Below are 72,089 nucleotides of genomic sequence, written 5' to 3' on the forward strand. Positions count from 1 at the left end.
AGCAATCCTCCTTCCTCATCCTTCTGAGTAGGTGGGACTACAGGCAAGTGCCACCAGGTCTAGCTAGGTGTTTTGGTTTTTTTAAATGATCTTTTGTAGAGATAGGGTCTTCCTGTGTTGCTCAGGCTGATCTCCAATTCCTAGGCTCAAGTGATCCTCTTACCTCAGCCTCCCAAAGGGCTGGAATTATCCGCCTCAGCCTCCCAAAGTGCTAGAATTACAGGCATGAGCCACCGCGCGCGGCCAAGTTCAACTTTGTAAGAAAACCGTGTTCAAGTTCCTCAGAACTGGTTTCTTAGACTTCGGTTTCTTTAAGGATGCCTTTTTCACCCTTGGCCTAGGTACTTGATCTTGAAGTTCTAAAATTGGATTTTTCTCTTGGCTTGTATCCCAGCTTCCTACTTTTTTTGAGGGAGAATTGGAAGATGATTATAGGAATTCATTTTTTTCCTCTTTGCATTTTGAAGATGAAGAAAACATTATCTGTGTGTAAACTCCTAGATGATTACTTAGAGTAATAATAATAGTATATGGTATTTACCTGAAAAGATGCTATGAGTTAAGAAAATTTTAATTCTCATTTTTTAAAATGGTATTAGATTTAGGTACAGTTAAAAATATCACTGTAATCCCAGCACTTTGGGAGGCCAAGGTGGGTGGATCATGAGGTCAAGAGTTCAAGACCAGCCTGGCCAAGATGGTGAAACCCTGTCTCTACTAAAAATACAAAAATTAGCCAGGCGTGGTGGTGGGCGCTTGTAATTCCAGCTACTCCAGAGGCTGTGGCAGAGAATTGCTTGAATCCGTGAGGTGGAGGTTGCAGTGAGCCGAGATCTCCCCACTGCACTCTAGCCTGGAAGACAGAGCGAGATTCCGTCTCAAAAAAAAAAGAAAAAAAAAAAATCACTGAGGTAGCTAATGGATGATGGTTGCCAACTGATTTCTGGTGTTGACAACTAGATTTCCTTTTTGTTCTCCCTTCAACTTCAGTCATCCTGTAGTTACCACTTACTGTCCCTCCCTGACATGAGCACTTGTTTTTTTGTTTGTTTGTTTGTTTGCTTGTTTGAGACGGAGTTTTACTCTTGTTGCCCAGGCTGGAGTACAATGGCGCGATCTCAGCTCACTGCAACCTCTGACTCCTGGCTTCAAGCAATTCTCCTGCCTCAGCCTTGCCAGTAGCTGGGATTACAGGCATGTGTAATGCCTGGCTAATTTTGGTATTTTTAGTAGAGATGGGGTTTCACAATGTTGGTCAGGCTGGTCTTGAACTCTTGACCTCAGGTAATCTGCCTGCCTCAGCCTCCCAAAGTGCTGGGATTACAGGCCTGAGCACCGCCCCCCCCCCCCCGCCCACCCTGAGCACTTGTTAGTTCACAGTAAGTAATGAATACTACAGTTTGTTATTAAGTTCAATGCCTAACTAAATATGACCAATTAATGCCTACTATCCACCTGAAAGTTAAAAACTGGTTATGAAGCACCACCTGCCATCCCAGGGGTTACAACTTGAAATCAACATTTGCATATACCTTTATAAAAATTAGTATGAAAACTTCTGGAATGTTGCCATACTCCCTATTTGAATTCAAATGATAATATAGTCAATTCAGGAAAGAAAATCATCCTAAAATTTCGTATTATGATTAGAAGTGTAATTTTGCTGAAATAGAAAATTTCTAATTATTAAATTTGACAAATCACCACTCTCTAAGTGAAGATTCTGGGCACTGAGTCTTTGGAGACAATGACTACATTCGGCACGGTGCTTGCCACATTGTAAGCACTCTATAAATATTTGCCGCATTAAAATTTAAAAGGTCACCCACTCTTAAAGTCATGGAAAACTTTGCTAATTTTTCTTGTGTTGTTTTAAAACAGCATGCTGATTAATTTCCACTATGAAAATAAAAAGTTTTCTGTCTAAATCTGGCTACAAATTTAATAATAATGGGGGAGAAAGAGGATAGACTGAGAAAGAAAGAGAAAAGAAAAAAGGAAGAGAGCCAGAGGAAGAAAAGAGAAGGGAGGAAGGAAGGAAATGAAGACAGTCTGCACCCACATTTGGTTGCTGTCCTGAGATTAAGCCCGACCACATGAAAACCCAAAGGAAGCAAGCATCATTTAACATTCAACTTGCAATTCATTTTGTGACTCTATCATTATGCCAGCTCATTTGTCTGCAGTTTAAAATGTGTTATAAAGTCAAAACTTAGAAGTAAAATTCTTTCACTTCCTGATACTAGAGTGAGCGTAGTACATCTGCCTGTTTTGGATCATTTCTAAGCATTTCTCAAAGGTTAGTTCCACTTTGCCTGAAAGATCGTGTTTTGAACCATTAAAAACTGTTGCCTCAAAACTTCATCAGATCATAATTTCTTTTTTAAAATTCTCTCTTGGCAGATATTATCATTTGAAATGTTTAACTTTAGTTACCTTGCTCTATTAATTTTATTTCTAAAATGTCTCTTGAATATATCTGCTTTTATCCATCCCTCTAGGCACTTTCTTTATGCCCTTAACACCTCTCACCAAGGTCCTAGGTTGCCTTCCGTTCCAATCTTTACTAATTTAATTATTTCTTTAGGCTGTTAGCAGGATTATTTTCCCAGGAAATACGACACATCCTGAATTTTTTTTTCTTCCAAAGCCTTCAATGGTTTGCATTTGCTTATATAATAAGAGTTTGGACTACCTGGCAAATATTCAAGATCTTTTATCATTGACTTCTCAAATACCTTCTCATTCTCAACTTCTCCTCCATTCCTTGTTATATTTCTGTACCACTGAGTTACGCAAATGAACTGGATACTTTCATATTTCTTTGTTTCTGTTCATGTTAATTCCTCATCCCAAAAGTCCTTACTCTGCTTTTACAGTTTTGGAAATCCTAGCTCAACTCAAATATCACTTCTTCCATGAAGCCCTGAGTGTATTACTCAACTGAAGGTAATTGTTCTTTCCTCTATCCCCCATGTGAAGTAAATTAATATGATGTTAGAGATGGAAAAAGTTTTACACTTCAATCCATCTCCATTCAGGGATCATCTTGGTATTGGAGAGGCAATTTAGTTTTCAATGAAAGATACAAACAAGGGTAAATAAAATAAGTATTTATTGGCTCGTGTAACTGAAAATCCAGTAGTTGAGCTGGCTGAATTCAGTACCTGGCTAATGTTCTCAGAGATCTGTCCCTTATATTTCCTGGCTCTGGTTTTCTCCATGTTGGGTTCAGTCTTAAGCAGACCCTACACTCATACATGATGGGAAAGCGGTTCTCAGAAGCTCCAGATTTACATAGTATTTTTAGCTCTCAATCTCCGAAGGAGAGAAATCCTCTTTCACAGCATTTACATCAACTTGTCATATGACTTGGATTGTTTGGAGGTGGGGCATGTGTCTATCTTGGGGCTATCATTGTTTCTGGGAAGTCTGGGTTCTCTGATTGGCCAGTCCAGGTCATAAGCTTGTTTCTATGATGAAGGAGGTAGGGTCATGTGATGAACACGTAGAATCATGTAGAGTGAGAAACGGTTTCCAAAAAAAGTAGTTTTTATTGATTACATTCTCTTTTGGGTACTTTCATTTGCCCTCTGTTACAGCCAACTGTTTATTTGTATCTCATCTTTGTATTTTAAGATTATTCAGAGCAAGAATCAAAACATATTCAGTAAGTGTTCGTCTCTTAGCTGAACGAAGGACCCAACAGGCAGACAATAAATGAAATAATATCCAAAGTCACCGTTTTATTTGACTTATGTTCTCTTAGACTTTTTAAAAGTCTCATTGACGAGACTTGATACTTTCCAGTAATTAAAGAAAATTGGCATTCACATAAAATGGTGGACAGGATTAATTTTGAGATACAATCAATTTACTTAAAATATCAGACCCCAAATACTTCTAGCCATGATTTGACTAGTGAAAGTCTTTATAAATTAAAGTTTTCCCCTTTAGAAAAATTATTGCTTTTACTAGAAAAAATGTTGATATAGTTTATTACCATTACTAAAACAACACTTGAAGCTTGCTTTTAAAAATTTCTCATAATTTGACAGTTTTGTTTTGTAGTTTTAGAAAATATAGGGTCTCTCCAGGTAGTGTATTAAAATCTCCAAAATGGGCCAGGCGCAGTGGCTCATGCCTATAATCCCAGCACTTTGAGAGGCCAAGGCAGGTGGATCATGAGGTCAGGAGTTCGAGACCAGCCTGGCCAACATGGTGAAACCTGTCTTTACTAAAAATACAAAAAATTAGCCAGGTGTGGTTGTGCATGCCTGTAATCCCAGATACTTGGGAGGCTGAGGCAGGAGAATCACTTGAACCCAGGAGGCAGAGGTTACAGTGAGCCTAGGTCGTGCCATTGCACTCCAGCCTGGGCGACAGAGCAAGATGCCATCTCAAGGAAAAAAAAATCTTCAAAATGGAAAATTAAATAGTAGTTCCTTTTTTCTATTCTTAGTAACTTTAGCTAATCTAAGGAAACAAAAGGAAATAACTTTTTTATTGCTTTGCATTATTTGTTCAAAATAATCTACCTGCTTTATTTAAACTAGTTATTTCATTGGCATGATGTTCCACAAGACCATTGATCACCATGGCCACGACATGAACAGTACCATATTGTGAACACCTAATTTGTATTGTTTTCTTCAATGAGTTGTTGTTGTTGTTGTTTTTGAATTGAGTTTCGCTCCTGTTGCCCAGGCTGGAGTGCAATGGCACAATCTCGGCTCACTGCAACCTCTGCCTCCCGGGTTCAAGCAATTATCCTGCCTCAGCCTCCCAAGTAGCTAGGATTACAGGTATGCACCACCACTCCCAGCTAATTTTGTATTTTTAGTAGAGATGGGGTTTATCCATGTTGGTCAGGCTGGTCTTGCACTCCTGACCTCAGGTGATCACCCGTCTTGGCTTCCCAAAGTGCTGGGATTACAGATATAAGCCACCACACCCGAACCAATGAGCTTTTAATAAAGTAATTTGTGAGCTTGTTTTTATCAAGTCTGTATTCTAGAGGTTGTGTAGTGTAAATGCAAGCATTCTGGATTTGGAACCAGACTTCACCTAATATGAAATCTAACTCTGCCACTCCTTAGCTCTTGGTATCACAATCACTTAGCCTCCTTGTCCCTCAGTTTACTGCTTTATGAAATGGGGCTAATAATATCTGGTTCAGAAAACTGTGAAGAATAAAGGGGTAATGTGATGTTGTTGACGGAGTATATGGCACATTGTAAGGGCTCAATCTAATATAAAGGCTATTTTCATTATGGCTCCTATTATACTGCTACCAGTACTAATTGCTTTCTAGAAAAAGCAAAGCTGGAAATCACTGGGGAAGGAATATTTGATCGGTCTTACCAAAGCACTCCTGCTTAAAGTGAAAGATGTTTGTGGTGTAAATGTTGGCATTTGTAAGACAGAACAATGTTCTTATTTCACCACTGAAGAAATGCCCTGCTTTCAACCTTTTGATGGACAGATGTCTTTGCTGCTTTAACATCCCACCCCACCATGCTCTTCCTCCCTAACTGCAACTACCAGTATTTTGTGACAAAAGACTCTTCCTCTGTAGATAGACTGTGGGGATCACTAGGCCAGTCCCAGTGTGACTTCTTACTTTGCATAAGATAGAAATGTCCTACTCCATTTGAGATTAAATTTGATCTTTCTGGGAAATGTAAAGCTACTCTACTCCAGTTTCTTAAATATAAAGGTTGTGAGGTGAAGCAAGGCATAGCATACACGGAGATCTAAATAGCCATCCCAGGGTTCTAATGAGGCCACAAATCACAGAACTCCATTATGATCAGAGTCGTGGTAGTATTAGACTGACCATAGCTTGCTTAACCTTACTGGTGCCACAGTTTTGGAGTAAGCACATTATCTGCCTGTAAAGCACATTTCTATTTAATACATGCACATGCAGCAGGTATTTATTCTTACACCAGTTCCCCACCCATAGTTATTTTCTGTTTATAGTAATTTTGGAAAATATTTATTTTGCAATGATTTCAGACTTATGAAAGTGTCACAAGACTGGTTTAGAGAATTAAGGACTTTATTGGGATTAACCAATTTTATTTTGAAGGAACACATGCTAGAGGTTTTAGCTCATCGTTAGTGAGGGAAACAGGCGAATATTACAGCTAGTTCAAAGGTTCATTTATAGATCAGGAATATCGAAATACATTTGCATATGGATGCAAACTAGCTTCTTCTGCAGAAGTGGAGGGAAGACAATTGAACCTCTACTTGACAGAATTTATTTACTCCTCCTCGACAAGAATTATTTTGCATTGCTCTGCTGATTCGGTAATGTTTAACATTTTGCCACATATCCTTTATCATTCCCTCTTTCTCTAATTAAATTTTTCTGAACCCTTTGAGAGTAATTTGTATGCACCATGCCCCATACTCTTTAGTAGCTTTAATTCACTGTGAATTGTCTAAGAAAACACATTTTCTTACATAATCACAACAAGTAATTAAATTCAGGAAACTTATCATTTGATACAATACTTTTCTCTAATCTACGGTTCATGTTTTGTCAGTTGTCCTAATAACGTCCTTGATAGCATTTTTTTCCTTTCTGTGGCACTGAATTCAGCCCAGGGTCACACATTTCATCTAGTTATCTTTAATCTCCTTTATATTTTTTTTCAAATTTGAAGTTTGTCTACATTGGAAATTTAGAGTCAAAGATTGTGGCATTTCTATGTTTGTGTGTGCATGTGTGTGTGTGTTGCTTCATTTATGATAATATCCTTAGCTATTATGTCAAAAGCTGCCTTTTTTTTTTTTAAGTGCATTTCAACTCCAAAGTAACACTGAGGGGAAAATAGCAAGCATAAATCAGAACATCAAAGTAAGTCCCATCATGCCTACAGTGTACAAATAGCTGTTGATGAGTTTGCCATGCTTACTGAACTGAATAAGTATAAAAGCTTTTCATGTGCATTCCTGTTTTCAGGCCCAATACAGTACGTTAACCTCAGAATATCAAATTGAATCAGAGGTTCTGAGAAGAGCAGCCTGCAAAGCCGTTAGAATGACACTCTTCATTACACTATCTAGATTCAGGTTTCAGACAACCATAACCGGGGCTTTCCCAACCTCTCACCCAAAGTCAAATGTGCACAGCCACCCAAATCACTGCCTGCCTTCCCGCAAGGGCTCCCAGACCTCTTAAAGTGGGAAGTCCACCCAGTCCCGGAAAGCTGAGCCCGGAATTATAAAGAACATTTTTGTGATGACATTTTTCCTGGCGAGGCTCAAATAAACAGCCCCTGCAAGGCAGTTTGCCACACAGTGTGTCAGCACATATTATGCAGTCTGGTGCTGAGTGGATGTGTCAGCTGCCCATTAGACCACACTAAAATAGAATTGCTGGGAGCCTGAAGCATGAAGCATGATATTAGATAAAGTGATGAAATTTCACTCGATTAAAGAGCCGGGTCAAGGACAGTTACCTCGGGAAATTCCTTTTTTCCTCGAATATTCTCACAACTTTGATGAATTTATCATTTCCCTGCTTATTTTTCATTATCGTCTGGGGCTTTATGAACAATAAAACGTGCCCTCAGCAGGCACTGACATATTGGAGTGATCAGAATCATAGGTTATGTTGATTCAAAGAAAGAAAGGGAAAAAAAGACGAGATTGACATTGCTGCAGGTCAAAAGCCCTTGGAAATGTTGGATTGATTTGTTTAGACAGTTGTTTGATTTCTCTCTCTCTTTTTCTTTCTCTAGCTCTTTTTTCCCCCTCAAGTAGAAGGATAGGAAAAAGAACAGAGAGGGGTAATCTTTTTTATTTTAGGCGAGTTGAAGGAGAGAAGCAGAAGCATATGGCTTGGCAGAAATTTTTATTTTTATTTATTTGATTTATAAGGACAGGAGAGAAATGCTTCTTGCAAAGGGCTTCTTTTATCAAAGGACTTGCAGGCTGAAAGTAAATGACTACATACCTGCAATGCTTTTTAAACCAGGATTGGAAAACCACATCTAGCTAGTGTAAAGCTGACCAGTTGCTCTCCATAGTAGGAAAACAAAAACCCACTTTGGTTTATGAGTATTTTACTCTGACATAATTTCATTTACAATAACATTTGAGAGACAAAAGAAAGGAAATGTGAATATTCAGAGCAGTTTTTGTTCTACCCTTAGAGCTTAATTCTACAGTCCTTCCATCCCCCATTTTGCCAGTAAGGGTAGAGCTCTTGCCAGCCAGACATCCTGGGAAGAACAAGCAGCACCAAGCCCAGCTAATTGGACCATGTTGAATTCTAATTCAGTTAGTTCAGTTGGTCCTTCTTTGGGTCAAAAATTTGCTTTAGACAAATGTGCTGGTCTGGAGGACTGGGAATACTTTGGAGGTTTAAGTTTTTAGCACCATGTGGGGGTCATTACAAACTCTGAACTCAATGAATTACTGAGTAGCCTTATGTCTATGAATTTCCCATGCAATATTTTAACTCTGGTGCTCAAATTCCATTCTAGTATGTAAGATGCTTGAGTTTTTAGGACTCCTCTTTCTTTCTTATAATATACGGATATTAGCATAGAATACCTCTTCTAACATACAAGACTGTAATGAATATGAAATAAGGCCATCTATTTCCAGATATGTTTTTCCTAAGAGGAGAGGTGTTATCTAAATTCTAAATAGTGCCATGATTATATTTTTGTAATAATCTTATATTTTAATATTGAGGGACAAAAAATTTACATGACCCAGTGAGCTGTACTTACTTGGACTATAAACCAGAGATGAACTTAAAATTCATATCTTGGCCAGGCACGGTGGCTCACACCTGTAATCCCAGTACTTTAGGGGGCCAAGGGAGGCAGATCACCTGAGGTCAGGAGTTCAAGACCACCCTGGCTAACATGGTGGAACCCCAACTCTACTGAAAATACAAAAATTAGCCAGACTTGGTGGCGGGCTCCTGTAGTCCCAGTTACTTGGGAGACTGAGGCAGGAGAATTGCTTGAACCTGGGAGGTGGAGGTTGAAATAAGCTGAGATTGTGCCATTGCACGCCAGCCTGGGCAACACAGTGAGACTCCATCTCAAACAAAACAAAACAAAACAAAACAAAAAACATTATTTTTCAGCAAGTTCCTTGGATATTACATTAATGTTTATATAAATTAAATTTCTTTTTCATAACAGCACCCATTCATTAGGTGAGAGTGGATGTCTAAGGAAGAAATAAATAACAGCCTGGTGGGACAGGCAGGAAATGCAGGATGAGGAGTGTAATGTGGGTGCTTCAGTTTTCTCATAATTGATAGGACAAAAGTGAGACATCAAAAAATTTTTTCTTTTAATTACAGGAAAAAAAGCCTGCACAGAGACGTTAGACAACTGCTTTCAGATCTGATCAACTGTAATCTAATTTTTCTTTTCTTTCTTCCTCTTGAGCCAAGGGGGTTTTGTTTTTTGTTTTTAAAATATTGAAGTGGTTTGAAAGATGGGAAGGCAGTTGTGCTAAATTTTCTATTATTAGCATCGAAGTGATAACAGCTTTCTTACCCCTTGGGAGAAGAGGTGGCAGTTGGAAGCCGAGGAACGCTCAGTGCTGTGTCGGCACACTTTTCACCAAAACAAAAAATACAGAATAAGAATATCTGCCTGTAATAAAATAATGAATCTGTTACTTTTTCTCAGTATGAAGTGAGGGTGAAATATACACATATTGTTAGGCAAAAGAGAGCACCACAAAATCGGTGGAGTTTTAAACCCTCCCTCTCCTGTCCGGTGGACACCAGGACTGCTTGGCTGCAACCCTCTGTCTTCTCAAGGTTCCAAGGGCAAGCAGCACTGTCTCCCCAGTGTGTTTTTCACCAGTCGCTTGCTTTGGGATCTTGATTTCTTGCGTTTTATTTTGGCCTGACAAAATCCTTCACTAAGCTACAGAATGCAGAGAGTGCATACCAGGGGTGAGTTGCCAACATAAGGCTTAGTCAGTAAGGTGCAGGAGGAGGCATTTGATATACATTTCCCTCCTCTTCACCAAACACTTGGGCAGCACTCAAGCAAGAATTGTATTCTATTTACGGTCATCTTGCTTATGATGAAAATTATATGTTTCATCCCAAGCAACAATAAAAAAAATTACTTTGAAACCTCTCACTGGCACTTCTAATGAATACAATAAATAGAAGAATATGCTCATCAAAAACTGTTCTCCTTTTCTCCATGATGAACCCAATAAATATTTCATTAGAAGAAGGGTTTAGCTTCTCATGTGAATTGTGAAATCTCTTGGGTTATATTAAGGCTGTAAATGTAGTTCAAAGCAGCTCAGAGTCTCGCTTTAGGGGATGGGTGCTTTTTATTTTTTATCCTTTCCCTAGAGGGTCTGATTAGCCCAGAGCTCATTTGGTGCAATAATGGAACAGGAAATTTTCTACGAGCAACTGCAACAGAATTCCAGTTGAGAGTTTGCTACCTTGGGAGAATCAGGCCATTCTCATATCTGCTGGGGAAATGCATGCTCCCCAAGAGAAAGGAATTGGAAAAATAAATTCTTCTGACAAGTGGAGAACTTCTGCTGCAGAATGTTCCTGAACCTTGCCAGAGGGGGAGATTTTATCTTCCTGATCAGATTGCCCTAGCATTTTCCCTTCTTCCTTTAAAATTTTGTGTTTTTATTTTATTTATTTTGTTTTAACATAAGAGAACTGAAAGGTCTATGCTCTAATGTGCATTCTTCTAAACTGAAGGGTTTGTCATTTCAGTTCTGAACACCGATTTCTGTCACTTTGGCCAACACGAAGGAAGAGATACATTTCTTTTCCTCCCTGACACCTTCGATGACATGATACACAAATGGCGGACTATGTAATAGTTTAACCAAGCCTGATCTTTCTGCCTGGGGTACTTACAGCACTTAAAGCCTCAGTGAGTCTTTACTTATTTATTTATTTTTTAGATCACTCAAGTAGAGAAACCATGGTATGTAAAATTCACCTAACTTTTAAGTCTTTTACATGGAGATTTCATTTTTTTCCTTATTGCTGACCAACTATCCCCACAAGCTAAAGTGGTAGAGTTCTTGTTAGAAGGAGAGTCTGCAAATGTTTTAATTATCATTTTTTCCTTCATTAATGTCTGGGGTTTTTGTATGACCTCTCCTTTATCAGGGCACTGTGCGGAGGAGAAATTGCATGCCCTTCAGTCTTCAGGGTGATCTATTGGTTTTGTCACTTTGATTATTTTCTTTCCCGAGTACTACACAGCATACCTTTTCTGCTGGATTCAGCTAAATTCATTCCCCTCTGGTTCACTGTGTTGAAGGTGATGTGATGTACCAGGGATCTTGCTCGAAGCCAATGCTAGACTTCTTAAGAGTACTTGAGCACCTCTTGAATGACATAGGAATTCCTCTGACACCACTGCCATGGTGATTCTTTTAGGACAAGGACATGCCATTTTTTTTTCTTCTTTTTCTTTCCTAGTATATCCAGGCAGGATTTAATATGGAGATGGATGAGTAGACAGAAAGGAAGATGAGGTAGGTCTTACAGATCTGTCTTTTAAATTAACAAAAGCTACAAAAACATTAAGAATTAAGCTACATTTGAAGAGGCCTCAGGAGAAATCTGTTAGTCTCCCAGACCCAATGGCATTTAAATGTCACAAAGACAAAGCCATGAAGTGTCCAATTGGTCATGAACTTCATCACAAAGTGTGGAAACAAAGAGGATGAAACAATAGGAAGGCCTTAACCAATTTAGATGTTGTCAAAGAGCATTCTTAGAAGCCCTGTCTGAAAGATACTAGTTTTGCCTAATGCCAATTATTACCTAATTCCAACTGAGATTGAATTTCAGACTGTGAGTAGTAAAGGTGAGAGGAGGAGTGGAGACTGGTGGTCGGTGGGGTTGAGAGGTGGAAGCTGCTGGCCATTGGGAAACAGATGTTGCAATTTTTAATGGGTTGGTCAATGTCATTGACAAGATGGCATTTGATTAAGGCCTTGAAGGAGAGTTTCAAGTCAGCCTTATAGAATCTTCGGAATGGAGACAAATCTGGTCAAAGACCATGAGGTAAGGGTGTGCCTGGTTGAGTTTGAAGAAAACTGAGGAAGTCAAATTTCATGGAATGTTGCTATAAAGGGGAACTAGAGGATAATATAGGGGTAAGGAAGGGGTTCTTTATAAGACACTTGACACTGATGGGCATGACCCAATAGAGAGGAAGAAATTCTTGATGTAGGGAGAGCAATGGGAGAGGAGAAGTTTCAGGAGTCAGGTTTATGTGAGAGAGAGGAGATGGAATCTAGGAAGCATGTGAAGCATTGGCTTTAGGGAGAAGCTTTGACAGTTCAGCTGCAGCGGCAGGAGGGAAGGACAAACATATGGACACTGTTCCCAGTAAGGAAGGAGATTCAGGGTCAGGAGCTTGGGAAGCTCTTTTCTGATGTGTGTATGTGTGAGTGTGCGTGAGTGCAAGTTAAGTCATCAGTGGAGAGTAAGGATGGAAAATATGTGTTGGAAGTTTGAGAAGAAAGAAAACGTCATGAAATAATCATCTAGGGCAGTGGTTATCAATGCGTGGTCCAGATTAGCAGGGTCAGCATCATCTGGGAACTTGTTCAAAATGCAGTTTCTTAAGTCCACCTTAGATTGATTCAGACACTTCAGGGGTCAGGACCCAGCAATCTGAGTTTCCACACATCCTCCAGATGATTCTGTGGCAGTCTCAAGTTTGAAAATCACCAGTTTAGGGTAACAGGAGAATGAATGGATTATGGAAATATTGAATGATTGATGGGCAGAGCTCGAGACATTTTTGAAGGTAGGGATTATCAACTTAAAATGAGATCAGTCAGCAAGCTGTGTGGCTTTCTCCAGCTCTGGCCATCTGTGCTGGTGTGCAGAGTAAACCAAGTTGATCTAACCTGGCCTGGGGTCTTGTTAATCTTCTTAACAAGATTGTTAAGAATGTATGCAAGAGTGTGAGATGATGGACCATCAGATCTAATCTAGGCCGGGGAGAAAATTGAGGGACCAAGAAAAGCTTAAGTAGTCAATGGCTAATAGCTCCTAGTGGGGTCAGGGTTTCTTGGAGTTGGGACATTGGTGAGAGTGAGCTGGAAAGACAGAATGGTTGAAATTGTAATTATGGATGGCTTTGCTGGTAATGATAAGGCCAGAGTATAGCCTTTGGAGAGAGTGGTTGAGGCAGGGTGGAAAATGTGAGAGTTGGAAAAGAGGGCCTCGAAAAACCAAGAGTCTAGGACATTGGAAAGATCATATATATATGGATATTGAAATTACCAAATATTTTGGAGAAGTGGTGGTGAGTTGGGTGCTAAAATCTTCAAGGAATTAGGGGAGTGACCTGTGGGTCTGTAGATAACAATAGTAAACTAAAATGGTGATTGATAAGGACTAATCACATAGTATTAAAAGTTGAAAACTTTGTGTTGTTATTTGTTCTTGTGGTAGGAAAAAAGGATGTTCAAGTGGCAGTATGAAAGCAGAACACCTGCCCCTACCTCCAGATCTGGCATTACGAGAACCTTGCAAGATACCACAGCTACCATTTTCAGACGGCAGGGTAAAAGCAAGTGGTTTCCTGAGAGTCTGTCCATTTACAGCAAGAAGTGAAAAAAAGTTCTGAGAAGAAGTACGGAGAAGCTAACAATTGAGCATGACTTCCAGAAGACAGTGTGGACTGGTTTCAGGTATTTGGGATGAGTGGCAGAGTGGATGAGAAAAGGGAGACTATAGAGATGATTGATAAAAGAGAGACTATAGATATAAGAGGCCGGGAAGATCAGAGTTGATTGGGAGCTGCAGGCTCCTTGTGAAGTTTGATGTACATGAGAGAATGGCAAAACGAGATTTGCCTTGATGTTCGCAATGTAAGCACTGAGGAGAAGGCTGGGAGTGTTGCAGGGCAGTGAGTGATGGGGTCCTGCTGGGAGTGCTCTGAGGCTTTCTCTTTATTCCTGACAGTGGTGATGTGGGGCCATGGATGGCAGTCTTATCCTGCTTGGAAATCTCGGAGAGGTGTGGAGACCAGGGAAGGTTAATCTTTTTCAGTTGGATGTGTGGATGGCTCTTCAATCGAGTAGATTTTGAAAGTGTGCAATGGAAAATGGTGTTAGAAATGAGTTGAGGAGTAGATGAGTCAAGGCTACTCTAATTTCAATGTCCCAAACCATGCCCAGCTCAAAAGTCACAGGGTGGTAATAATAGTTCCACTTTTCTATTCTTGTTATCGTTAAGCCTCAGAAATAAATCAAAGTGGGGGCCTGTCTTCAACATATCAAAAGCAGCTGAATTTGTGTCCATTTATCCTTTCATTGTTGTGAGATCAAGCAGTTGCACCTCAAGTGCATTCACTGGTATAATTTCTAGGAGGAAAGACAGCTTCATTCCACGTTGGTGCCCCACTCATCCTCCCAGCATGTTTCATACAAAGAGACATCTGGTTTGCAGAGATGCTCTTAGGAACCAGCATGGTTTGGTGGCTTGAGCACAGGTCCTGGGTGTGAGGAGTGTGCCAAGGATGCAATCGTGCATAGTTTTCTGGGGATGCACACCTGTACTGCAGAGAGGGGGCTACCAAAAAGCAATTGGCTGGGATGCCAAATACTTTCAGAACAGCTAGCTCCAGTGGAAACCTCTTCAACCCTGGCAAGAATTCCAAGTTTTGAGAGCTGTGCACACTCAATTTTCACACTGTATGTGAGCCACTGCTTTGTGTGGAAATGCTTGAATGCAAGTAGGATTCTTGTAATGTGTCCTTAGTGGCATAATATTGCATGCAGAGCTACAGGCTTTAATGCACTTCTCCCTCACAGCTAGGCTTAATAAGTGGCAGGAGAATGGCCTGATGCAAAAATTAATACTTTTTAATGAGTCAAGATTGATTCTAGAATTTAAAGAAGTATTCTATGTTTTCAAAGAAATAGGTAATGGAGAACAGTCTATCGGCAATTTTGAATATCTGCAGAGCTAGAGGGATGATGGAAAGAGATTTGCTTCTTTAAGGGCTGTATTAAAAATGAAACGATACTGTATAATTCCAATTTTATGACTTTCTGGAAAAGACAAAACCATGAAGACAGTAGAAGGGTCCGTGGTTGCCAGGGGGTTTGGGGTTGGGGGTTAGGGTTGCATAGGTGAGGCACAGATAACTTTTAAAGTAGTGAAAATACTCTGCAGGATACTGTAATTACACAAATGTATAATGAATATGTGTCATTATGCATTTGCCCAAGCCCATGAAATGTACAACAGCAAGAGCGAACCCTGTTGTATACTTATGAACTTTGGGTGATGTGATGTGTCAGTGTAGGTTCGTCAGTTACAACAAATGTACTGCTCTGGTGGAGGATGATGATAATGGGGGAGGTTGTATTCACATTATGGGGGCAAGGGATATATTGGATACTTCTGTATCTTCCTTTCAATTTTGCTATGAACCTAGAATTCGTCTAAAAAAAGTCATAAAAAACATAAAACCCTTTGAATCTTTAAGATCTCTTTCTCACCTGCTTCCTCTTCTATTACTGTAACTATTAACCACTGTGAACAGTTTCATTAATAGGAACAGCTTTTGGCAACCTGTCCCTGGTGATGAACATTTAGGTGGATTTTATTTTGTGGTTACTACAGCAAAACTGCAGTGGACTTTGTGCAGATGTATTTTTGTGTGCTAAGGCAAATCTATCTCCGGGTTAACCGCCTAAAAGTGTAATTTCTGGTTTAAAGAATGTACGTGTATATTTTTGGTTAGATAAATAAGACATTTTATTTTAGGTTCACAGTGTTGCAGCAAACCAATAAGTAAACGATGCATTAAAAAATGTAAAACTAGGTAAAGGAAAAGATAAGCGGCAGGGAAAAAATATAATGGGTTAATAAACAGGTGAAAAGATACACAATCTTACTCATCACTGAAGAAATGAAAATTAAAACAGGATATCATTTTACTCGTAAAATTGATAAATATTTATGAGTTTGATCCCACATGGCATTGGTGAGAGGGTGGGAACCCAGCATACGCGTGCCTTCCTGATGGTGGTGTGAACCATCTCGCTTGTTTTGGAAGGCACTTCAGCAAGAATTTTGCCAGTGTTTTAACTTTCTAATGCCCTGCAACTTGGCCTGGAGCTACACTCTGCTCGCTAGATCAGAGGAAGATCTTCTTTGGGCACCAATGATAGTTTATTTTTCAGTTTGGAAAGCTGTCTGACTTACCTCATTATGAATCAATGTATCTGTTTAACTCTGAAGGCAAAGGCAATTTTGTTTCATTCATTTAATAGATATTTGTTGGGCATCTGCTTTGTGCCTGTGGGAACACAGTAGCGACCAGTGGGCATGGCAGGCAAGGCCTTTGCTCTCAAAGAATTTTTGTTTTGATGGAGGAAGGCAGGCAACAAGCAAACATACAGATATATGATCAATAGCAGGAGAGAGCAAGTACTGTGGTGGAATCAAAACAGGCGAAGTGATGGCAAGTGGCTGTGGGATATTGGGATCAGTGACCAGAGGGTCACTCCAGAGTTACGACATTCAAGCTAAATGGTAAATGGCAAGAGAGAGCTGGCCATGCCAAGACCTGGAGAGGTCCTACAAGCAGAGGGTACAGCATGGCCAAAGGTCCTGGGGGGCAGGAAGCCAGTGTTAGGGACTGAATTGTGTTCTCCCAAAATTCATATGTTCAAGCCCTGATCTTCAATGTGACTGTATTTGGAGACAGGGCCTTTAAAGTGGTAAAGTGTTCTGAGGTCATAAAGGTGGGGCCCTAATCCAGTAGAACAGGTGTCCCTATAGGAAGACACCCAGGGATGTATGTGCACAGAGGAAAGACCCTGTGAGGAGACTAAACTTGCAGCCACCTTGACATGGATGTCCGGGCTCCAGAACTGTGAGAAAATAAGCACCTATTGTTTGAACCACACAGTCTGTGGCATTTAATAAGCACCTATTGTTTGAATCACATGTTCCGTGGTATTTAATAAGCACCTATTGTTTGAACCACACAGTCTGTGGTATTTAATAAGCATCTATTGTTTGAACCACACGGTCCGTGGTATTTAATAACCACCTATTGTGTGAACCACACAGTCCGTGGTATTTAATAAGCATCTATTGTTTGAACCACACAGTCTGTGGTATTTAATAAGCACCTATTGTTTGAACCACACAGTCTGTGGTATTTAATAAGCACCTATTGTTTGAACCACACAGTCTGTGGTATTTAATAAGCACCTATTGTTTGAACCACACAGTCCGTGGTATTTAATAAGCACCTATTGTTTGAACCACACAGTCTGTGGTATTTAATAAGCACTTATTGTTTGAACCACACAGTCCATGGTATTTAATAAGCACCTGTTGTTTGAACCACACAGTCCGTGGTATTTAATAAGCGCCTATTGTGTGAACCACACGGTCTGTGGTATTTAATAAGCACCTATTGTTTGAACCACACGGTCCGTGGTATTTAATAAGCGCCTATTGTGTGAACCACACAGTCCGTGGTATTTAATAAGCATCTGTTGTTTGAACCACACAGTCTGTGGTATTTAGTAAGCGCCTATTGTGTGAACCACACAGTCCATGGTATTTAATAAGCACCTATTGTGTGAACCACACAGTCCATGGTATTTTGTTAATCAGCCTGAACTGATTAAGGCAACCAGTGTGGCTGAAGCCACGTGACCACGAGGTACCAGAAGGCTGGAATGAGCAGGACTTTGAGGGTTGTCGGAAAGATACTGGATGTGGTTTTCAGTGTGATGGGACACTACGGGGGCAGAGGTTAAGTTTAGAATTCTCACTCTACTTGCTGTGAGGAGAATGGAATGAAATGGGCAAATAGGAAGAAGGAAGGATAATGAGGAGGCCTTATCTTATAGAAGTCCAAAAGAGGTTGGGCATGGTGGCTCATGCCTGTAATCGCAGCACTTTGGGAGGCCGAGGTGGGCAGATCACCTGAGGTCAGGAGTTCGAGACCAGCCTGGACAACATGGTGAAATCCCGTCTCTACTAAAAATACAAAAAAATCACCCAGGCCTGGTGGCACATACCTGTGATCCCAGCTACTCGGGAGGCTGAGGTAGGAGAATTGCTTGAACCCAGGAGGCAGAGGTTGCAGTGAGCCAAGAAGGTGCCATTGCACTCCAGACTGGGAGACAGAGTGAGACTCCATCTCAAAAAAAAAAAAGTCCAAAAGAGAAAACAGATGATGGTGGTAGCTAGGGTGGCAAGAAAGAGACAGAGAGGGCTGGGTGAATCTGGAATATAATGTGGTGGATGAGAGGGAAGCCTTGGGGACCTCTACCCAGTGGTGCACTCAGGAAGGGCGGTGGGCGTGGTCTGTCCTGGTGCCTGCAATAGGGGGTGCATTGTCTGGAGAGAATTTAAAGGCAATGGTAGTACTGACTCAGAGTCCTCTGCTTCATATTATCATCATGCTCTGACACTTCTAGACAATGTTTGGGATAGAACATTCCTCAACATGAACATGGACATCTCCTATCATCTCCCAGTACCCACCATCTCACTCCCTTGGCCCAGACGCTGGGGTGGGAGTGTGAGTCCAGTAACTGCACCCACTAGTGCTGGGAGGCAAACTGAGGTTCTCAAATTCTCACCTATTAGGCTACCGACTTCCTCTCCATCCCTGAAGGGTGAGTGGAGGAAAAACAAAGTCTCTTCTGCCAACGCCTCCCCTCATGGTGAGACAGCATGAGCACAAACAGGTCAAGAGGCGGCCAGGTGTTCCCAAATTCTCCTCAGCTTTCTGTTCTCTCTCAAACCTTTGGACTGATGGTCAAACGTATGATCAGCCAAGGACACAGCTGTCCCCAGAGAGAAGGGGTCAGCAGCGCCAGGGCCACTCTGCTCCTTCTCCTGGGCCACTGCCCAATACCTGACAAGACTCTGAGGACTGTCTCCTGGCCCTAGAGTGCCATGCAGTTCAGTTCAGTTTTTACTCCAGCAGAATAGAGAAGAGTAACAAAAGGATGTTAACTTATTTCAAAGGCCAAGCTGAATTTTAGGCTGAGTTCATTCCTCAGCCAATACTCAGACGCACTAACCAAAATAGCTTATCCAAGATTAGGGACTGGATCAAAATAATGCAATATTGATTCCCCAATATCAAGAATAGATAACTTGCTTCCCTACTAAAGTCCTAGAAGAAATTAGAACTCAAAAGTGAAATAAAAATGGAACTCCCCTTTCACTTGTCAACCAAAGATGTATAATTCTAAAATACCTTCCTCCTCCATCTCCCATTCTGCTCAGAGTCAGTCTTGCCTGGCTGTTGCAGGCTGCTCTGATTTCTAGGGAAGTGCTGCAGCTGCTGTATCCTCCTAAGAGTAGATTCAGCCAACCCCAGAGCTCCAGTGTGTCCCAGGTTCCCAAAGGGTCAAAAAGTCACCCTGACTCATAAGATGATTGATCAGAGCATCAGACCTGTACAAACACCATTTATACATAATCCCCACAGCAAAAGCATTTCACAAATAGGAGCGATGTTCCCCTCTTACTTTAGCCAGCAATGGATCAAAGCAGAGAGTTGGTGTTGTTATGTGGAGGAAGTAGCACAGAGGAAAAAAAAAAAAAAGTATGAAAGGAAAAATCATCTTGTCTTTGGATTTGCCTGTGTGCCAGTTACTCTATGCCAGCTGTCTGGAGTGTACAACATGTTCACTTAAACTCAATTGGAAAAATTTTCCATCATGAGGTTCAACATACTGCCATATGCTCCTACCAGAGCCTTCCATAAGGCCAAAGCTTCCTCGCCTGAGCCGCTGCTGAGAACTTTCTCTTTCCGAATCCTGAGAAGTGAAGACCTCTGCCTGCCATGTGCTTCTTTTCTCAAACTTGCAGTAACTGTGGATTTCTTTAGCTTATTCTGGCTGACATAACCCCCCCAACATGTGATTCAGTGGTCCCTGAGAAATGAGAACCCCAAAAGCTTTTCCTTTTTCCAATTTTTTTTCTTAGTTCCCCCAGGCTTAGAATAAATTTAGCTGCCCAAGAGGCAGCGCAAAATCCCTTGTCAACCACCCATGTCCTGATACATTAAATCCACAGCAATGAACGAAGGGGAACAACTAAGCAAGTAACTTTGCCTCTCACTTGCTCAACTCTCCAAACATCTCATCCATGTCAATTCTCCAACATTTGAATGTTTCTAGGCCCTTTGAGATGAGTCTTCTTTAACTCTATTAAAGGCCTTTTTGTTTCCCCTTCCTTCCTTCCTTCCTTCCTTCCTTCCTTCCTTCCTTCCTTCCTTCCTTCCTTCCTTCCTTCCTTCCTTCCTTCCTTCCTTCCTTCCTCTTCTTTCTTTTTCTTCAGAGTTTCGCTCTTGTTCCCCAGGCTGGAGTGCAATGGCGTGATCTCAGCTCACCGCAACCTCCTCCTCCTGGGATTGTTGGTCAGGCTGATCTCAAACTCCTGACCTCAGGTGATCCACCTGCCTCAGCCTCCCAAAGTGCTGGGATTATAGACTTAAGCCACTGCGCCTGACCTAAGGCCTTATTCTTTCTAGGGCTGTAGTCTGTGAAAGACCTTGTGAGATCCTGAATTCCTGGAGAAATTAGACGGTCCAAGAAAACTTCACTGATGCCAGATGAGAAGTCTGTATCTCTGCTCCAGACCAAATCCCTGCTTTTTCATTTTGATATTCCAAATAAACAGTGAGTTCCTTTTAGTTATAATTCCACCCGTGGCCAACTGCATTAGGATCCCTGGCACGGATGCAGGTGATTCTCAGTTGCTGGGGCCTGTGATTGCTAGGTCCAGATTCTTGGCCTTGTCATTTCTAGAGCTGCCATAATGATCTACAGAGTAAGCAGCAGAAGGATTGGAACAGAGAGAGGAGTGTGGCCTGCATCTCACTCACCATAACCAATGGAACTAGAAAAACGCTCATGCTTCTGTTGAGCATGTGAGAGTGAAAAAGGAAGCTGATCATTTAGTTTCTGCTTTGGAAGCATGGAGAACCTGCCTTCTACTAAAAGTGGTCAAAGGAATCTCTGGTCCTTTGTCTCAAATAGCTCCATAAACAAGGACGAAACGCTTGCCTGTAAAAGACAGTTGTGGGTCCTATGCAGATATGTGTCAGTATTAGCCAGTTTGTATTGCTATGATGGAATACCTGAGGCTGAGTAATTTGTAAAGAAAAGAGGTTTATTTGGCTCTTCATTCTGCCGATTGCACAGAAAGCATGGGACGAACATCTGTCCCTGGTGAGGGCTTCAGGAAGCTTTTACTCATGGTGGAAGGCAAAGGGGAGCTGGTGTGTGCAGAGATTATACGGCAAGAGAGGAAACAAGAGAGGGGAGAGAGGTGCCAGGCTCTTTTTAACAACCAGCTCTCACAAGTACTAATAGAGCAACAATTCACTCATTACCTGAGAACTGCACCGAGCCATTCATGAGGGATCTGCACCCACAAAACAAACACCTCCTATCAGGCCCCGCCTCCAATATTGGAGATCAAATTTCAACATGAGACTTGGTGGGGCCAAACAAATCATACCCAAACCACAGGATTTTGCCCCGGTCCTCCAAATCTCATGTTTTTCTCACGTGCAAAATACAATCATCCATCCTAATAGTCCTTAAAAGTCTTAACTTGTTCTAGCATCAACTCAAAAGTCCAAAATGTAAAGTTGCATCTGAAACTCAAGGCAAGTTTCTTAAACTGTGAGCCTGTAAAATAAAAAGTAATTTACTTCCAAGATATAATGATGATACAGACATTGGGTAAACATTTCCATTTCTTTTTTTTTTTTTAAGTTTGGAGGTATGTTTAAGGGCTAATTTTTTTTATTATTATTATACTTTAAGTTCTAGGGTACATGTGCATAATGTGCAGGTTTGTTACATATGTATACTTGTGCCATGTTGGTGTGCTGCACCCATCAACTCGTCAGCACCCATCAACTCGTTATTTACATCAGGTATAACTCCCAATGCAATCCCGCCCCCCTCCCCCCTCCCCGTGATAGGCTCCTGTGTGTGATGTTCCCCTTCCCGAGTCCAAGTGATCTCATTGTTCAGTTCTCACCTATGAGTGAGAACATGTGGTGTTTGGTTTTCTGTTCTTGTGATAGTTTGCTGAGAATGATGGTTTCCAGCTGCATCCATGTCCCTACAAAGGACACAAACTCATCCTTTTTTATGGCTGCATAGTATTCCATGGTGTATATGTGCCACATTTTCTTTCTTTTTTTTTTATTTAATTTTATTTTTTTTTAATTTTTATTTTTTTTAATATTTTTTTTATTATACTTTAAGTTCTAGGGTACATGTGCATAACATGTAGGTTTGTTACATATGTATACTTGTGCCATGTTGGTGTGCTGCACCCATCAACTCGTCAGCACCCATCAATTCATCATTTATATCAGGTATAACTCCCAATGCAATCCCTCCCCCCTCCCCATGATAGGCCCTGGTGTGTGATGTTCCCCTTCCCGAGTCCAAGTGATCTCATTGTTCAGTTCCCACCTATGAGTGAGAACATGTGGTGTTTGGTTTTCTGTTCTTGTGATAGTTTGCTAAGAATGATGGTTTCCAGCTGCATCCATGTCCCTACAAAGGACACAAACTCATCCTTTTTTATGACTGCATAGTATTCCCTGGTGTATATGTGCCACATTTTCTTAATCCAGTCTGTCACAGATGGACATTTGGGTTGATTCCAAGTCTTTGCTATTGTGAATAGTGCCGCAATAAACATACGTGTGCATGTGTCTTTATAGCAGCATGATTTATAATCCTTTGGGTATATACCCAGTAGTGGGATGGCTGGGTCATATGGTACATCTAGTTCTAGATCCTTGAGGAATTGCCATACTGTTTTCCATAATGGTTGAACTAGTTTACAATCCCACCAACAGTGTAAAAGTGTTCCTATTTCTCCATATCCTCTCCAACACCTGTTGTTTCCTGACTTTTTAATGATTGCCATTCTAACTGGTATGAGATGGTATCTCATTGTGGTTTTGATTTGCATTTCTCTGATGGCGAGTGATGATGAGCATTTTTTCATGTGTCTGTTGGCTGTATGAATGTATTCTTTTGAGAAATGTCTGTTCATATCCTTTCCCCACTTTTTGATGGGGTTGTTTGTTTTTTTCTTGTATATTTGTTTGAGTTCTTTGTAGATTCTGGATATTAGCCCTTTGTCAGGCAAGAGAAAGAAATCAAGGGTATTCACTTAGGAAAAGAAGAAGTCAGATTGTCCCTGTTTGCAGATGACATGATAGTATATTTAGAAAACCCCATTGTCTCAGCCCAAAATCTCCTTAAGCTGATAAGCAACTTCAGCAAAGTCTCAGGATACAAAATTAATGTGCAAAAATCACAAGCATTCTTATACACCAGTAACAGACAAAGAGAGAGCCAAATCAGGAATGAACTTCCATTCACAATTGCTTCAAAGACAATAAAATACCTAGGAATCCAACTTACAAGGGATGTAAAGGATCTCTTCAAGGAGAACTACAAACCACTGCTCAGTGAAATAAAAGAGGACACAAACAAATGGAAGAACATACCATGCTCATGGATAGGAAGAATCAATATTGTGAAAATGGCCATACTGCCCAAGGTTATTTATAGATTCAATGCCATCCCCATCAAACTACCAATCAGTTTCTTCACAGAATTGGAAAAAACTACTTTAAAGTTCATATGGAACCAAAAAAGAGCCCGCATTGCCAAGACAATCCTAAGTCAAAAGGACAAAGCTGGAGGCATCATGCTACCTGACTTCAAACTATACTACAAGGCTACAGTAACCAAAACAGTATGGTACTGGTACCAAAACAGAGCTATAGACCAATGGAACAGAACAGAGTCCTCAGAAATAATACCACACATCTACAGCCATCTGATCTTTGACAAACCTGAGAGAAACAAGAAATGGGGAAAGGATTCCCTATTTAATAAATGGTGCTGGGAAAACTGGCTAGCCATAAGTAGAAAGCTGAAACTGGATCCTTTCCTTACTCCTTATACGAAGATTAATTCAAGATGGATTAGAGACTTAAATGTTAGACCTAATACCATAAAAACCCTAGAAGAAAACCTAGGTAGTACCATTCAGGACATAGGCATGGGCAAGAACTTCATGTCTAAAACACCAAAAGCAATGGCAGCAAAAGCCAAAATTGACAAATGGGATCTAATTAAACTAAAGAGCTTCTGCACAGCAAAAGAAACTACCATCAGAGTGAACAGGCAACCTACAGAATGGGAGAAAATTTATGTGCCACATTTTCTTAATCCAGTCTGTCACAGATGGACATTTGGGTTGATTCCAAGTCTTTGCTATTGTGAATAGTGCCACAATAAACATACATGTGCATGTGTCTTTATAGCAGCATGATTTATAATCCTTTGGGTATATACCCAGTAATGGGATGGCTGGGTCATATGGTACTTGTAGTTCTAGATCCTTGAGGAATTGCCATACTGTTTTCCATAATGGTTGAACTAGTTTACAATCCCAACAACAGGGTAAAAGTGTTCCTATTTCTCCACATCCTCTCCAGCACCTGTTGTTTCCTGACTTTTTAATGATTGCCATTCTAACTGGTATGAGATGGTATCTCATTGTGGTTTTGATTTGCATTTCTCTGATGGCGAGTGATGATGAGCTTTTTTTCATGTGTCTGTTGGCTGTATGAATGTCTTCTTTAATCCAGCTTACAAGGGATGTAAAGGACATCTTCAAGGAGAACTACAAACCACTGCTCAGTGAAATAAAAGAGGACACAAACAAATGGAAAAACATACCATGCTCATGGATAGGAAGAATCAATATCGTGAAAAAGGCCATACTGCCCAAGGTAATTTATAGATTCAATGCCATCCCCATCAAGCTACCAATGAATTTCTTCACAGAATTGGAAAAAACTACTTTAAAGTTCATATGGAACCAAAAAAGAGCCAGCATTGCCAAGACAATCCTTAAGTCAAAAGAACAAAGCTGGAGGCATCATGCTACCTGACTTTAAACTATACTACAAGGCTACAGTAACCAAAACAGCATGGTACTGGTACCAAAACAGAGATATAGACCAATGGAACAGAACAGAGCCCTCAGAAATAATACCACACATCTACAGCCATCCGATCTTTGACAAACCTGAGAAAAACAAGAAATGGGGAAAGGATTCCCTATTTAATAAATGGTGCTGGAAAAATTGGCTAGCCATAAGTAGAAAGCTGAAACTGGATCCTTTCCTTACTCCTTATACAAAAATTAATTCAAGATGGATTAGAGACTTAAATGTTAGACCTAATACCATAAAAGCCCTAGAAGAAAACCTAGGTAATACCATTCAGGACATAGGCATGGGCAAGGACTTCATGTCTAAAACACCAAAAGCAACGGCAACAAAAGCAAAAATTGACAAATGGGATCTAATTAAACTAAAGAGCTTCTGCACAGCAAAAGAAACTACCATCAGAGTGAACAGGCAACCCACAGAATGGGAGAAAATTTTTGCACTCTACTCATCAGACAAAGGGCTAATATCCAGAACCTACAAAGAACTCAAACAAATTTACAAGAAAAAAACAAACAACCCCATCAAAAAGTGGGCAAAGGATATGAACATTTCCATTTCAAGAGGGAGAAATCAGTCCAAAGAAAAGGGCAATAGGCCCTACACAAGTCTGAAACTCAGCAGGGCAGACATTAAATGTTTTTCTTTGTTTTTTATTTTTCTTTTTTTCTGAGTCAGGGTCTTGCTCTGTTATCAAGGCTAGAGTGTAGTGGTATGATCATGGCTCACTGCAGTCTCAATCTCCAAGCTCGAGCAACCCTCCCACCTCAGCCTCCCGAGTATCTGGGACACAGGCGTGCATCATCGCACCTGGCAAATTAAGCAACAACAACAACAAAAAGCCATTTGTACAAATGGGGTCTCACTATGTTGCCCAGGCTGGTTTTGAACTCCTGGCCTCAAGCAGTTTTCTGATCACAGTTTTCCAAAGTGTTGGGATTACAAGCATGAGCCATTGTGCCTAGCCAAGAAATTAATTCTTGAAGTTCCAAAATAATCTCCCTTGACTCCATGTCCTGGCACATTGGTGTGAGCGGTGGGCTCCCAAGGTGTTGGGTGTCCACACCCCCCATGGCTTTGCTGTGTGCAGTCCATGTGGCTGCTCTCATGGGTTGGAGTCTGGAGCCTGAGGCTTCCAGGGTGAGGGTGCATGCTGCTGCCAGTGGTTCTATCATTCCGGGATCTGGAGCATGGCAGCCCTCTCCACAGTTCCACTAGGCAGGGCTCTGGAGGGCATTCTCTGTGGGAGCCCCAACTCTGTATTTCTGCTTGGCATTGCCTTAGTAGAGGTTCTCTGCATGGGCTCCTGTGTCAGGCTTCTACCTGGGCACCCAGGCTTTTCTATATATCCTCTGAAATCTAGGTAGAAGCTGCTAAGCCTCCATCACTCTTGAATTCTGGGAGTCGCAGATTTAACACCATATGGAAGCTGCCAAGGCTTATGACTTGTGCCTTCTGGAGCAGCAGCTTCTATAATACCTGGGGTCCTTTTGAGCTGTGGCCGGAGCTGGAGTGGCATGGAGATAGGGAGCAGCATCCTGAAGTGGCACAGGGCAGTGACACCCTGGACCAGTTTCCCAAAACTGTTCTGTCCTCCTAGGCCTCTGGGATTATAATGGAAAGGGTAGCCTCAAAGATTTCTGAAGTGCCTTCAGAGCCTTTTCCTTATTGTCTTGACTATTAGCACCTGGCTCCATTTTATTCTTGCTAATCTCTCTAGCAAGTTGTTCCAAATTTTTACACACTGTTTACTTTTTAATAATAAATTCCAATTTTAGGTCATTTCTTTGCTCCCATATCTGATCATAAGCTGCTAAAAGCAGCTATGACATTTCTTGAATGCTTTGTTGCTTAGACATTTCTTGTTCCAGAAAATTGAGAAAAGGAAAAGCTTTTAGGTTCATTATTTCTCAGGGATCACTGAGCCACAGGTTTGGGGAGGTTGTGTCGGCCAGATGGAGCTAAAGAAATCCACAGTCACTGCAAGTTTGGGAAGAGAATCACATGGCAGGCAGAGGTCTTCACTTGCAAGGATTCAAAACAAGAAAGTTCTCAGCAGTGGCTCAGGCGAGGAAGCTTTGGCCTTGTGGAAGGCTCAGGTAGGAGCATATGGCAGTATGTTGAACCTCATGGTGGAAAATTTTTCCAATTGAGTTTAGGTGAACATGTTGTACACTCCAGGCTTTGTGGAAGGCTGATACTAAGATTGATAAACTTGCCTTCCACAAAGCTCTAGGGCATTAACACAGTGTGGCCAAGTTCTTTGCTACAGTGTAACAGGATGGCTTTGACTCCAGTTCCCAGTAAGTTCCTCATTTCCATCTGAGACCGTGTCAGCCTGGGCTTCACTGTCCATATTTCTATCAACATTTTAGTTATAACCACTTAACCGATTTCTAAGAAATTTCACTTTCCCTTGTCTTTCTTTTTCTAAGCCCTCCAAACTCTTCCAACCTCTCCCCGTTATCCAGCTGTGAAACTGCTCCACATTTTCAGGTATCTTTACAGCAACATCCCACTCCTTGGTACCAATCTTCTGTTTTAGCCCATTTTTGTTGCCACAAAGGAATACATGAGGCTGGGAAACTTATAAAGAAAAGAGGTTTATTTAACTCACAGTTCTGCAGACTGTAAAAGAAATATAGTGCCAGCATCTGCTTCTGATGAGAGCTTTAGGCTGCTTCCATTCATGGTGGAAGGTGAAGGATATCTGGCATGTGCAGGATCACATGGTGAAAAAGGAAGTGAGAGAGGGGAGGCAGGGAGGTACCAGCGCTTTTTAACCATCAGTTCTCATAAGAACGAATCAAGCAAGAACTCAGTCATTTCCATGAGAATGGCACCAAGCTATTCATGAGGGATTCTACTCCCAAGACCCAAACACCTCCCATCAACCCCCATCTCCAACACTGAGGATCAAATTTCAATATGAGACGTGGCAGGGATCACACGAATCATATCTAAACCACAGAAGCATCCCGCCCAGGTGTACATGCTTGAGCAGGATGCTAGTCTTCCTTCAGATTACAAGACAGAGTAACTCCACTCATTGGTTAAAACAGCATGAGCCTTTGAATACCAGCCCTGGCTATTTAAATTGGTTACCATAGTCACTACCTCTTTCCTTGGAAAAGAGTGAGCTTGGGGGACAGTTGGGAGAAAGAGAGAGAGAGGGAGAGAGAGAGAGAGACAGCAAGAGAGAGAGTGAGAGAGCAAGACAGAGAACAAGCCTAAGTGTTTATTATAATGCCTCCTCCTGTGTGCAGAATGTCAGATTGAGAGGCATGAGCAGTATATCAGCCAGGGTTTCAACAAAGAAACAGAACCAGTAGAATGTACGTTTTGTGTGTGTGTGTGTGTGTGTGTGTGTGTGTGTGTGTGTGTAAAATGAGATTTATGTGATTGTGGAGACTGACTAGGCTAATCAAGAATCTGTAGGGTGGATCATCAGGAAGGGCAAACTGAAAATCTCAACCAGCGGCTGATGCAGTTCACAGGGGGAGTTTTTGCTTCCTCAGGGAAACTTCAGTTTTGCTCTTAAGGCCTTCAACTACTTGGATGAAGCCCACCCAGATTATCTAGGATAATTTCCCTCCTGTAAAGCCAACTAATTATAGACATTAATCAAATCTACAAAATACTTCACAGCAACACCTAGATTAGTGTTTGAATAACTAGATTCTATAGTCTAGCCAAGTTGATACAGGAAATGGACCATCACAAATAGTGAGGAAAACATCCAGCTTTCTCCACTAACTAGGTGACTGTGAGGGGGAGGGTGTTTCATACACTGGGAACAGCATGTGCATAGAAGCACTGAAAGAAAGTCAGAGTGTTGCAGGTGGGATGGAAGGTGGCAAAAATAGGAAGGAAGGAAGGAAGGAAGGAAGGAAGGAAGGAAAGGAAGGGGGGAGGGAGGGAGGGAGGAAGGAAGGGCGGAAGGGCTCAGAATGAAGGAAAAGATTTCTAAAGGTGAGCTGAAAAAATAAGTTTTCTCGCATTTTAGAGCTAGGAAGTTTAGATTTTATCCATATACTTAAATCTTAGAATTTTAAGACAGAGAGGGATATAAGAAGATATATATTTATAGAAAGATCAAGGAGGTGACTTGAAGAAGGGACTGCAAGAGGAAAAATGGAAATATGAAGGTAGGCTAAGAGACAGTGGACAGGATCCAGGTAAGAAATGTGTTTCTAGGGGTCAAGCTGAAGAGAAGGTATAAATTCACCATCAATTTAGTCTGTTTAAGAAGTAGAATTTACAGCACATGGTAAGGATTGAAAATGGGGTTGAGAGATCAGAGAAGAGTGTAGGTGTTGGGCAACAAACAGGGTTTTTGGTCATTCATCTGCAGAAACAGGGAATTTGGAGGGAGATCTGATTTATATGCCTTGTACTCATCATAAGTGGTGTGTACAGGGATTCTGTACGAAAGGAGACTGTGAGCATTCACATGTGAGTAGGCAATACTAGAGCCCCAGAGGATGTCTGAGCTGAAAATAGAACTTTGTGGTCTTTTAATATATATTTCATAGTGAGTTATACAATTGGAAGAGATTATTTAGGAAGTCTATAAGCATGAGACTCCAAAAAGAATAGGAAAAGAGGAAATAAGAGAATACAATAAAAGAAAAGGACCAATGAGAAAATTCTCAGGGTCCTTACCATTTAAAGGATTGCAATGGAAAGAGCATGTTGTGAATGACATAAAAATCAGATGACCTGAAAGTGCATGCTCTTTTCAGTAACTCCCTAAATGATGAGTTTCTATGGAGTACTTACTGCCTTTGGTCCTCTTAAATGATTTATCTAATTCCTTCTATTGCCAGACACCATTCTGGAGATACAATGATGAGCGAGTCATGATTTAGCTCTTTAAGTATCCTAGAGCAGGGTTTCTTAATTTCAGCACTACTTTTTGTTTTATAATTTCAACTTTTATTTTAGATTAAGGGGTATATATGCAGGTTTGTTACATGGCTATACTGCATGATGCTGAGGTTTGGGGTATAAATTACCCTGTCACCCAGGTGGCGAGCATAGTACCCAATAGGTAATTTTTTAGCACTTTTTCCCCTCCCTCACTTACCTCTCTAGCAGTCCTCAATGTCTATTTTTTTTTTATAGCATTCATTTTTTCCAACATTTATTTTAGACTCAAGAAGTACATGTGCAGGTTTCTTACACGGGTAAATTACATGTTGCAGGCATTTAGTGTACAGATTATTTTGTCAGCTAGGTCATAAGCATAGTATCTGATAGGTAGTTTTTTGATCCTCACCCTCCTCCTACTCTCCACCCTCTGATAGGCCCCAGTGCCTATTGTTCCCTTCTTTGTGTCCATGTGTGATCAATGTTTAGCTCTCACTTATAAGTGAGAACATGCGGTATTTGGTTTTCTGTTCCCGCATTAATTTGTTAGGATGATGGCCTCCAGCCATCATTATATCATTTTTTTTATGACTATGTAGTATTCCATGGTATACATGTACAACATTTTCTTTATCCAGTTCACTGTTGATGGGCATCTAGGTTGATTCCATGTTTTGCCATTGTGAATAGCCCTGCAATGAACATATGTGTGCATGTGTCCTTTGGTAGAATGATTTATATTCCTTTGGGTATATACCCAGTAAAGGGATTGCTGAATTAAATGGTAGCTCTAAGTTCTTCGAGAAGCCTCCAAACTGCTTTCCACCGTGGCCGCACGAATTTACACTCCCACCAGCAGTGTGTAAGTGCTCCCCTTTCTCTGTAACCTTACAAACATCTGTTATTTTCTTTTGTTGTTGTTGTTTTTTCATAGTAACCATTCTGACTGGTGTGAGATGGCATCTCACTGTAGTTTTGATTTGCATTTCTCCAAAGATTAGTGATGTTGAGCATTTTTTCATATGCTTGTTGGTCACATGCATGTCTTTTTAAAGAAGTGTGCACGTCCTTTTGCCCATTTTTTAATGGAGTTTTTTGGGTTTCTTTTCTTTTCTTTTCTTTTTTTTTTGCCTGTCAATTTGCTTAAGTTCCTAATAGTTTCCAGATACTAGACCTTTGTCAGATGCATAGTTAGCAAACATTTTCTCCCATTCTGTAGCTGTCTGTTTACTTTATTTCTGGTTTCTTTTGCTGTGCCGAAGCTCTAGTTTAATTAAGTTCCATTTGTAAATTTTTGGTTTTTGCAATTGCTTTCAGCATCTCCATCATGAAATCTTTGCCAAGGCCTACGTCCAAAATGATATTCCCTAGGTTTTCTTTTAGGGCTTTTATAGTTTTAGGTCATATATTTAAGTCTTTATTCCCTCTTGAATTGCTTTTTGTATATGGCAAAAGGAAGAGGTCTAATATTAATCTTCTGCATATGGCTAGCCAGTTATCCCAGCACCATTTATTAAAAAGGGAGTCATTTCTTCATTGCTTGTTTTTGATGACCTTGCCAAAGATCAGATGGTTGTCAATGTGCATCTTTATTTCTGGGTTCTGTATCCTGTTCCACTGATCTATGTGTCTGTTTTTGTACCAGTACCATGCCATTTTGGTTATGGTAGCCTTGTAGTATATTTTGAGGTTGGGTTATCTGATGCCTCTGGCTTTGTTCTTTTTGCTTAGGATTGCTTTGGGTATTACGTCTCTCACTTGGTAACATATAAAGTTTAGAATAGTTTTTCTAGTTCTGTCAAAAATGGCATTGGTAGTTTGATAGAAATAGCATTGAATCTGTAAATCACTTTCAGCAATAAGGCCATTTTAGCAATATTGATTCTTCCTATTCATGACCATGGCATGTTTTTCCATTTGTTTGTGTCATCTCTGGTGTCTTCCAGCAATGTTTTATAATTCCCATTGTAGAGATCTTTCACCTCCCTAGTTGACTGTATTCCTAGACATTTTATTATTTTTGTGTCTATTGTGAATGTGGTTGCATTCTTGATTTGGCAGTCAACTTGGATGTAATTGGTGTATAGAATTGATTTTGTATCCTGAAACTTTGCTGAAGTTCTTTATTCTGGGAGCTTCTGAGGAGAACTATGGGGTTTTCTAGGTATAGAATCATATAATCTGTGAAGAAAGATAGTTTGACTTCCTCTCTTCCTATTTGGATGCCTTATATTTCTTTTTCTTGCCTGACTGCTTTGACTAAGATTTTCAGTACTATGTTGAATAGAAATGGTGAGGGTGGGCATTCTCTTGTTCTGGTTCTCAAGGGGAACACTTCCAATTTTTGTCTGCTCTCTATGATGTTGGCTGTGGGTTTGCCAGAGATGGCTTTTATCATTTTGAGGTATATTCTTTCAATGCCTAGTTTGTTGGGGATTTTTTTCTTAACATGAAGGGATGTTGAATTTTATAGAAAGCCTCTTCTGCATCTATTGAGATGATCATATGTTTTTTGTTTTCAGTTAGGTTTATGTGATGAATCACATTTGTTGATTTGCATATGTTGAACAAGACTTGCATCTTAGGAATAAATCTTACCTGTTTGTGGTAAGTTAGCTTTTTGATATGTTGCTGGATTTGGTGTACTAGTACTTTGTTGAGGATTTTTGCATCTATGTTCATCAGGGATATTGGCCGGATGTTTTATTTTTTCACTGTGACTCTGCAAGGTTTTGGTATCAGAATGATGCTATCATTATAGAATGAGATAGGGAGAAGTCCCTTATTTTCATTTTTTTGGAATAGTTTCAATAGGGTTGGTACCTGCTCTTTATACAAGTGATAGAATTTAGTTGTGAATCTGTCTGGTCCAGGGTTTTCTGTGGTCGGCAGGCTTTTTATTACTGATTCCATTTTGGAACTTGTTATTGGTCTGTTCAGAGTTTCAATTTCTCCCTGGTTCAACTTTGGGATCTTGTATGTTTCCAGGAATTTCTTCATTTCTTGTAGGTTTTCTAGTTTGTATGCATAGATGTATTCATAAGAAACTCTGATTTTTTTTTTTTTGTATTTTTGTGGGGTCAGTGGCAATGTCATCTTTGTCATTTCTGGTTGTGTTTATTTGGATCTTCTTTTTTTCATTAGTCTAGATATACCAATCTTATTCTTTCAATAAACCAACTTTTGGTCTCATCTTCTGTATGGCTTTTCCAACCTCAATTTCATCCAATTCAATTCTAATATTGGTTATTTCTTTTCTTTTGGTAACTTTTAGTTTGCTCTTGTTTTTCTAGTTCCTCGAAAGTGTGATGTTATCTTGTTAATTTGAAATCTTTCTAATTTCTTGATTTAGGCATTTAATGCTATAAACTTTCCTCTTAACACTGCTTTAGCTGTGTTCCAGAGATTCTTGTATGTTGTACCTTTGTTTTGATTAGTTGCAAGGAAAATTTTAATTTTTGCCTTCATCTTATTCTTTACCCAAAAGTCATTCAGAAGCAAGCTGTTTAATTACTGTTTAATTGTGTGGTTTGAAATAACTTCTTAGTATTAATTTAAGTTTTTAATGTGCTGTGGTCTAGGAGTGTGGTTGGTATGATTTTGGTTTTTTTGAATTTTTGAGAATATTTTTATGGCCGATTGTGGGGTTGATCTTAGAGTATGTGCTATGGGCAGATGAGAAGAATATATATTCTCTTGCTGTTAGGATAGAGTGTTCTGTAGATGTCTGTTAGGTCCATTTGGTCAAGTGTTGAGTTTGGGTCCTAAATATTTTAATTAGTTTTCTATCTTGATGATCAGTCTAACATTATCAGTGTGTGATGTTCAAGTCTGTCACTATTATTGTGCCATTACCTAAGTCTCTTCTTAGGTCTCTAAGAACTTGCTTTTTGAATGTGTGTGCCCTAGTGTGGGTGCATATATATTTAAGATAGTTGAGTCTTCTTATTGAATTGAACCCTTCATCATTATGTAATGCCCTTCTTTGTCTTTTTTATTGTTATGGGTTTAAAATCTGTTTTTTTTTATTTTTTATTTTTTATTTTTTTTAATAAGAATGGTGACTTCTGTTCTTTGTTTTCCATTTGCTTGATAGCTCTCTCTCCATTGCTTGCCTTTGAGCCTGTGGATGTCATTGAATGTGAGATGGGTCTCTTGAAGACAGCATTCAGTAGTATCTTAGTTCTTCATCCAATTTGTTGCATTGTGCCTTTTAAGTGGGGCATTTAACCTGTTTATACGCAATGTTAATATTTATATGTGAGGATTTGATATTGTTGTTGTGTTGTTAGCTGACTGTTATGTAAATTTGATTATGTAGTTGCTTTATAGTGTCAGTTGGCAATGTACTTAGCATTTTTTTGTGGTAGCAGGGAACTGTTTTCTGTTTGCATATTTAGCACTCCCTTAAGCACTCTTGTAAGGCAGGACTGGTGATAATGAAGTCCCTTAGCATTTGCTTCTCTGAAAAGGATTTTATTTCCACTTCACTTCTGAAGGTTAACTTTGCTGAATATGAAATGCATGGTTGATATTTCTTTTCTTTAAGGATGCTGAACACATGCCCCAATCTCTTCTGGTTTGTAAGTTTTCTGCAGAATGGTCTACTGTTAGTCTGATGGTGTTCTCTTTACATGTGACGTGCTCATGCTCTCTATCTGCCTGTATTATTTTTTCTTTTGTGTAGACTTTGTAGAATCTGAGGATTATGTGTCTTAAGGATGGCCATCTTGTACAGCATTTTCCAGGACTTCTCTCAATTTCCTGAATTTGCATGTCACCCTCTCTAGCAAGGTGGGCAAAATTTTCATGGACAGTATCCTCAAATGTTTTCCAAATCGTTTTCTCATCCACATCTATTTCAGGAATGCAAAAGAGTAATAGGTTTGATCTCTTTACATAATTCCATACTTCTTGGAGTTCTTGTTCATTTTTAAAAATCATTAAAATTTTTTTTGACTGCCTTTGCTAGCTCAAAGGAATTTCGAACTCTGAGATTCTTTCCTCAGCTTGGTCTATCCTGTCATTAATGCTTCAAGTTGAATTCTGTAATTTCCATAGCAAATTTTTTATTTCCAAGGGTTCAGTTTGGTGCCTTCTTAAAATGTCTATGTCATCTTTACACTGTTGGACCATTTTATTGTTTTCCTTGGATTGGATTTCAACCTTATTTTATCTCAATGAGTTTCTTTGCCATCAATATTCTGAATTCTATGTCTGTCATTTCAGCCTAGTTAAGAACCACTGTTGGGGAGTTAGTGCAGTCATTTGGAGGTAAGAAGATAGTCTGGTGTTTGGAGTTGCCAAAGTTCTTGTGCTGGTTCATTTTGATCTGGGTGGTCTAATGTTCCCTTATTCTTTGAAGTTGTTGTCTTTTGGATGAGGCTTTTTGTTTTTGTATTCTTTGATGCCTTTGGGCATTTGACTGTGGTATGGGTTGGGTTTAGTCAAGTGGCATCATTTCTACATGCTTTTAGGGGACCAAATTTTATCTTGGCTTTCCTGGGCTGCAAGCGCTAACTCTTGGGGGCTGGGATCAGGTCACCTGCAGCTTTGTTCTCTGTCCCCTCAAGGTTAAGCACCTGCTACACTAGAGGGGTTAAGGGGTTCCCAGTCTGCTGGCATCAAAACTCCAATGGAGGCTGCTGGCAAAAGCACCCCAGGGGAGCAGTGGTGACCTCCCTCACATATGCATCCCAGCAAAGCAGCAGGGGTCCTTGTGTGCATGTGCACTGGTTGTGGATCTGCAGGTGCATGTGCATCTGTAAGTCTGTGCATGTATGCATGCTGATGGGGCAGTGGCTGGCCCCATGCACATGTGCAGCAATGGGTTGGTTGTGGGGAGGCTGAGTGTGAGTGGGCACAGGACAAGGAAGGCTGTGGGTGGTTCCATGCTGGTGGAGATTTAACTTCAAAAGTGTTGTGATAGGTAGGTGATGTCTGTCAGTGAAAGAACTGTGGTGGTGGCTGCTAGCAAGCCAGGGCTGTGCTGCTAATGGGTGCAGCCAGGCAGGGACCCTGGGAGAGGCTGGCAGATATAGGGATGTTCAGATCACTCCAGCCTCACCCCACTGGCAAGACAGCCTGGCTTTGTCCAGGTCTAGCAGCTAATAAAAGCTAAAGCCACCTGGGAGAGTATGTTGACCTTTGGAGGATGGGCACCAATAAACATTCTCCACTGCAGCCATTCCCATGACAAACCTCCTGGGCTCTGTGCAGGCTGGAGTTCTGCCTGTGCAAACTCTCTGGGCAGTTCTCCCTACCAGCTCAGATGTCTGTGGGGATCATGGGGGTCTCCTGCAGCTACAATCCCAGAGGACCATGGCTACAGTTGGCCAGTCCACACCTGTTTCACTTGCTCCTTCCCTAGGAGCTGCTAAGGGTGAGGTATGAGTGTTGGTTCTTAGCAACCCCATGCAGGTTTCCCAGCAACCTCTCCTTTTAGCCTGCAGCCTGCATCCTCCCTCTGTCAACTCTCAATGCCCAAAAGTCATTCAGAAACTACTTTCAGATCTGCTCAGAGTGTACCAGTCTACCTGATGGTCTGGTCTCTCCTGATGGGAGAGGCTCTTCCTGGCTGTTTGTAGTCAGCCATCTTGACAAAGCTCAAGAAAAAAAAAAAATCAACCTTCCAAAGACTACGACTAAGTCAATTAAATTTATAAGCAATAAAATTGTTGATATTGTCAATGGGATTTCAGTTATTTTTGTGTTATCATAGCTGGCAACAGAGATATTTAGACTGAAATATCATCACCATGGAGGCTCTTTTAATTCCTGCTTATAAAGTTATCAAATTTGTGTAATATTAATAGATCACTATCTTACTGGTGGAAAGAAAGTTTTCCAAACAACTTTCCACCAGTAAAATGTTGTGGCAAAAGTCTCTCTAACCAGAAATGCTGGTTATCAAAATGCAAGAAATGTATAAAAAGCTTTGAATAATGTTTATGAATTGTTAAAGTATAACAAATTTGTATTTCTCCAGTTTGTTAAAGAGCAAAGAGGAGAATTGGTGTGGTATATTTTTGTTCACTATAAAAATAAACACAAATAAGCCAGGTGTGGTGACTCATGTCTGTTATCCCAGAACTTTGGGAGGCCAAGGCAAGAAGATTGCTTGAGGCCAGGAGTTCAACATCAACCTGGGCTGAATAGCAAGATCCTGTCTCTCCAAAAAATAAAAAAATTAAACTAGCTCCAAGCATCTCTATTCTCTTTTCTAGTCTACCTAAATGAGAGCTTCTTAATGAAATCTTCTTTACTAACCTCTCCAATTCTTGGATAAAAAGTAATCTTGACTCTACTGTGGTTATTTAGATCTGTGATGCTATAATCTTAAGCTCGGTCAACTAGAGATTGGTCCTAGATGCTACCTTCCTCCCACCTAGTTGAAGTGACAGAGTCTTGCTCTGTCACCCAGGCTGGAGTGCAATGTTGGGATCTTGGCTCACTGCAACTTCTGCCTCCTGGGTTCAAGCCATCCTCCCACCTCAGCTTCCTGAGTAGCTAGGATTACAGGTGTGCCCCATCATGCCTGGCTAATTTTGTGTATTTTTGATAAAGACAGGTTTTCACCATGTTGGCCAGTCTGGTCTCAAACTCCTCACCTTAAGTGATCTGCCTACCTCGGCCTCCCAAAGTGTTGGGATTACAGGCGTGAGCCACCTTGTTCGGCCGAGTTGTAATCTTTGCTAGCGGACAGTCTTGCCTCGATGTTGATGGCTGCTGACAGATCATAGTGGTGGTTATTGAAGGCTGGGGTGGCTGTGGCAATGTGTTAGCATAAGAACATCCATACTACTGTTTTTTGATTTTTCACCTCCTTCCATAAATCACAAATGTTCATAGTGCCATCTATAATGGGGAGTCCTTTCCAGGAAGTTTTTAATGTACTTTGCCCAGATCCATTAGGGGAATCACTATGACAGCTATAGCCTTACAAAAAGTATTTCTTAAATAATAAAATTTGAAAGTTGAAATTACTTCTTGATCCGTGGGCTGCAGAGTGGATGTTGTGTTAGCAGGCATGAAAACAATATTAATCTCCTTGTACATCTCCATTCAAGAACTCTTGAATGACTAGGTACATTGTCAATGAACAGTAATATTTGGAAAGAAATCTTTCTTTTCCTGAGGTGTAGGTCTCTTCAGTAGGCTTAAAATATTCAGTAAACCATTCTGTAAGCAGATGTGCTATCATCCTGACTTTTTGCTCCATCTATAGAGCAAAGACAGAGTAGATTTAACATAATTCTTAAGGGCTGTAGGATTTTTGGATAGCAAATGAGCATTGGCTTCAACTTAAAGTCATCAATTGCATTAGCCCCTAACAAGAGAATCACTGTGTCCTTTGAAGCTTTGAAGCCAGGCATTGACTTCTTCTAGCTATGAAAGTCCTAGATGACATCTTCCAATAGAAGGCTGTTTCATCTACATTGAAAGTCTGCTGTTTAGTGTAGCCACCTTCATCAATTATTTTAGCTAGATATTTTGAATAACTTGCTGCAGTTTCTACATCAGTACTTACTGCTTCACTTTGTACTTTTATGTTACGAGATGATTTCTTTCCTTAAACCTATGAACAAGCCTGTGTTAGATTCAAACTTTTCTTCTGCAGTTTCCTCACCTCTCTCAGCCTTCAAAGAATTGAAGACATTTAGGAATGTGGACTGGATTAGGCTTTGACTTAAGGGAATGTCATGGCTGGTTTGATCTTCTATCCAAACCACTAAAACTTTCTCCATATCAGCAATAAGGCTATTTCACTTTCTTATCACTGCAGTAACACTTTTTTCAAGAATTTTTCTTTTGCATTCACAACTTGGCTGTTTGGTACAAGAAGCCTAGCTTTTAGCCTATTTCAGCTTTTGGCATGCATTCCTCACTAAGCATAATCCTTTTGATTTAAACGAGAGACTTGTAACTTTTTCTTTCACTTGAACACTTATAGCCACCATATGGCTATTAATTGGCCTAATTTCAATATTATTGTCTTTCAAGGAATGGGAAAACCCAAGGAGAGGGGAAAAGACAGGGGAACTGCTGGTCATGGAACAGTCAGAGCACAAACAACATTTATTAATTAAGTTGGCTATTTTATATGGGTGAAGTTTGTGATGCTCTAAAATAATTACTAGGTTGTGCAAACGTAATTATCGCTTTTGCATTTTTGGGTTCTATACTAATAAATGCTATGCCACTTTATATAAGAGACTTGAGCATCCCTGGAGTTTGGTATTCATGGGGTGCTGGAACCAATTTCCCACAAATATAGAGTGGCAACTGAGTTTTCTTATGGCAGACCTATAAAAGTATTAATATAATAGCAAAATCAAAGATTACTGATACTAATCACCATAACAGATAAATTAGTAAGGAAAAAGTTCGAAATATTGTGGCAATTATCAAAATGTGACATAGAGAAACAAAGTGAGTACATGCTATTGGAAAAATGGTACCAATAGACTTACTTGATGCAGGGTTGTCACAAATCTTCTAGTAGCAAAAAATGCAATATCTGTGAAGCACAAAAATGCAAAGTTTAATAAAATAAGATATGCATGTATATATGACATTTTATTGATCCATTATTCCATAATTGGACAGTTGGTCAGTTTCCAGCTTTTAGCTATTGTGAATAATGCTTCTATGAACATTGGTTTACAAATACATGTTCAAGTCCCTGATATCAATTCTTTTGCATATATACTTGGAAGCAGAATTGCTAAATCATATGATGTATTTGATGAATTTTCATATGTTGAAACATCCTTGCATTTCAGAAATAAATCCCACTTGATCACAGGTGTATAATCTTATGCTGCTGAATTCAGTTTGTTCATATTTTGTTGAAGTTTTAAACTTTTTTTATGTTAATTTTCACAAGACTTATTGATCTGTATTTTTTTTTTTTTTTTTTTTTTTTTTTTGTAGCATTTTTGTCTGGCTTCAGCATCAGGATAATGCTGGCCCCATAGGAAAAGCTGGAAAGTCATTTCCTGCTCTTTGAGTTTTAGAAAAGTTTGATAAAGACTGGCTTTGAGTTGCTGTGTAGCATCCTTCAATTTCAATCTGAAAGTCTCCCATTATCATTTCTTGTAAAGCAGAGCTAGTGGGAATAAACCCCTCAGTTATTGCTTGTCTGAAAATGTCTGAATTTTTCCCTCGTTGTGGTAGACAGTTTTGCTGCACATAGAATTCTCAGTTTACAGTTTTGTTTTTCTTTTAGTACTTTAAATATATTAGCCCACTGACTCTGGATTTCAAAGTTTCTTCGTAATAAATTGGTTGATAATCTTACTGCTAATGATTGGCACATGATAAATCACTTCTTTATTGCTGCTTTCATGTTCCTCTCTTTTTCCTTGTTTTTATTTTTCAACAGTTTGGTAATGATGTGTTTCAGTGTGGTTTCTTTGAGTTTGGCTTGCATAGAGTTTATTGAGCTTCTTGGATTGGTAGATTCATACCTGTAATCAAATTTGGAGATTTTTAGACATTATTTCTTCAAATAATCCCTTTGCCCTTTGTTCTCTCTCTTTGCCTTCTTGAACTCTCGTAATGCATATATTGGTCCTCTTAATGGGATACCATAGGTATCTTTAGCCTTTTTGACTTTTTTCATTCTTTTTTGTAAGCTTTCTCATCAATAGTTTCTGACAATTTATTTTGTTCCCTTGAATAGGTCATGTTTTCTTGTTTCTTTGCATGCCTTGTAATTTGTTGTAATTGTTGAAAACTGGGCATCTGAAAAACAGACACATCTTCCAGTTTTTGAAGAAAGACTCTGTCTAGGATAGTACTTCACTGATTAGCTGGATTTTCTCTGAGCCTAGGGATCAGCTAAAGGTGGAAGTTTAAGGTATTTTCTGAGTATTCATCTTTTGAGGGTCTGAAATTGGCCTTCTCAACTCTTATGCATGACGTCTCTTGAATGTCCTAATTTTCCAAAGAGTCTTACCCTAGATTCTCATCAGGGCCTTAGATGGTCTATTCTGTATCTCCACCTATAATCTTTTGTCATAGACATCATCAGGTCTGAAGTCTCCCTGCAGCTTTCAAAAGTGGAATCTGATACTTTTACCACCTAAGATGTGAGTTATGAGAAATAGAAACCAGGCCTTTGAGCAGCCTCTGGACAGTTTAGAACATTGCAAATAAAATCTTCTCCACTCTCTCCAGTTTGAGGGGGAGAACTGGTAACTGGGCTGCTACCTCTTCTAGGCCAAGACCATGAAACAAAGAAGGGAAATGGGAATTTGGGCAAAGGCAGGTGAAAACACCATAAAATGTCCTACCATATGAAGGTGACTTTTTCCTGATTAAGCATACATTCATTTGCTGTAAATCTTTGACTCTTTTTCAGAGGTTCTATAAGGTTAGTTCAGCCAGTTTCTGGTTCTTCCTTGGTGTTTTTGGTGTTTTCAGAGCTTAGAGATTCCCAGTCTGCCGTTTTGCTAATGTCACTCTTGTCAGTCTTTTCATTAAACCTTTTAATGAGTTCTCTTCATTCATTGATAACAGGACAGGGGCCATTCATTCTAAAGCACCACCTATATATATTTCACCAGTCCTCAATGCTATTATTTTCCATCCATATCCTATAGCCAGTTTCTACCATTCCACCAAAAATTACTGTCAAAAGCAACTTAATGACAGATAAAGGACTTGGGGTTTTGAGATCATCAGGACTTGGTTAAAATTCTGGCCCACGATTACTTGTTTTTGTATCTTGGACAACCATCATAAACTCTGCAAGTCTCAGTACAGTGAGTTGTGTCCTTGCATTACCTGTAATATAATCACTTTGCAAATTTGATTTTAAATCAAGACTAGGTTTGTGACTACCCCAACCCCCACCAATAACTCAAAATCCATCTCTCCATTTTTTTCCCACATGGTTTATCCTATGGAAACCAGTAAGAACTTTTATGTCTCTTTCAAATCGCTGTAGCACTTGTTATCTGTATCATTTATATGTCAGTTGCCACTCTGTGACTGGAAATACAAATTTTCTCTTTGCTTATGCCTTGGATCTTTCTTAATAATGTGTTCATTTGGAAATAAAGTCATGTCTCTATCTGTTAACTTATCTGTTGCATATTTATTGACTGTTTCATAGATATTGTGTTAGGTTCTGGTTACAGATGCTAGTGAAATATAGTTCTACCTGAGAAGCTTACAGTCTGCAGAAAAATAGAAAAAATCCAACGGCCTATGCCTCAAATACCTTTGCATTTCCCAGAGAGAACACAATTAGTAGGTACAATAAATTAACGTGTTATAGGTAAACATATAAATACTTGTTTGGCATCAAAACCCAGTTAACCACTTTTCTATTTTGAAATAGAAAACTTCTCTTTTCTCCTTGGTTTGCTCCTTGCTATCTGGGATAAACTTAAGCTAGCAAGGAGCAAACCTCAACAGGTTCAGAACTTTAGTTCCGAGAAGCATTGAGAAGTTATTATCTGACACTTATACAACATGCTTGACATGAAAACAGAGCTGGAAATCTCACAAAGTTAGGGATCTTTCAGGAATTTCAATAGTTTCTGCTGTTGGTTGGAAGGTCTATAATAATAGCCTTCTATAAAACACAGTTAAATATTCAACAACCTATGCGTTGGCTAAGTGAGCTCAAGAAGGCAAAGAAACTTGTGTTTTAGTTCCATTTACTATGGAGCCTCTGGTCAAATTATCCAATTCTGCTATATCTCTGTCAGCTTATCATCTATAAAACGGAGGAAGCTCTAAAAACATAGTGAGAGATGCTGCACAGCTTTATGTGTAATTGTGTTCATTTATCTTAGAATACCAAGGACATCTAAACTATTACTGCAGACAACTCAAATGTTATTTGGGGTCATCTAGTAGACTCTGTGGAAGCAAAAGTAAAGAGGCCCCAGAATAACTGACTTTTCCAAGGGGCCACAATTATTTTCTGGCCAACTTGGGACAAAAACCTAGACCTCCTCAATTCCACAGAATTGTTCTTTCATTGGGCCCTGAACATAGATGCATAAACAGAAAATAAAATCCTTCTGTCCTGTGTAACTGGTACAGGGCTTGGCAATATTGAAATTGCCACACTAAGTAGTAAGAGGCATTTGGAAAATTCTGAAAACAAAGTAGGATACAGACCTCTGATACTGTGGATGAGCAGAACTGGTAAATAAAGGTGTATGAGGACTGTAGTTTGTAATAGGATAGTTGAATTGTTGTCTTCTGGTACCTTGAAGACTCCACCCCAACCTACAACTCTAAAACAAAATAAAATTTTCAACTAGATCACATTGAATTCTACATGCATTCATGCAGACATGCATACATCTACATACACTGATGCAAATCAATAAAATATCCCATGTATCATTTAAATTATCATTTACTTTTCTTCATTTTTAATTTCTACTTCCTTCTTTCCAAACATAGAACAGGGACTGAATATAGGTATATGGAAGGCTACAGAGATGAAATAAGCTCACTTCATTTACTATGAAAATTAATAACCTAACAACCTCTTTGCAGCTGAAAGTGTCCAGACCAACTATCTTTGCTTTATAGGCAAGACTTCTGGAAAAATCAAGGTGACAAACTCTTAATCACCCAATATCCCTTATCTGTTTCAATAAGTACAATTATATGAGAATTCTTCTAGAGACAGAGAAGGGCAGCCTGACTAAATATCAGCATGACCACAATGTGGATATGATGGGATCAAGTTGTGTTACAAGGGACGGAGCCTATTTCTCATTACTAATTAATATAGTACAACATTTAATATTGTTTTCTGCTAAATCATTTTTTCCGTTCATTAAAATGGATGGGCTATAATTGAATCTGTAGTGTATGTATTGTCAAAACCTGAATACATCTTTGTGGGTTACCAGGATCACTTTTATAAGTCACAAGTTTCTAGGGAAGATCTGCTGAAAAACTCTCAGTCTAGTATTACATTTATAACAAAATTGTAATGTAGCCTTGAGCAAATTAAGCTCATCTGTAAAAGAAAGATACTAACACGATAGATAAATTGTGTTATTTACAGGAAAATTTGAATTCTCGTATTCTGATTCTTTCTCAGTAACTTTCTAAAGCTGAGAGTAAGTCCAGGGGCCTCGAAACTGAGCTCCATTACACAAGAGAGGCTCTGAAAGAAAAGGCTTTGGTTTTTGAACACGTACGTACAAAGAGAGCTAAACCAAACACAGTGTCAAATGAAGGACACTGAAAAAATGTACAAAAATGGAAGTAGAAAAACGCATAGAAAAGCAAATAAAATTATGTCAACTACAAAGACAAAATATGTTACTTCATCAGTAACTGGGTGATGCTCACAACAAAGCTGACAATCAAGAAAAAACAGTAATTGATATTCAAGCCAAATGTGATGCTAGAGTACAAAACCTTCAAGCCGAGTGCAGAAAGCACCGTCTTTTGCTAGGAGAAGACTATAAGAAGTTGAGCAATGAATTTAATCATTTGAAAGACAATGTCAATATGAAAGAGAGAAAGCAGAAAGAGTAGTTGTGAGACAACTTCAACAACAACGGGATGATGTCCTAAACAAACAACAACAAAAGCTTTGCTGGATGCTTCATTGCGTCACTGCATCCATTTGGAATGTGAGATGCAGGATTCAAGGGAGAAATTAGGCCTGATGAGAAGTTAATTTCAAGAAATACAGGATCAACTTACAGCGACTATAAGATGTACCAAGGAGACGCAAGGCCATGTACAAAAGCTTGACGTAGAAAATTCCATGTTAAGAAATACAATTAAAAAGCAAGATGACCACATTGAGCGGATTCAGAAAATCCTGCAAAGTTCAAGTTTGATGGAGCAAGTGTTGCAAGAAAATGAAACTACAGAAGTAGATGAAGCTTCTTCTGAATTTAAATCTAGATCTTCTATAGCAGGGGTCCCCAACCTGCAGGCCACAGACAGGTCCATGACCTGTTAGGAACCAGGCTACACGGCAGGAGAGTTATTGTGGATCTTCTAGATCATCTGCATGCCATGTGAATCTTACAGTTTTCAATTTCTACAAAAAAAAAAAAAAAAAAAAAAAAAAAAAAAGCCTGCTTGGCATGGAATGGGAATTGCTTTATATCTATAGATGAATATGGAAAAGAATTAACATCATAACAATGTTGAGTTTCTCAACCTATGAACAAGATATTTACTTAGGTCTTCTTTAATTTTTCTTAGCAATGCTTTTTAGTTATCAGTGTACAGATATTCCACATAGTTTGTCAGGTTTATTCCCAAGAATTTTATATTTTAATGATATTGAAAATAGTATCATTTTTAAAATTCCAATTCCTAATTGTTTACTTCTAACATATAGAAACACAATTGATTTTTGTATATCGATTATACATCCTGCAGTGTTGCAAAACTCACTGGCTGGTTTCTGTAACTTGGTAATGGATTTGGTTTTCTACATAGATGACAATATCTGTGGATAGATGGTTTTACTTATTTATTTCCAATCTAAAGGCATTTTATTTTCCTCCTTCCCTCCCTCTTTCTCCCCACTCCCAATTAAAAAATGATTGTAGTGGTTAGAATTTCTAGTACAATGTTGAATAGAAGTGGTAAGAGCTGACATCTCTGTCTTATTCTCAACCTTAAGGGAAAGTATTCAGTCTTTCATCATTACATAGGATGTTAGCAGTAGATATTTTAAAGATGCCCTTCAACAGGTTGAGGAAATTCTCTTGTATCCCTAGTTTGCTGAGATTGTTTTTTAAATAAAGAATGGTTGTTCAATTTTCAAAAACAAAACAAAACAAACAAAAAAAGAAAGATATTTATACTTGTTGTCTCTACCTCAAGGGACTCCTATAATAAACTCAATAGAGGTGTATATGCCTGCATATATTTCCAATATTTACAAGCACTTAAAATGAATTCTATAGAATGCACTATAAAAAATGGTGATGTGTCTCCCTCATATAGTTCCAAACTCCATTAAAATTACCTAAATGAACAAAACCCTATATATTTACATATATAGAAGAGAATTCCAAACACTGCTTCTTGCAGTACCCTGTCCCAACCATTCTACCTACTTCTTCACACTAGTCCTCAATTCAGACACTATAGGGATTCATTCACTAATCCATGCACACATTTATTCATTCAATAATTTATTAATCCCCTACCAAATGCCAGGTACTGTCCTTTGATATGTTTCACAGGTATGTTGAGGAAATATAGCCATAACCAGAAAAAGATAAATATCCTCACCTTGTTGTTGGAGGGGGACACAAAAATAAACAAACGAACAATCTTATAAACATAGGCATAAATATATGAATAAAAATAGATGGGTAAAATAAATAGTACATCAGATAATTGCTACGGAGAAATAGAAAACGGGGAAAGGAGATAAACAGTATTAGATGGTGGAGGGAGGTTGCAATTTGAAATTATGGGGGAGGTGAAATTTAAGAAGGAACCTGAGGGTGTTCTAGGAAACAACAATGGGCTTCTCTGGGAAATGCACGTTACAGGCAGAGCGAACAGCCAAATGGGAAGGCAATGAGGCAAGAGTGTCCCTGAGAATTTAGGGAACAGAAAGGGCATCAGTGTGTGAGGGAGAGAGGGATCAGAGTGGAGAGGAGAAGGAAATGATGTCAGCAAGGAAACGGAGAGCATGGGTTGCTAGGGGTTTGGAGGCAGTTAGAGGACTTTGGCTTTTGCTCTGAGCAAGCCATTATAGAGATTTGAGTGATACAATCTGATTTAGGTTTTAACAAGATCTCTCTGGATGCAATGTTGATTAAAAATTGTAGAAAAGTTTTTAAAAAAAGATCAGGGAGATCAATTCCTTTACAGAAGTGATTTACTCAAAGATTTGCTTTCTACTCATAAAGAAATAGATCAGTGATGGGCAAAAAATGGCCCATAGATCTTTTTGTATGACCTGTGAGCTAAGAATGATTCTTACATTTTGAAAGGTTGTCGAAGAAAAAGAAAAAGGAGGAGGAAGGGGAACTTCAGAAACTGCATATAGCTTACAAAGCCTAAAATATTTAAAGTCTGGAAAATATTTGCTAAATCTTCAAGTAAAGGATATAACTGGATGTAGGTCCTCAATAAAATTGGAAAGAGGGATACATGAGAAAATACTTGCTAAAAACATTGTGAAGTGATAGGTGTCAAGAAACGTCTATGGTTTCATTCCCAACCTTCACAATGTCACACGTTTCCATTGAGATATTGAAAAATATGGTTGGTTTGTAAAAGAATAACCAAAATGGCGCTGTGTCACCGAGACAATATCACACATAAGATTGATACAGTAATAACAAAAACAGGCCGGGCGCGGTGGCTCAAGCCTGTAATCCCAGCACTTTGGGAGGCCGAGATGGGCGGATCACGAGGTCAGGAGATCGAGACCATCCTGGCTAACACGGTGAAACCCCGTCTCTACTAAAAACTACAAAAAAAAAACTAGCCGGGCGACGTGGCGGCGCCTGTAGTCCCAGCTACTCGGGAGGCTGAGGCAGGAGAATGGCGTGAACCTGGGAGGCGGAGCTTGCAGTGAGCTGAGATCCGGCCACAGCACTCCAGCCTGGGTGACAGAGCGAGACTCCGTCTCAAAAAAAAAAAAAAAAAAAAAAAAAAAAAAAAAAAAAAAAAAAAAATAAATAAATAAATAAATAAATAAATAACAAAAACAATAACACAAAGCATTTTTATGGAACTTAAAATTTTACAAAGCATTTTCTTGTTAATTATCTCATTTCACCTTCAAATCAACTCCTTAGGATAGGTATAATTTCCTTATTAGAAATTACTGTATCTTGTAACCAAAACAGCAGGGTACTAGTACCAAAACAGAGATATAGACCAATGGAACAGAACAGATCCCTCAGAAATAACACCACACATCTACAACCATCTGATTTTTCACAAACCTGACAAAAACAAGAAATGGGGAAAGGATTCCCTATTTAATAAATGGTGCCGGGAAAACTGGCTAGCCATATGTAGAAAACTGAAACTGGACCCCTTCCTTACACCTTATACAAAAATTAATTCAAGATGGATTAAAGACTTAAATGTCAGACCTAAAACCATAAAAAACCTAGAAGAAAACCCAGGCAATACCATTCAAAACATAAGCATGGGCAAGGACTTCATGGCTAAAACACCAAAAGCAATGGCAACAAAAGCCAAAATTGACAAATGGAATCTAATAAAATAAAGAGCTTCTGCACTGCAAAAGAAACTACCATCAGAGTGAACAGGCAACTTACAGAATGGGAGAAAATTTTTGCAATCTACCCATCTGACAAAGGGCTAATATCCAGAATCTACAAAGAACTCAAACAAATTTACACGAAAAAATCAAACAACCCCATCAAAAAGTGGACGAAGGATATGAACAGACACTTCTCAAAAGAAGACATTTATGCAGCCAACAGACACATGAAAAAATGCTCATCATCACTGGCCATCAGAGAAATGCAAATCAAAACCACAATGAGATACCATCTCACACCAGTTAGAATGGTGATCATTAAAAAGTCAGGAAACAGGTGCTGGAGAGGATGTGGAGAAATAGGAACACTTTTACACTGTTGCTAGGACTATAAACTACTTCAACCATTGTGGAAGACAGTGTGGCGATTCGTCAAGGATCTAGAACTAGAAATACAATTTGACCCGGCCATCCCATTACTGGGTATATACCCAAAGGATTATAAATCATACTGCTATAAAGACACATGCACACATATGTTTATTGCTGCACTATTCACAATTGCAAAGTCTTGGAACCAACCCAAATGTCCATCAATGATAGACTGGATTAAGAAAATGTGTCACATATACACCATGGAATACTATGCAACCATAAAAAAGGATGGGTTTATGTCTTTTGTAGGGACATGGATGCAACTGGAAACCATCATTCTGAGCAAACTGTCGCAAGGACAGAAAACCAAACACCACATGTTCTCACTCATAGGTGGGAATTGAACAATGAGAACACTTGGACACAGGAAGGGGAACATCACACACTGGGGCCTGTTGTGGGGTCAGGGGAGTGGGGAGGGATAGCATTAGGAGATACACCTAGTGTAAATGATGAGGTAATGGGTGCAGCACACCAACATGGCACACGTATACATATGTAACAAAACCGCACGTTGTGCACATGTATCTTAGAACTTAAAGTATAATAATAATAATAAGAAGAAGAAGAAGAAATTACTGTATCCTAAATCCTTAGTGATTGATTGCTCAAAAAAAGTTGAAATCATAAATGCTACATCTGTTAACACAGGTTGGTTTTCTCCTGTGAGAACACTGGATACTAAAATCAGCAGGCACTTGTAGTAAAAAAGGATAGACCATGAACACATATTAGCCTTGTGTTCCTCCTGAAAATATGAGATACCAAAATTAGTAGACCAATAAAAGTCAAGAGATTGTGGAAGTCATCAACCATAGAAAGGTTTTGTTACATGTCTGGAAAACAAAAAGCAAACTGGAGGGGTAATTAATAAAACAATCAAGAAGAATATCTTAAGAAGCAACCGCACAAAGTCAGTCTGTTTTTGCTGAACCTTGCGTATAGTCAAAGGCAGAAGTGTGTGAAGAAAGTGAACCTGAAAGATTCAATCCTGGACCCTGATCGGCTACCTGGGCCTAAATCTAAAATACAGCCAAGCAGCCATTGGCTGACTAGAGGTCACATAGGTACTTTGAATTCCCTCAAAATCCACACCATTTTAACTTTGGAACTTTCAGAGCTCAACTGAACCAACCAATTAGAGCTTGCCTGCCTAAGCCAATCAGGGCTCAGCTGTATGAACCAGGCAGGGGTTGTCTGCATCGGCTAATTAGAGCTCAGTTACATCAAACTATTGCAACTCAGCTGTGTTGACCAATCTGAATTAAGCGTTTCTAACCTTTCATTTGTGTAAATGGACCTGAATGGGAACCTAGACAGAAAATTTCTGCTCTAAAACTCAAGCCTTCCTTGTAGGTTGAAATGTGCAGCCTAATATAAAACCCACCAAAAGAATTACATGGGGCTATAGAAGCAAAGTCAGAAGATTATACTCTCATGCCTGTAATCCCAGCACTTTGGGAGTCTGAGGTAGGTGGATCATGAGGTCAGGAGTTCGAGACCAGCCTGGCCAACATAGTGAAACCCCATCTCTACTAAAAATACAAAAAATTAGTCGGGCATGGTGGCGGTCACCTGTAATCCCAGCTACCCGGGAGGCTGAGACAGGAGAATGGCTTGAACCTGGGAGGAGGAGGTTGCAGTGAGCCAAGATCATGCCATTGCACTCCAGCCTGGCTGGGTGACACAGCAAGACTCTGTCTTAAAAAAAAAAAAAGATTCTACTCAGCATTCTCTACAGTCACACCCCCTAGACCCTAGGAAGAGGGGTGAGGGTAGAAAGGGAAAAAGAAAGAAAGAAAGAAAAAAAAAACCAATAATACTATTATTATAGGGAAAGAAAGAAGAAAAAGAAGAAATAGTACCTGCATGGAAATAATTACAAAAGTTAGAAGTGCCAGTGTCTCCAGATGAGAAGTAACCAGTCAAATGATTTTGGAACCATGAAAAATCTGAATGTAGTGACACTACCAAAGGATTATGCTAGCTATCTGTCAGTGGATGGAGATTTAGTTAGGTTTGATTCTTAACCAAAATGGAAACTCAGAATTAACAGGTGAATAATTCAAAGCATGGAATGCAAGGAAACTCAATGAGATCCAAGACAAAGCTGGAAATCAACACAAAGAAACTGCTAAAGCAATCCGGGAAATGAAGAAAGAGATAAACATCTTAAGAAAAGGCCAGAGCTTCTGAAATTGAAAATTGTACTTAAGGAATTTCAAAGTACAATAGAAAACTTTATCAATAGACAGGATCAAGCAGAAGAAAAAATTTTAGAGCTTGATAACCAGTTTTTGAACTAACCTAGCGTGACAAAAATAAAGAAAAAATAATGTAAAAAGATGAACAAAGTCTTCAACAAATATGGGATAATGTAAAGGAACCAGACCTATGAATTATTGGTAATTCTGAGAGAAGAGAAAAAACAAATAACTTGGGAAATATATTTGAGGGAATAATTCAAGAAGACTTACCTAATCCTTCTAGGGAGATCAACATGCACGTACAAAAGTCCAGAGAACACCTGTAAGTCACTATACCAAATGAACATCACCAAGGCATATGGTCACCAAACTATCCAATGTCAATGCTAAAGGAAAATCTTAAAGACAGATACAGAAAAAGGGCAGATCATGAAGAAAGGCAACCCCATCATTTTAACAGCAAACTTCTCAGCAGAAACCTTACAAGCCAGGAGAGATTTGGGGCCTATTTTCACTGTTCTTAAAGAGAAGAAATTCTAGCCAAGAATTTCATATCCTGTCAAACTAACCTTCATAAACAAAAGAGAAATAAAATCTTTTCCAGAAATGCAAGTGCCAAGGGAATTTGTTACCATCAGACCTGGCTTACAAGAGATCCTTAAGGGAGTTCTAAACATGGTAATGAAAACACAATACCTGCTACCATGCAGACATACTTAAGTACATAGCCCACAGACCCTATAAAGCAAAAACCCCATAGAGGCCGGGCGTGGTGGCTCAAGCCTGTAATCCCAGCACTTTGGGAGGCTGAGACAGGCGGATCACGAGGTCAGGAGATCGAGACCATCCTGGCTAACACAGTGAAACCCTGTCTCTACTAAAAATACAAAAAACTAGCCAGGCGAGGTGGCGGGTGCCTGTAGTCCCAGCTACTCGGGAGGCTGAGGCAGGAGAATGGCATAAACCCGGGAGGCGGAGCTTGCAGTGAGCTGAGATCTGGCCACTGCACTCCAGCCTGGGTGACAGAGCGAGACTCCGTCTCAAAAAAAAAAAAAAAAACAAAAAACAAAAACAAAAACAAAAAAACCCATAGAAACTATGAAGCAAACAGGTAACAACTTCACAATAGGATGAAAACCTCATATATAAATGTTAACCTTTAATATAAATGGGCTAAATGCCCCAGTTAAAACGCATAGAGTGGCAAGTTGGATAAGAAAATAAGACCCATCCATCTGCTACCTTTAAGAGACCCATCTCAGACATAATGACACCCATAGGTTTAAAGTAAAGAGTTAAAGAAAGATTTAACACACAAATAGAAAACAAAAAATAGCAAGGGTTGCTATTCTCATATCAGATAAAAGAGACTTTAAACCAACAATAGTAAAAAAAAAAAAAAAAAAAAAAAGACAACAGCATTACATAATGATAAAGGGTTCCGCTCAACAAAAGACTTAAATATCTTAAATATATGTGTACCCAACATTAGAGCACCAAGATTCATAAAACAAGTACTTCTAGATCTACTGAAAGCCTTAGACAGCCACACAATAATAGTGGGGGACATCAATACCCCACTAAAAGCATTAGACAGTTATCAAAGTAGAAAACTAACAAAGAAATTCTGGACATAAGCTTGACACTTGATGAATTGGACTTAATAGACATCTACAGAATAGTCATCAACAACAAAATACACATTCTTCTCATCTGCACGCAGAACATAATCCAAGATTGACCACACACTTAGTCATAAAGCAAGTTTCAATAAATTCCAAACAACTGAATTCATACCAACCATACTCTTGGACCAAAGTGGAATAAAAATAAAATCAGTTCTAAGAAGATCTCTCAAAACTACACAATTACACGGACATTCAACAACTTTTTCCTGAATGACTTTTGGGTAAACAACAAAATCAAAGCAGAAATAAAAAAAATTACTTGAAAGAAATGAAAACAGAGGTACAACATACCAAAATCTCTCAGATATAGCAAAAACAATGTTGAGGAAAGTTTAGAGATCTAACCTAAATACTTAGATGTCAAATTAATAATCTACTACCACACCTAGAGCAACTAGAAAACAGAACAAATGAATCCCAAAGCTAGTAGAAGAAAAAAATTCACTAAAATCAGAGCTTAATTATACATAATTGAAATGAACTATTCTAAAATTTATATGGAACCAAAAAAGAGCCAGAATATCCAAAGCAATTCTAATAAAAAAACAGAACAGTCCAGAGGCATCAAATTCCCCAACTTCAAACTATATTATAAGGCTACAGTAACCAAAACAATATGGTAGTGGCACAAAACCAGACACATAGACCAGTGGAAAAGAGCGAAGAACCTAGAAATAAAGCTGCACACCTATAGCCATCAGAAATAAGCAATGGAGAAAGGACTCCCTATTCAATAAATGGTGCTGTGATAGCTGTCTCACCACATGCAGAAGAATAAAACTGGACAAAATTAACTCCAGATGGACTAAAGATTTAACTATAAGACCTCAAGCTATATGAATCCTAGAAGAAAGCATAGGAAACACAATTCCAAACAGGGGCCTTGGAAAAGAATTTACGACTAAGTCCCCAAAAGCAATGGCAACAAAAACAAAAATTGACAAGTGGGACCTAGTTAAACTAAAAAGCTTCTGCTCAGCTCAACAGACTCAACAGACAACCTATAAAATACAAGAAAATGTTCACAAACTATGCATCTGACAAAGGTCTAATATCCAGATTTTATAAGGAACTTAAATTATTGAACAAGTAAAAAACAACCCCATAAAAATTAGCAAAAGACATGAACAGACACTTATCAAAAGAAGACATACAAGGAACCAACATACATGAAAAAAATGCTCATCCTCATTAATCATCAGAGAAATGCAGATTAAAAACGTAATGAGATAGCATCTCACACCAGTCAGAATGGCTATTACTAAACAGTAAAAAAAAATGACAGATGTTGGTGAGGCTGGGGAGAAAATAGAACACTTATACAGTGTTGGTGGGAATGTAACTTTGTTCAGCCACTGTGGGAAACAGTTTGGAGATTTCTCAGAGAACATCAAACAGAACTACCATTCAACCCAGCAATCCCATTACTGGGAACATATCCAAAAGAAAACAAATCATTCTACCAAAAAGACATATGCCCTCACATGTTTATCTCAGTGCTACTCACCATAACAAAGTCATGGAATCAACCTAGGTGCCCATCAGTGGTGGAGTGAATAAAGAAAATGTGGTACATGTACACTATGGAACAATATACAGCCATAAAAAAGAAATAGAAATCATGTCCTTTGCAGTAACATGGATTCAGCGGGAGGCCATTATCCTAAGCAAATTAATGCAGGAACAGAAAAACTAAATACTGTATGTTCTCACTTATAAGCGGGAGCTAGACCTCAGGTACTCATAGACATAAAGAAGGCAACAAATAGACACTGGGGACTACTGGAGGGGTGACAGAGGGAGGATGGGCAAGACTTTAAAAACTGTTAGGTACTATGCTCGGTACCTGGGTAATGAGATCATTTGTACCCCAAACCTCAGCATCACACAATATACCCAGGTAACAAACCTGCTCATGTGCCTCCGAAATCTGACATAAAAAGATAGAAGCAACACCAAACCTAAAAACCATCCTAATCCTTCTCTTTGTTGTCTGGAACACTCCTTTGTTTTGTACAGGAGGCTATAGTTTCCAAACTATTCATTGGAATAAAGTCTCTTTCCACCAAATTCCTTGTTCAGAGAACTTTTGTTCATAGGAGAGGAGTGTGTAGTGACTGACAGCAAGGAGACAAATGGTATTTTAGAGGAAAAATGTTCATTTAATGAACTCCATAGGTCAGGAAAGTCCAGAGGACCCAGTATGTCCCCACGTTGACTCTATATGACTTACAATGGATTGTTGGTGATCAAGACAGGAAAAGGGCAAGTAAGAGTGTCAACCACAGTTTGCCAGCTATGGTTTATTGTCACTACCACAATTCCATCCCAAACCGGCCAACCCCAGGTTCATTTTTTATGATTGAAAATTGTTCTTTTTTCCTCAAAAAAAGAAAGAGGTGATTTTTTGTGGAATATCCTTGTCCAAATTTCCTTGTATTGTCCTGAAGTCCAAATATGCATTATATGTTTAATAATGTTTTTCCTTTTTGAAGAAAAAATGAAAATATGATAGTAATTTATTATTTGTAAGTAAGTCTGACATATGATTATCTTTCTTTATAGTTCCTCTAGGAAATCTTTGTCCAAAATTTGTACCAGTTTGTTTTGTTCCAGAAAACAAAACCAAGAGATTATTCCTAATTGAAGCTCTCTCCAAATGATAGCAAGGAATTATGGTAAAATGCCATAAATGTAATCCATTTATGCCCTGGTTAGAAAGGGCTTATAATATTTCTCCTCTTTTCAAACAGAATTTGGGTCCGAGCAAAACTTTTTGTGTTCTACCAACCTCAGCCTTGTTGGGAATAGAACTCCAAATTTGCTCTGACATGCTATAAAACGAGTCTTATGAGGAGAGGGCTAAAACCAATTTTATAGTATGTTAATTATGTCCAATGTTATTTTAAATAGATGTTTTAAAATATAACATTATATGAAAAATTTTTAGAGAGCTCTGTTCTTGGTTCTGAAACTTCTGCACGTCTTATATCTCATACACCACATCAGCCCTAAGAGAGAAAAATACATCACTGAAATAAGCCTGAGAAATAAGATTTGAACTAGACAAATTCCTGTAGGATTTTCAGATCTTTCTTGTCATGCTGAAGCTTCTAGCTCCTAGGACAGTCACACACATTTCTCTTGTCCTGACACTGAAGAGCATGTCTCCTCTCTTGGGCATAAGAAGGTTTAGAGTGATACTTAGGTGACAATAACGTGTGGTGAAGAGTAGGTCCAGCTGGCATGTTCACAATGACCAAATTGTATTGATCATATTTTAATTCAACACATTACTCCAGTATTAACTGGCAAGTAAATATTGTTGCTTTCTAGACATATTGCAGGAAGACCAGAAAACATGGATTCTTTATTTTATTTTATTGTTTAAGTTCTAGGGTGCATGTGCACAACGTACAGATTTGTTACATAGGTATACATGTGCCATGTTGGTTTGCTGCACCCATCAACTCATCCTTTACATTAGGTATTTCTTCTAATGCTATCCCTCCCCCAACCCCCCACCCCCCGACAGGCCCCGGTGTGTGATGTTCCCCGCCCTGTGTCCAGCTCTTCTCATTGGAGAGCATGGATTCTTATCCATAAGAAATAATCCACTGGTGAATTTCTTTCTGGATAGACCATAATGGATCTAGAACATCATCTTTATATACTTAGATACTTCACACAGGACCAAAAAGATCATCTGGGCTGCAAGGCTCCATTAGAAGAGAAATGTGGCATGGCCCCATGTGACAACTCAGCGTCAACTTATGAGTTGAGGTAAAGGCCTCATCCTGGGAGTGTATGTGCTTATTACATATATGCCACCATGTAAAGTACCCAGAGAAAATACATGTAAATTGCCCATCTCGAGCAAGTTGTGCTCGTTTCTTTTTACAAATTTGCTAAAACACTCCTTCGTTTTGTACTGGATGTTGCTAAAACAACATTTGGGCCTGAGACTCTTCTCCAGGTCATTCAGGTGGCAGTGGCCCAGCCAGGCTGTGAACCCAGGCTGTGTGATTCCACAGCTCATGCTCTGGCCCGTGTGCCTCCTTATCGTGGAGACATGGTGTTTTCTCAATCTTTCCTGTAGCTGGATGGAGGTTCGTCGCCTCTGCTTCTGTCCCTCGCTCGAGATGGGCAATTTACTTCACATATTTCTTCCCTGGTCTAACTGCAGGCTCCCGGGCCAGCGCCTGCCCCTCACCCTCAAGGCCTCTGCGCCTGACTGGGACACCCAGGCCCTTTCTGATTCCTATGCAACCCGCTGTGACCTCCTAGGCCCTCCTCTCCAGGCAGCTTGTGTGGCACCCCTTGTCCTCTCCCAGATGACAAGGGTGACCCTCTGGGGTTCCTGCAGGCTGTGACCTCTGAGCCGCCTGCTAGGAACTCCTGGAGGCTGCTGCACCCTCCTGGCCGCAAGATCGCTCTCCAGCTGCCTTCACCACCTGAGCAGGTCCCAGCCAGGCTCCCGAAGGAGACCGAGGGAAGGGCCAAAGAGGAGCCCAGAACAGTGACGCAGGAGCATCACGTAGAGACCCAGGGGCAGGATGACAAGAAAAGGGCCCCCGTAGCCACGACAGTGAGACGTCATCCACAACTAGGGACCTGGAGACTCAGGGAGACCTCACATCTTTGAGGTGCAGGCCAGGGCCTCTGCAGGGAAATGCCCACCCCTACTTGTCGGAAAACCACTTGAGAGAGAAGGCCCAGTTGTCTCCAGTAAGTGAGTAGCTCCTTCTGGGAGGGCCACGAAGCTCTCAGCTCACACAGCCCTGCTGGAGGTGGCCTTCCGCTTGGGAAGCCTGACCCAGCCCCAGCAGTGCTCCCGGCCCCAGCCCTGGGCTGCTCCCTGCTGCCAGTGAAGGTGGCCAGAAAGGTACTGAAGACCACCCACGCGGCTCTCCAAGCTTGCTGATGTAGGGGAAGAAGATGCAGGGCAAGAAGCCTTCAGCTCTTCCATCATGGAACTCTTCTCCACCCAGAGCTGCCAGCAACAGGCCCTGCAAAAGGAAAATGTGGATTCTACCGCTGCTGCCCCTGGCCCCAGCCTGTGATTGATGTGGAATGGAGGTGAGCTGTCTCCACCTGCTAAGCTTCCCTGCCTGTCTATTGAGGGATACCTGGCAACTTGGAGAACAGCATGGGGTGTAAACAGAACAGCAAAATCTTGGAGGATAAAACAGAAATTTTGAAGGATAAAACAAGACAAACTGCAGCACCATCCAGCCTGCCCCTGCTATCTCCCCACATGCGGGAACTTCAGACTCCCTGTCCCTGGCCACCTACACTTGGCAGGTCCCAGCTCCTCCTTCCACTCTTGACTTGGCTGAGCTGACTCCCAGATCCCCCATCCTGCCTGTCCTTCACACCAAGAATATCCAAAATCCCTAACTCTCCATTGTCTCTTCCCACTGATTTTGTTCCCATTTTTGGGGTTGCAAAATGGGAAGGAGGTTCTTCTCATTCTGGAGTAGCTTCAGCACCTCCCACTTCTGACCCCCCGACACCTAGCCCCACATCTTTCTCCTTCCAGCTTCCCTTCAGAAGGGAGTCCCCTTCAGTCACGTGTGTGCATTCCCTTCCTCCTCTTTCCTCTCCTACTCTTCTTCCAGGACCTTCCACCAGGATCTGTGTTATCACCAGCAAGCAGATGAATTCCACAGCAGTCATTTCCACCATCACAGCAAAAACATCTGCCCACCAGACCTTGCAGCCTCCTTCAGATCCTCAGGTCCTCGATAGGGACACCATTTTCCCACCTAAGGCTGTAATGTTCAGAACTTCCTCAAGCTCCAGGATGAGAGCTCTCCCAATTTCCCCAGTTGATAGCCGTGCACATCAGGGGCCCCCTGGTAAGACTCAACCTACATCCACCCAGCTATATTTATATTCCCCAGTCCCACCCCTCAGCCCAAATTTGGGACCCCTGATTTGGCCAAGGCAAACTGCAGCACCCCCCAGCCTGCACCTGCTGTCTCCACACCTGCAGAGACTTCATATTCCCTGTGCCTGGCCACCTACACCTCCCAGGTCCTAGCTCCTCCTCCCACCCCGACTTGGGCATTGCTTCAGCCCAAGTCTCCACCAGTTTGCCTGCACAGCCTGTCATGAGAGCAATGACAACTTCTAACCACGCTGTAAATCTGGGAGCTACCGCTCCACTCACACTGGGGGCCCCTAATGGGCAGCAGTGGAAAGCCTGTCTCCCCAGTACCCCTGTTATTCTAAGTCATCCCATTTTGACTCATCCACGTTAGGGAGCAGCACCTCTGCAACATCATCATCCATTCCTACCATTGACAGCAGTGCTGTGGATACCACCCTTATTCAAAAGCTGCCATCTTCCAGTCTGCCTCTGTCTCATGGAAGAAGCATATCCTTGTCTCATCTGGGGCTCCCTGGTTCTGGGAATACACAACCCAGTGGCAACACTGCCTCAGTTCGTGTCTCCACCAGTTTGCCTGCACAGTCAGTGGTAGGACCAATTGTAATTTCTAACCACACTGTAAAATCAGGGAGCCACTGCTCAGCTCACACTGTGGGCCCCTGATGGTCAGCAGTGGAAAGCCTCTCTCCTCAGTGGTTTTCTGAGACTTCCCAGACACCTCCAGTTTAGGAAGCAGCACCTCTGCAACATCATCTTTCCTTGCTACCATCGACAGCGAGGCTATGGATACCACCCATTTTTCAAAAGCTGCCATCTTCCACTCTGCTGCTATCTCAAGGAAGAAGTGCATCCTGTCTTATCTGGGGCTCTCTGCTTCTACAAACAAACAACTCGAGCGTCTGTTCTAGATTCATCCTGGCACCACCATGTCGAAGGTTTCCTTTAAGATCACGCTGACGTCGGACCCACGGCTGCCGTACAAAGTACTCAGTGTTCCTGAAAGTACACCTTTCACAGCAGTCTTAAAGTTTGCAGCAGAAGAATTTAAAGTTCCTGCTGCAACAAGTGCAATTATTACCAATGATGGAATAGGAATAAATCCTGCACAGACTGCTGGAAATGTTTTTCTAAAACATGGTTCAGAACTGCGGATTATTCCTAGAGATTGCGTTGGAAGTTGTTAATATCTGCTACTTGGAACATAAGATTACCTTTCAGAATAAATATTGATATTTAAAACAACAACAACAACAAAAAAAAAAACGAAAAAACACAACTCAATAGAAACATTACCTCAGTTCACATCTCCACCAGTTTGCCTGCATAGTCATAGGACCGACTGTAACTTCTAATCACATTATAAATCCGGAAGCCACCACTCAGCTCACACTGGTGTCCCCTGATGGACAGCGTTGGAAAGTCTGTCTCCCCAGAACCCCTGTTTTCCTGAGCCTTCCCATGATGGCTCCTCCAGACACTTCCAGTTAGGGAGTAGAACCTCTGCGTCATCATCATCCATTCCTACCATTGGCAGCAGCACTGTGGATACGACTCCTTATTGAAAAGCTGTTGTCTTTCAGTCTGCTGCTGTCTCAAGGAAGAAGTGCATCCTATCTTGTCTGGTGTTTCATATGGTTCTGGACCATGAACCCAGTGGCAACATTGTCTCAGCCCACATCTTCACCAGTTTACCTGCATAGTCAGTCATGGGTCGGATCCCAACTTCCCACCATGCTGTAAATCCATGCTCCACTTCCCAGCCCATATTTGGGGCTTCTCATGGGCAGGATAAGTCAGAGCGTTCTTTTATTCTGGGAAACCCAGCAACCCCAGCACCAGTTATAGGCCTAAGGTGTTCTTGCAGCCCAGCCACACAGTGGCAGCATAAAGGCAGCAGATCTCACCACTGTGACATTACCATATTTTGCATTTGGCCTGCCTATCAATGTGCAGCCAGATATGATTAAAAACCCAAATGCTTTCCTCATTGGCACAGCCAAGTCATCTACATTTAGAGATACCACCAGGATGTCTGGCATTGGAGACAGTAACTGCATCAGTCGACAATTCTACTCTAGGCCCATGGGGGATAATGAGACCTGGAGACCTTAGACATGGTGAAAACTGGGGTTAGCACGTCTCCGGAGTTCCACATCAAGAACACCAAAAACTATACCAGGATGGAGGGAAACAGCCAGCACCAGTCTGTTCCCCCATTTGGTCAGGTAGCCTGAGGCTCACCTGCTCACACCACATTGGTTGTGGCTACAAACACCAGCACCATCCCTGCTTGTTCCACCTTCATGCCAAATACCTGGCATACACCGCTCCAGAACCCAGGTGTTACACCAGGAAGAGGCAACCACATTCTTATCGTTGGAGGTCCTTGTGGTTCCTTTTTCCATCAGTCCATGGTCGGCTCACCTGGACAAAACACAGGTAGTACATCTATAGTGAATCCCACTATAGCTATAATGAGAGGCCTTCATGTGCCGACACAGCAGCCAAGCACCCAAGGCCACCTGGACAATGATCAGATGGTGTCGTGGGGGGTAGCACCACAAATGCTGTGAATAGTCACACTTATACTCCCCCATTCACAAAGAGCACCTGAGGCCCACCTGGTACACACAGGTGGTGTGATGGGGGACAAATAAGAAGCAAGTTCTTCTCCACATGTGATCTCCATGAACAAACTTTGCCCCTGGAGGAAGGGGCTCAGTCCCTTTAAATTAAACTTAAGCTGCTCTCTCCTTTTAGAAGACAGAGACCCCAAACCTCAATGGGTGTGTGTATGTATGTGTGTGTGTGTGTGTATTGGAGGGCATGAGGAGGCTGATAAGCCCAGTCAGAACCACAGTGTATTTGAGACACTCCCCTGTGGAAGGTAGAAGAAACCAGCATGTGTCTGCTGTACTCCCCCTGGCTTGACTGTTAACCTGGCTGCCCCAAGTCCTCAGCCAGTTCTCTAATCTTTGAACTGGCAGAATACCCCCTGCTATTTACAGGTGCTACTTTTCCACTTGCCCATTTTTCTCAATGGGCCCTTGTCTTTCCCGATTGTATTAAAACCTTGTTCTTGCTAATGTGCCTCTGCTCATGTGTCTTTGCTCTTTGACTCGATTGTGGAGGAAGAATTGACGTGTATGAGGAATGATGTGTTGAGGCTGACTTTACCCAAAACTTTCTGTGTGCCAGGGAATAGGGTGGATGTGGAAGCAGCCACCCTTTCTGACTTCACAGGCTGAGTCCTAAAGCCTCTGTGTGAGGTTTGAGCATCGGGGATGACAACCTAGTAAGACATGAGGTTCAGACCAGGGAGTGACCAGGTGGCCCATCCTTGCCTTTTCCATCTGTTCTTCTCTCCAAGCACTCCTACCTCATTGGAAACAATATATTTCCTGATGTGTGTTAGGAACCTGCGCTTTCTCATTTTCATTTAAAAAAAGTGTTTAAATGTCTTTCGTTTGTGTCTTTTTGTTTAACTTAGACTTAGGCATGTCATTCTTACAGATTCCCACTTCACCCAGAGGGGTTGGGCTTAGCATCCAGCTTCTTGCACGTAGAGGCACCAAGAAAGGAAGCACTCATGCCTACTCTGTAATTATTGAAGATTTGTGTTTACTTAAAATTTATCATGCTGCTTAAAACGATCAGAAAAGATTCTCTTTAAGAACTGCTCTGGCTCTAGTCTAAATCACCAAGATATCAAATCACAAGTGTTACAATTACACCCAGATCTGGCTGACCCTAGCATTCTGCTAGGTCTCCATTAGACTGAATTGCTGAAAATACAATCTTTTCTAAGCTATTTTGCAACCCAGGAGAACCATCTCAAGATGGGGAAAGGAGAAAAGTACCAGCATTTCCTTCAGCTTCTAGCATATTCAACATTTGCTAATGATGACTTTATAATAAACTCTGTGCTAGGCTCTGAAGATACAGAGTTGAAAGACATCTCTTGCCCCAGAAAATTTACAATGTAATTGGGGGGAACAGAGGACCAGACCAAACAATTAACTGGATAGTTAGGTGCTGAGATAATGGAAGCAGGTAAGAAGAACATCAACTACTTCTGGGGTAATGAAGGATGAACTGCACCTTCAAGGAAGAGAAGGGGACAGTTAAGTGGAGAAGTGCTACTTCAGGGTCAAAGCCATAGGATTAAAAAGCTAGAGAAAGAATGGAGATGACCAGTCAGTGGGACACTAGACGGGTAGTCAGGTGTGTCTGAAGATGAAACCAAAGGTGGGAGGTGCACCCGCAGGGTTCAACAAGGGTGGAAAGAAAACAAACTTAAACACCACAACAGGGCATCTGTTCATTTTTCTGAAAGTATGAAAAGTCATGAAGGGATTGTAAGCAAGATATGACAAGATTATATGTAGCTTTTAGAAACCTCCCTGTGACTGTGTAAGAAAGAAGAGGTAAATGGTGCTAGGGCAGAGGCAAGGAAGCTTAATGATACTTCAGTGGGCAAGCAAAGATGAAGCAATGAGCTCCTGGTGTAAAGGAGCTGACAGCAGGGATGGTGAGGAGGTCAGAGAAGAGGGAAGTGAATTGGGTGACAGCAACAAGCCCAGGTCTCTCCTCATCATCTGGCTTGAGTAAATGAACATGAGTGATTTTGGCAAAAATGTAAGTTCTACTTTTCATAGTGTGAGATGATGATGGAAAATCCAGATTCGATTTGGAAAGCAGTTCATTCACTCTATCAATTTAACGTATCTGTCGAGCATCTGGGATGTGCTGTGGACTATTGTAGGTAGTAGTGTCAATTACAAGAAAGGAAAAATTCCTGACTTTGTGGACTCTGCATTCTAGTTGAAGCAGAGAAAAGAAGCAACAAACATGGAAATTATCTGGTAGGTTAGCCAGTAACGAATGCTATGGAGAATAAAGAAGTACATGGAGGATTGAGATTGTGGATAGAGAGAAGCAGGGGTTTCCATTTGAACTGTGGACAAGACAAGCCTCACTGGGAAAGTGAAATGTGAACCTCAGAGGCAACTGAGCCAGATATCTGAGCAAAGAGCATCCCAGATAATAAGAATAGTCACTGCAGAGGCTCAGGGGAAGGACACCTGGGGTCTTCAGGGAGCAGCTAGTGAGGTAATGTGGCTGGAATGGAGTCAGTACATGGGAGAGAGGGAGAGAGGGAGGGGAGGAGGATAGAGAAGATGTGGGGTAAATTTCTTGTGCCACCATTTATTAGTTGTACAAACAGTAGAGTCAACCTTCAAGAGTCTCAATGAAGTCAGTTCTTATGCTATGGACTGTTTATCTGAGAAAATTTCTAAAAGGATAAAATGAAATAATATAAGGAAGTAACTTAGAAGCCATTGTTGTTATTGTTCTGTGGATAAATGGATGGATGAATGGATAGATAGATGAAGAGGTACAGACTGAAATTTTGCATTCCCCCAAAAATTCATATTTTGGAACCCTAGCCCTCAATGTGCTGTTACTAGCCTCTGGGAGGGGTCTAGTTTTAAATGCAGTCATGAGGATGGAACTCCCGTGAAGGGATTCGTGCCTATATAAGAAGAGCAGGGAACACCTGAGCTTCTTCTCACTGCCACGTGAGGACATAGCAAGAAGGTGAGCGTCTTTAAGCCAGGAAAAGGGTCATCACAAGAAACAGTATCTGCTTTCCTCTTGGACTTCCCAGTTTCCAGAACTGTAGAAAATAAATGGCTATTGTTGCAGCTACCAGTCTCTCTCACTTTGTTATAGGAGCCTGTGATGGTTAATACTGAGTGTCAACTTGATTGGATTGAAGGATGCAAAGATCCTGGGTGTGTCTGTGAGAGTGTTGCCAAAGGAGATTAACATTTGAGTCAGTGGGCTGGGGAAGGCAGACCCACCCTTAATCTGGGTGGGCACCATTTAATCAGCTGCCAGTGCTGCCAGAATGTAAAGCAGGCAGAAAAATGTGGAAAGACTAGACTGACTTAGCCTCCCAGCCTACAGCTTTCTTCCATGCTGGATGCTTCCTGCCCTCAAACATCAGACTCCGAGTTCTTCAGCTTTGGGACTCGTACTGGCTTACTTGCTTCTCAGCTTACAGATGGCCTATTGTGGGACCTTGTGATTGTGTGAGTTAATACTCCTTAATAAACTCATATCTATATATCTATAGCTATAGCTATATATCTATCCTGTTAGTTCTGTCCCTCTAGAGAACTCTAATACACAGTCCAAGCTGACTAACACAGATAGGTAGGTAGGTAGGAAGGTAGCTAGGTAGCTTGATAGGTAAATAGACAGATACATAATGAAGATGGAGAGCGGATACTTATATATGTGTGCTCCGTGAGTGAGTTCCTTAGGCAGTGGTCCTCTGATTGCCTTTCCTAGGCAATGCAAATAGAAGAACCCTATTTTAAAGGGAGCATAAAAATGCTTGCTTTTATGAAGTAAGCACCTGTAAAAATATGATAAATAGGACTGAAAATGCACAGCATTGCGCCTAGTGCAATATGTATGAGATTAGCCCTGTAACAACAAAACCATCACAAAGAGACTAATGGACTCCTCTAGGCACCCTGCTGCCTGATTCCTTTATTCTCAGTTGCTTAGTACAGTTCTGGAGGGTCAAAGTTCCTGCACAATGGGTGCAGAGAATCACTTGCCCTTTGTGGTCAGAACTGCCTCACAGAAGGAGGGACAAAATCTGTCTGTTTTTAATAGTCCTGCCCCCTGTCTCTACCATGCCTGGCAATAATATTACCAGGGATGACAAATTTTAAAAACTCATATTTTTTGACATTTTAGAGAAGACCTTCAATTATTAGTCTGACAAGACAAACTTTAAAAAATATGTGAGAGATATAAAAATGAATTTGATTTTTATGTTTTGATACACTTACACAGCTGTAACTATTTCTAAACAAATAGAAAAATTCTTCTGTTTTTATTAAAATAAGTGTAATATAAATTTGAATAATACTGAAATTCAACCCTTTCTACTCCAGTTCAGTTCTCCTCTCCAAAGATAGTCTTTAGCCACTTTGTTGTTACCCCTATATTTCTAAACTTTTTGCTTATTCTGCTGTATTGTGACATATCCATTTTAGAAAATAGTTCTACCACTCTAACATGAGGCAGAACGATAAACTCCCACTTCCACTCATATTCCCCATTTCTTCTTTCCCATGTGTCATATTCATTTTATTAATTTTGCTGCTTTTGTTTTATAACTTCATGTAGTTTTGTAAGATTTTTGGATGAGGGAAAATGGTAGCATAGTGACTAAAAGCATTGGCTCTGGAAATAGACCACTTGGTTTGGAATCCTTGCTCTTTAGCTTACTAGCTCTGCAACCCTAAGTAATTTACAGAGCGTTCCTATGTCTGTTTCCTTATTTGTAAATCAGGGGAAAGGCTGATATCCACCATATCCACCATATGGGCTGCTCATGATGCTTAAGTGGAGTAATGCACTTGTAGACTTTAGCGTCCAATACACAATCTCGAGTATTTTCTATTATTATTAAGTTCTTGTTTTATCAATGTTTACTCTAATCTTAGGACTTTATGCTCAAAACTGTATTCTCATGACTCCTCTGTCTTTCCTTTTCCCTTGCACAACTCACCTCTGTCAATTTAAGTGTTGCTCAGTCCTGGGGAAAATAGTGGGATAGGATTATATTTTCTTCTTTGTAGGTAGAAGGCCCCAACTTATGTCTTTTCCATCAATTGTTGCTGTATTCCAGTTTGCATTTTACTTCAACTATTATTTTTCCATATAGATTTCATTGCTTTTCCTACAATTTGACTTGTCTTTCTCTTTTAAATGCTTGCATTCTTGGCCACGAGAAGAGTATTTCATATTTTCAGACTCAATATTGTTTATGTGACTGGATCACTCCCTTTTCCAGAAACCTTGTGCCTCCCCAACTCCATTTGGAAGCTTTAAGGCCAAAGTAAGGACATAGTCTCAGAAGAAAGAGGGCCAAAGGGGCCACTCACGTTGCTTTTAGATTAGGCCAGAAGTGCTCACTAATCACTCATTATAAAAAATGTCTGATTCTCACCTCAACATCCTAACTTCCTAGATCTGTGGTAGAGCGAAGAATCTGGACTTCACCCAGCACTCCGGGTAAGTATGATGCAGACAGTCCACATTTCATATTCCTCCAAACGCTGCTTCAGGCCTTAGGCAAAGGCTCACCAAGGGCCCATTCATCTCATCAGATAAATAATTTTCTATAGGAAGTGAGGATAAAACCCCAGTTATTAATAAGCAGAGTATCTTTTCCGCATCTGCTTCTCAGGAACTAGAAAGTGGCATGTGGGAAATTTGAGAATTTCAGAGATGTGGATGCATGCCTTTCTGGCTCTAAATATTTTCATTTTAGAGATCTAGAAACTGCCCCTGGCTGTAAGGAGTGTTCCCAGACCCTCCCTGAAGCAGTCACTGCTGTGACCCCAGGGCACTGTGATGCAGTGATGGCCTCCTGAACAACAGTGCATTCTTTTCCTGAGATAGAGCTGGGAATGACTCTCCCAGAAGTCCCAGGACAGGAGTGTCATCTTCAGGAGTGCCTTCTGGATAGAGAAACTGAGGATCCTAGCATCAAATAGCAGCTAAGTGTTAGAGTCATGATCTAGATCCTGAATTTATTGAAGGCAGCGAAGAGGGTGTGGGAGGGACAAGAAAAACAAAACCAAACAGAACCTCTGCTAAAAAATGGTTCTTCTTAGGTAAATAGCATCTTTTCTTTAAGCTCTTATTTTTTTGTTAATGACTAATATCAGAGGCTTTCCTGGAAGTAGGTCTCACAGGATGGAGGGAAAAATGAACATTTATGAGTAAAAGGATAGGGCTTTGTGGGGAGAGTGCATTGAAGATAAGGGTTCAAAACACATACTAGGTCAATTTCTAATCTGGCATTGGACTAGCCTAGGCTAGAAGCACTGACTAGTGAAATGCCCAAGTTAGCCGCAGGGACAATCACTAAAAAGTATTTCTTTTGATTTCCCTTGAAGTTTGATGATTTCACCAAATATATATCTCATATACGCACAGAAAATGCAAGCCTTGAAAATGTTGAGATATTTGTGAGCCTAACCTTGATGGACATCAAAACTTATGACAGAAAGTGGAGTAAGTGATAAGCTTGGGATTTGTATTTATTATTAACAAATAGTGCTTACTCTATGCCAAGCACTATTGTAAGTCACTAGCAAATTCTGATTCATTTAATCTTCATAATAACTATATTGATAGGTATCATTTATAATCCTACTTTTTTATTTTTTAAGGACGCTGAGACCCAGAGAGGTTAAATACCTTGTTCAATGTCACACAGTTGGTAGACTGCAAAAACCCAGATTTATAACCAGACCATCTGAACTTTTGTCACTTGGCTGTACAACCTCATTATAAACCATGTGTAGGGAAAGATCTAAATTGACAAGAATCTGAACTAAAGGCAGAAGAGGGAAATGAGAAAGTGAGTGATGCTGGAACCTGGGGAGAATTTAAGTTCAGAAGTTCTCAGGGATGAGTCCTAGGAGAGGGCCTGAGATGTGGCTGGAATATTAACTTGGGGTGGCACCTAAGTCCCCTGAGACAGAATTCTGTTTGCCTTAAAGTTCAGAAAGGAAAAGAATATGTGACTTCAGTGATGAGCAGTAACATTTTCCCTTTAAGTAACAGGAGAAGAGAGGGTCTCTGGGGAAGGAAAGACCTCTTGCTGCCGGGTGTCTAGGCATTTATTCCCCGGATGAACATGGGGAAAAGTGACAGTCATTGTACTGGTTTCAGAAATCCCTTAAAACCAAAGCTTCAGTTGCCCAGAACAGGGTTAACAGCTGTGTGTCAGGCTCTCCACTTTGTCTACAGTCACATGTTTTCACTGTTCCTGATAGGTATGCATTAGTCTCCTATGGCCACTATGACAAATTAGCACAAACTTGGTGACATGAAACAAAATACATGTATACTCTTACAGTTCTGGACGTCAGAAGTCTGAAAGCACTTTCACTAGGCTGAACTCCAGAGGTGACCGGGCTGTACTCCCTCTGGAAACTCGAGAACAGGATCAGTTTAAGATGAGATAGCACCTACAACATAAGCTGAGAACCGTTGGGTGCAAGTCAATGACACTGAATATGAAGGCAGTATGAGTTTAGAGAATTAAATCAGAGAATAAAGGTTTACTTGTTAATATGTGGGAAGGTTTTAATTTTATCCAACAAACATTTATGGAGAAAAGGTGACTGAAGAACAGGAATGTGCACGGGATTTGGTCATTGGTAGTGGGGTATCTGCTGTTACAGTCACGAATCCACATGCTTTGTCCTCAAATGGCATTGGAAGTCTGTCCCCCACCACTGACGTTGTCAGCTAGAACTGGATTTTGGCATTTCATTGGCTCAAGTCACACTGTCTTTTGGTGTTAGAATCTCCTTATAGTTTACAATCTTGTGTTCTATTTAGGTTGCTTTTTAAAAGCTAAATTCCAGCATAGGCTGGGGTTTTGCCTACACGGACTCTGTCATAGGCGACGCCATGGACTTCTCCAAGGGTGTTCAATCAAGTTGTCAGAAGTGTGCAGGAAGCTGTAAGACAGGTTGTTAAGATACAGAGGGCAAATTAAACTTTAAAATGCGCCGTAAGAGAGGCTGCCTCGTGACATAGTATATTCTAGGCCCTATTGAATTCACTAGGTCCCCACAGCCAAGCAAACTGGAACCTGTAGGGCTTCTTAGATGAGGGGCCGTCTGTGTTACCTAACCTCTGCCATGTTCCAGGGCAACTGCTACTTTTCAATCTAGAAGAAGACCAGTAGAAACAAAATTCTTATTGTAAAATCTTATATTAATACTCTCAAAAATAATAACTAAGGTTTTCTTACATGCTATTGATGAAAATCATGATGATCTAATTTTTTTAATGAAAAATTTTAAATTTTATTATTTAATTGTGGGTGAAATCTAGCATCTCTTCAAGCATGTTTCCAAGTTATTTGTGTTTTCTTCTAAAATGTATTTCTTCTTAAATGAAAGGCAACTAAAACTTTGTTCCATGTCTATAATTGTATGGAATAATCTAGTCATTTATTTCTCCAAAAATATTATTGTGTCTTTTGATAAAGAAAATTAAACACTGACCCAAGGGGAAAGCTGACAAATCTCAATACCTTAACATTTTTTAGGGCCAACTATCCTAATGTCAAGAAAAAAGAAAAGAAAAAATATTGGCAGTACATACGATTGTGTTTAGAATTAAACTATCATTTAAAGTACTATTATAAATCATTAAGAGCAAATAAATCCATAGAGAATAGGAAAAGGACATGAATAGTTTGACAAAAAAGAAAATATAAATAGCTTAGACCATATGAATACATGCTCAGTAGCATTCATATTTTATATTAAAACTAAAGTAACTGTGAAATATAATTTTAAGTTTTATATTCATACAAAAAAATCATTGCTGAAGATGTGGAGAAATGAAAATTTTCAGGCAATTTTAACAGGAATGTACATTGGGATAGCCACTTTGAAGCACAATTTAGAAGTATCTTTCACATTTTTCAATGTATTTAGTATTTGACCTGACAATTGCATCTCAAGGACTCTCTCCTATGGATGTGTCTAACACAGAAGCAAAGATATGTGTCCATTGTTATTATTAGTAATGGTCTGAAAACATTTTAAAAGACTCATTAATAGGAAACTGATTAAAATAATTACAGTGCATTCATATAATGGCTCACCTTACAGCCATTTTTAAAATGAGGTACCTCCCTAAGTTCTGACATGCTGACACAGAATTTCCTCTAAGCTATATTGTTAAGAGAAAAAACAAAAGTTGTAGAAGAAGGAAACATAGGACACAATAATTTACATAGAAAATTCCAGAAACTATACATAAAATCTTTTAAGCAGTAAGATGAGAGGGAAAATTGTTTTCACTGTTTACCTGTTTTGCTCTTTTGCATATACATTTCCTACTTTAGTTATATAATCTAGCTAAGGACAAGTAAAGTGTACCATGTCAAAATAGTCTGAGCTCTATAAGCTTTTTAACATATCTTTAAGGAGGGAAAACATTCAGCTGAAATATGTCAAAAGGAAATTACACAAAGAATGAACAGATAGATGAGTATCCATGATGCATGACACTTTTAAATCTAGATACCTAGAGTGTTTCACAAATACATCTGGGCAGGCAATGTGTACACTAGTCTCACTGGCTAGTTCACTTCATGTAATTCATGCCAATTCCTCATATTGGGTTCAAAGAACACAATTATACCTAAAGGCCTAATAGAAATACTCCTAAAACTTTTGTGACTATAAAAGGAAGATGCTCAGTGTAGGAAATATGATGAGACCTTGTCTCTACAAAAACGTTTATATTAAAACTAGCTATGCATGGTGGTGCATGCCTGTAGTCCCAGCTACTTGGGAATCTGAAGTGGGAGGATCCCTTAAGACTAGGAGTTCAAGGCTGCAGTGAACCATGATCATGCTATTGCCCTCCAGCCTGAGTAACACAGTGATACAGGGTCTTAAACAACAAAACAAAACAAATATCAAAAAAATTGCTAAATACAGTTTCAAAGATTAATTGTTCATTACAGACAATTTATCTATACACAATTTCTCTGATTCTGAAGAATTTGATATTTTAGTCTAAACTTTAGTTAACTATGATATCTAAAAATGTCTTAAAAGAGAAAAAGAAATATGCTGTTAAATCTCATTACTACTCTTAGGTTGATACATTTCCAATAATCAACTTAGCTTAAAAGTACTCAAATAATATGGCAATGTATTGCTCAGATTCAATGCCACTTTTGGGAGTGAATATAATAACCAAGCTTAGATTCACCTATTTACGGAATAATTATTACCCTCCTTAAGATCCTTCGTGTGATTGGACTGGTAAATAATATCATTAACTGTCAGTGAAAAAGCTACACTCACTGATTTTATCAGGAGTAAATACCCTCAAGAAAAAGACCTTGGACATCATCATAATCGGGATTTATACAAACTAGTGGATTAGAAAAGTCATGATGGAAGTCAGATTTCAGAGAGTGACTGGCAGAAAATCTCTGAAAGTGCAGAAGGGATTGAATCTACCAGGGCTGACTCAGAAATAAGACCTACTTTTCAAAAGGGATAATGATTTTGGGTAGAGAGTCAGGCTGTGACTGAATTTAGTCTGCATTATTTTCTACTAGACTGCCTAAACACTGCTAAAAAGAGAGTTTTGTAGGTAGAAATTAAATAATTGTGGCATCGGAAGCCCAAGCCATTCAGTGGGAATCCGTTTTCTTTACAGAGGGTGCTGGATGGTATAGGCTAGACTCTTTCAATAGCAGCTTTAATCATGGATGTGTCATAAGAACAGAAAATTAAAGAGAACTAAAGACATGTTGTGGAACTTTGGGAGTCAGAACAGTAAAATAAGGTGCTCCTGGAGATTGGAGTTGAAGCCTTTATAGGTGTGGCCCAAGCAGCACATTGGTAATGATACCCATGGGCTGAAGAGGTAGAGGGTTTCCAGGCTTCAAAACAAGTGTGGTGAAACAAGTACCCTCACGGGTCTTTCTGCTAGAAGTCAGCTGGATTCTGCATTAAATATACTTTTGGATTTAGTGCTGGTCTTCCAGGACATCAGAGAAACTTCTAAACATCGATAATAAAGAAAGGCAAAAATCTGTGT

General features: G+C 40.1%; 2 pseudogenes across 1 annotated transcript; both read left to right on the plus strand.

Moving 5' to 3' along the window:
- The first annotated feature begins 27,034 nt into the window (after positions 1 to 27,034).
- LOC104670685 lies at positions 27,035 to 44,697 on the plus strand (annotated as a pseudogene).
- Positions 44,698 to 59,299: 14,602 nt separating this feature from the next.
- Positions 59,300 to 59,615, plus strand: LOC104670684 (annotated as a pseudogene). The gene has a single exon (XR_749167.2). The product of XR_749167.2 is annotated as a ubiquitin-fold modifier 1 pseudogene (transcript).
- The last annotated feature ends 12,474 nt before the right edge of the window (positions 59,616 to 72,089 follow it).

Source organism: Rhinopithecus roxellana, chromosome 16 (genome assembly GCF_007565055.1).
Source record: "Rhinopithecus roxellana isolate Shanxi Qingling chromosome 16, ASM756505v1, whole genome shotgun sequence".
In the NCBI taxonomy this organism is placed as follows: domain Eukaryota; kingdom Metazoa; phylum Chordata; class Mammalia; order Primates; family Cercopithecidae; genus Rhinopithecus; species Rhinopithecus roxellana.